The 62,258-nt window shown below is 46.5% G+C and overlaps 1 protein-coding gene across 1 annotated transcript; it reads right to left on the bottom strand.

The window, feature by feature from the left end:
* Nucleotides 1–15,829: 15,829 nt before the first annotated feature.
* On the bottom strand, nt 15,830–55,312 carry LOC144693448 (isthmin-like). Its single transcript, XM_078563318.1, has 6 exons — nt 55,155–55,312; nt 41,624–41,875; nt 33,089–33,404; nt 20,009–20,149; nt 17,617–17,694; nt 15,830–16,631 (listed from the first exon to the last, which is right to left on the bottom strand). The coding sequence occupies exons 1-6, from the start codon at nt 55,290–55,292 to the stop codon at nt 16,114–16,116; spliced, it is 1,443 nt and encodes a 480-aa protein (XP_078419444.1). The 5' UTR covers nt 55,293–55,312; the 3' UTR covers nt 15,830–16,113.
* Between the last annotated feature and the right edge of the window lie 6,946 nt (nt 55,313–62,258).

Here is a 62,258-nt window from a genome sequence, read left to right as displayed (position 1 = left end):
CTATTTGGGGGTCGGAGCCCACTATGGTTACCCTGGAGTGAGTTGTCACTTTCAGTGGAAGGAGGGGACAGAAAAGTGAGTGGACCGAAGACTGAAGAATGGAGGTCCCACTCTGAGCAGCCTTGGGACAGCAAAAGGGAGGAGGTTACTCCCCTCACCCAACTGCCGGGTGTGGTGTGAAGGGATAGCGAAATAAAATGGGCTGAGTTAATTAAACTTGGTGATGGCAGTGGGTTGGCCTTGTTAAGTGAAGTTATGTGGGTAAATCACAGGGTTCCAGTCCATGAGCCCTAAGTGAAATAGCAGCTGTTTTCAATTTGAAATACCCAGGATTGAACATCAGGCAAGAGTGCAATCTTCTTATATAAGAAGCATGGTAATATCCCTCTCCAGTCTCCCCTGGAGTCAGTCTTTAAAACAATGTCAAATCAGTGTTTAGCTGAAATTAATTTGTATGTTTGTTTGTATGCATGTATGTTTGTAGGTCTGGATTTGTGTTTACATCCGCGTGGGTTTATGCATCTGTGCGTGTAAATGTTTATGATTGTGTGTATGTTTGCCTGTGTCTTTGTGTAGAAACTGCCATGGCATCTCTCCTGGCTGATAGTGCTTTGCAAGCATTTGTATGTAATTAAAACCTCTCCTAACTCTCTTCCTCCTCTCTTTGCTAAAAGTTATGTTTCGCAACATTGCATGAGATGGTAGGACAAAGTGCACTTCAAAATGGAATGGTTCCTAAAACTCAGCCCCATTTTTCATGTTATTCCTCCAACCTCTTTCAGCTGATCATTCTGGCTGCACATGATGCCCCAAGATGCGGCTTTACAATTGTGTTTTTAAAAAATAAAAATAAGCGTCTCTGCTCAGCATCTGTCTGGCTCCAAGGACTTGACTTGTAGCCAGTGAACCACTAATGGATTAATAATTGGAGAAGCCAAATACACCCCCTGGGTTTGTGAGACCACTTACACACCCACAGAGACTGAGCACAACTCCTGTGCCCAGCTGAACGCACATACGAATTAGGAGCAGGAGTAGGCTCCTCAAGCCTACTCCACCATTCAATAAGATCATGGCTGATCTCATTTTAACCTCACATTCCTGCCTACCCTCCGATAACCTTTCACACCCCCCTTGCTTATCAAGAATCTGTCTACCTCTGCCTTAAAGATATTCAGGGACTCTAACTCAACCACCTTTTGAGGAAGAGAATGCCAAAGTCTCACAAATCTCTGAGAGAAAATAAATTTTCCTCATCTCTGTCTTAAATGGGTGACTCCTTATTTTTAAACAGTGACCTAGAGGAGACATCTCCTTCACATCCATGCTGTCAAGCCTCCTCAGGATCTTATATGTTTCAATTATGTCACCTTTTACTCTTCCAAACTCTAGCAGATGCAAACCTAACCTGTTCAGCCTTTCCTCATTAGACAACTCGCCCATTCCTGGTATTAGTCTGGTAAACCTTCTCTGAACTGCTAATGCATTTACACCCTTCCTTAAATAAGGAGACCAATACTGTACACAGTGCTCCAAATGTGGTCTCACCATACAGACAAACATACAAACTAGGAGCAGGTCGGCCGCTTGATACTGCTCCACCATTCAATGGCTGATCTGATTGTCACCTCAACCCCACATTCCTGCCTACCCCTGGTAACCTTTCACCTCCTTGTTAATGAAGAACCTATCTAGCTCTGCCTTAAACATATTCAAAGACTCTGCTTCCACCATCTTTTGAGGAGGAGAGTTCTAAAGACTCACTACCCTCTGAGAGAAAAAAATTCTCTTCATCTCTGTCTTAAATGAGCAACCCCTTATTTTTAAACAGTGACCCCTTGTTCTAAATTCCACAAGAGGAAACATCTTCTCCACATCCACCCTGTCACGACCCCTCAGGGTCTTAATGGTTTAAATTAAGTTGCCTCTTACTCTTCCAATGGATACAAGCCTAGCCTGTCCAACCTTTCCTCATAAGACAACCGACCCATTCCTGGTATTAGTCTAGTGAACCTTCTCTGAACTGCTTCCAATGCATTTGCATTTTCCCTTAAATAAGGAGACCAATACTGTACACAATACTCTAGGTGTGAACTCACCAGTGCCCTGTACAACTGAAGCATAATCTCCCTACTTTTGTAATCAATTCCCCTCACAATAAACAATAACATTCTATTACCTTTCCTAATTACTTGCTGTACCTGCATACTAGCCTTTTGTGATTCATGTATTAGGACACCCAGATCCCTCTGAATCTCAGAGCTCTGCAATCTCTCACCATTTGGATAATAAGCTTCTTTTTTATTCTCCCTGCCAAAATGAACAATTTCACATTTGCCCACATTAGACCTTTGCCCGCTCACTTAACCTATCAATGTCCCTTTGTAGCCTCCTTATGTCCACTTCACAATTTACTTTCCTACCTATTGTCAGCAAATTTAGCCACCATTCCTTCGGGCCCTTCACTCTAGTAATTTAAAGAAAATGTAAAAAGTTGAGGCCCCAGCACTGATCCCTGTGGCACACCACTCATCACATCCTGCCAACCAGAAAAAGACCCATTTATGCCAACTCTCTGCTTCCTGTGAGAAAGCCAATCTTCTATCCATGCCAAGCTGTTACCCCCTACACCATGAGCTTTTATTTTCCGCAATAATCTTTGATGCGGCACTTTATCAAATGCCTTCTGGAAATCTAAGTACAGTACATCCACCGATTCCCCTTTGTCCACAGCACATGTGACTCCTTCAAAGAACTCCAATAAATTGGTTAAATATAATTTTCCTTTCACAAAATCATGTTGACTCTGCCTGATTGCCTTGAATTTTTCTGAGTGCATTGCTATGATATCTTTAATAATAGCTCCCGACATTCTCCCATGACAGGTGTTAGGCTAACTGGCCTATAGTTTCCTGCTTTCTGTCTCCCTCCCTTTTTGAATAAAGGAGTTACATTTGATATTTTCAAATCTGATAGAACCTTCCCTGAATCTAGGGATCTAGTTTATATAACCTACGAGATGCATTGCAGCAATTCACTAAGGCTCCTTTGACCGCACCTTCTAAACCCACAATCTTTACCATCTGGGAGGGTAAGGGCAGCAGATACATGGGAACACCACTGCCTGAATGTTCATCTCCAAGTCACACACCACCCTGACTTGGAACTATATCGCCGTTCCTTCACTGTTGCTGGGTCAAAATTTGGAACTCCCTTCCTAACAGCACTGTGGGTGTACCTACACAATATGGACTGCAGCGGTTCAAGAAGGCAGCTCACCACCACCTTCTCAAGGGCTGTTAGGGATGGGCAATAAATGCTGGCCTAGCCAGCGAAGCCCACATCCCCTGAAAGAATTTTTATAAGTTCTTGATCGAGTTGACATTATATAGAATGTAAAGAGTATTTATAAGTAACAATTGGTCCAGCTGTTCTTCTGGACAGGGCTTTGATAGCCTGAGGGGCTCAGAGAGGAATTTTCCGGAGCATTTGTCCTGGAGGATTTTTTTTTTTCCTCGCCAAGGAGATTACAGCTGCTGGGAAAGAAGCACAGAGGGGCGAAGTGTCTACTCAAGATGCTCTGGCCATCATGAGTGTTTGGTGAAGGCTTTATGGACCAGTTGGCCTTTTCCTGCCTATGAATTTTGCATGTTTTTTATGACGTTTGAGAGAGAGTTGGATAAACCTCTTAAAGAAAAAAAAAGGGGAAGATGAGGAAAATGGGACCAAGGCAGACAGCTCAAGTGAGGCTGAGATGGGGACCAGAGGAATAATGGATTGTTTCTATTGCCATTTTCTTCTACAAATAAATTATTCATTCACTAAAAAATGATCTCTTCTTAATTATCCACCTGGGTAAGTGTTACCAGCCCAGGCTCTCGGGTGAAACGTCGATCACTGTTTATGTGCATGTCTGACTGGATTCGATGTGAAGGGAACAATGTTCTCCAAAGTTTTCAAAGGACTCTCTTCATCCTTAACATGTGTCATCAATCTTGTGCTCTGCGATGTTCGAATTAATTTACTTCAGCCTTCTATCTTTCCTCTCAAGTCTTTAGTGGAACCACATGCTTTATTATCAGTGCAGCTATTAGATTAAATTACCTGCTCTGAATTCCTTCCCTGACCCCCCAGTCCCCCACTCTTCTTGTTCCTTATTTAACTAGTGAAATACAGTCAGAGCTTTCACTAGGTAATGTGGGTGAACAAATGGTGCTGGTGTTGGGGGTCAACCCGTCAAATTGCCCTAAGTGATAGAATCGAATGTTTCGTGTTCGTTCTCCACTATCGCTGCTGGGCCCACTTTCATCCTTTGGAGCTGCTGGTTGGTGATCGATGAGAGCTGGACTTTCAGTAGGTGGACAGAACTCCCTGGTCACGCAACCTCATGGGTAGATTGTGAGCAATGTTCCTTATTCCTCATGTCTCTAGGGCAGGGCGGTGGGACCTCACGAGGCACCCCCTCTTCCAAGTGGCTGGGTTGTGGGTGGCGACAATCAGTGGTGGCGGGGCTGAATGACCAAAACGCCCATTACAGCTGAGCGCGACCCTGTCCTTACCTGAGGCGCATGCACAGTTTCAGCAGGGATTGTTTGATCAGGAGCTGGCACCAAGGTTTATTTATTTTTTTGTTCCTAATGGCCTAATTGTTGCTCAGTTTGACCCTCAGATCAGCTAATTCAGTGAGACTGACGTTTGAAGCTGCGATTTACCTGTACCTCACCGAGGGAAACTACATACTTCCTCCCCGATTAGTGGCATCTTAAAGCTCTAAGCTTATCTTAAATATAAGTTAGTCACTTATAAATCTAATAATGAATCTAAGAGAAGCTTCTTTGCCCAGAAAGTGTAGAGCGCACTACCACAAAGAGTAGATGAGGTGAACAGCTCAGATACATTGAAGCAGCAACTGGTTCAATATATGAGAGAGAGAAAGGATATGCTGATAGGGTCAGCTGAAGTAAAGTGTGAAGCATAAACACCAGCACAGACCAGTTGGGCCAAATGGCCTGTTTCTGTGCTGGACATTCTATGTAAAGTTTTTACACACGTGATGACATTTTAACAAGGACCAAATGGAAAAGCTGTGAGTCTTTTATTGTACTGCACCAACAGGAGGAGTGCAGTAGCAAGCCTGCAGATTAGGCCGGGTCCCAGTTCGACCAGGCCTCACTCTGCCTGCACTGGTGTTTTAGGGAGACCTGATTGAGGGGAAGAACTTCCATCCATCCTGAACATGTGACAGAGATATTGCTGGGATGAGGGACCTTCCAGGCCAGGAGTTTCCTCAGCACCGGACTAGGAGGCCCTGGGCGACCAGCATTCCTGATGAAAGGAGGTAGACTGGTAGAAATGGGGGCTGTGTCCTGTAGCCTGGGAAACAAAGGCTGGCATCACTGAGGGATCGGCCCTCTTCCCAACCCGAAGGTTATAATTAATAGTTAAACAGAAATGCAAATGATTGGAATCTGGGTGGAGCTTTTGGAAGCTAATAAGGTAAGAGGAAATAATGTCTCAGCAACACCAAACTATAGGACAAATGGACTTTTTAACAATTAAAGGAAGGTTAGAGAGAAGACCGAATAAAATCGAGGAATTTATTTAAAATTAGGAACCAAATTTTTAACTGGTTGGGAGCTGGAGGTCATTGATAAAGAAAAGCCAAGAATGATGAAATATTCCAAAGAACACAATGGCGTCTTGTGTTGCTGGAATCAGGGAAAATCATTGCTAGCATTAAACAACATGTTTAATATAGGCAAAAGCCCAAAGTGCTTCACACAGGTGAAAATATCGCAGAAATATTGATGCTGAGGTTGACAAAGTACTTGTTCAAAGAGATAGTTTTAAGAAGAATCTTAAAAGGAGGAGAGGGCCGGGGAGAAGCGGAGGGTTTTAGGGAGGGATTTTGAGAGCGCAGGGCAGTGACCTCTGTGGGCATGGCTGCCAACAGGGAGTGGGGAGTGGACACGAGGTCAGAGTTGGAGGGTCAGATGCAAGGTGGGACAACTGAGCGGGATTGGGCAATTGGAATGGGTAGGCCAGATAATCAATCAGGGTTCAACAATGGAAAGGGCAGACTGGACAATGAACTGGACTGAACAATGGGGATATGGAGATGAGATGGGCAGAGTCAGATTTTTGGGGATTAATTGCTCCAGGTCTGAAAAGGAGCAGGAAGACCTTTCTGTAACTCCTGCTTTCTGATGCTGTTGAATAAGTCATTGTACATTAACACCATTCAAATGAAGATTCTTGAACTCTATTCCTCAGTTAGTTTACACAAGGATCTGGCTTTATTGATTCAGCTCCGCTGCCCTCAAAGAGTTAAGGCCAGACTGTCTGCCTGGAACAGATTGAAAGAATTAGTTCAGGTTTTGCTAATTCTCCAGGTGGCGGGTGACCCCAGCAGCAGGGAAGGAGCAGGGAGCTGAAATCCTGCCTTCTCTCTCCCTCCATCGCACCAGCTCTCCTTCACATCCAGTCAAGCCGTGACAATGCACCTCTGTTTGTACTGAACACTAGGCCTCGCTCCTGCTATGAAGCCTGCCATGTTGATTTATGATTTACCAAAAAGGGGGTTCAGTTTAAAGTATTCGATGGATGCAGTTATGCCTCCCTCGCAATAGGGCACCATCACCTGTGGCTGTTTTCACTTGGTTAGGAGGCTGGCTGCCCCACATTAACCCTTTTTTGCCCTTCACACTCGGGTTGACAAACAAGAGCGGTCACCCATTGCGAGGATCGGATGTAAACAGGGGTCCTTTTATTGTTGAGTTGAGTCCAAGGAGTGGGAGATTGAAGCCGATGGTCAATTCCCTGGCACAGCCAGGCCTGCAGCACCCAGGGAACCATCGATCAGTCACCAGGGGCTGTGGGAGCTGCACGGGCGCCTGGAACTCTGGCCACTCCTGCTTTGTTCTGGATATTCCTGAGGGGCAGGGTGACTGTAGCCGGGCTAGAAACGGGAAGCTTACCCATGCGCGTACAGCCATTCGGAGGTGAGGGAGGTCATCGACCTGTTGAGCCCACCTTCCACAGAAACCCGTGAGTCCCCGGAATTGAACTGATTTCAGAGATTTTGCTTCCCTTTGTCACCTGCGCTTTGTGTGAAGATGTGATTTCTGACCTCGGCTCTTTCTAGTTTGCACCCACGGCCCCTTATCCTTCAGGTTTGACCTAAAACATTCTCTTATTCTGTTTGTGTGGAATATTCTGTTCCTATTGTCTTGTATAAAGTGCTTCATTCATCTCCGGTCAAGGCTGTGGAGTTCAGGTTTGTCTGGTTTATCTTCAAAGCACCTTTTCAGGACCCTGCTGCCTTCAGGGGTTTTTCATGATAGGGACATGAGTCAGAAAGGACAGCTCCTCTGTTCCAGAGACAGGGCTGTGGGACTGGGGCACCAGGAGTCAGGGCTGTGGGACTGGGGCACCAGGAGTCAGGGCTGTGGGACTGGGACACCAGCAGGAGTCAGGGCTGTGGGACTGCGACACCAGCAGGAGTCAGGGCTGTGGGACTGGGACACCAGCAGGAGTCAGGGCTGTGGGACTGGGACACCAGGAGACAGGGCTGTGGGACTGGGACACCAGCAGGAGTCAGGGCTGTGGGACTGCGACACCAGCAGGAGTCAGGGCTGTGGGACTGGGACACCAGCAGGAGTCAGGGCTGTGGGAGTGCGACACCAGCAGGAGTCAGGGCTGTGGGACTGGGGCACCAGCAGGAGTCAGGGCTGTGGGAGTGCGACACCAGCAGGAGTCAGGGCTGTGGGAGTGCGACACCAGCAGGAGTCAGGGCTGTGGGACTGGGGCACCAGCAGGAGTCAGGGCTGTGGGACTGGGGCACCAGCAGGAGTCAGGGCTGTGGGACTGGGACTAGCAGGAGTCAGGGCTGTGGGACTCGGGCACCAACAGGAGTCAGGGCTGTGGGACTGGGACTAGCAGGAGTCAGGGCTGTGGGACTGGGGCACCAGCAGGAGTCAGGGCTGTGGGACTGGGACTAGCAGGAGTCAGGGCTGTGGGAGTGCGACACCAGCAGGAGTCAGGGCTGTGGGACTGGGACACCAGCAGGAGTCAGGGCTGTGGGACTGGGGCACCAGCAGGAGTCAGGGTTGTGGGACTGGGGCACCAGCAGGAGTCAGGGCTGTGGGACTGGGGCACCAGGAGTCAGGGCTGTGGGAGTGCGACACCAGCAGGAGTCAGGGCTGTGGGACTGGGGCACCAGCAGGAGTCAGGGCTGTGGGACTGGGGCACCAGGAGTCAGGGCTGTGGGAATGCGACACCAGCAGGAATCAAAGCAATGACACTGGAAGGCTTCCAGGATTGATGGCTTGGATACTGAAGGCCAGCAGATGTTTATTCAGCCCTGACTCCTGCTGGTGTCCCAGTTCCACAGCTCTGACTCCTGCTGGTGTTTCTGTAGGGGAAGCCGTTTGGAACAAAGATGGCCCAGATGCCTCCTCCTCTTCCTCCCTCGACAAAGAAGCTTCCCCTCTCCCCAGATGCTCTGTCTCCTTGTCCTTCTGTCTTAGAGGCACTACATCTGCTGCCCTCCACCACCCCCCACCCCCCCACCCATACCTGTTGCAGTCTTCCTGTAGACAGGTGACCTATAACTCTGCAGCAACACTCCCTGCAAAACCCAGGAATTCACCATAACACCTCCAAAAACATCCCAAAGCACCTCCACAACTTTTCTGATGGCCAGTTACTCAAGATGGTCTCACATGAATGAATGACTGGCCCTTTAAATAGTGCCAATGGGGAGCTTGGGGCTTAGGGGAGGAGAGGGGAGGGAATAGGGTTCCCCCTTGCAGCAGAATGCATGGTCAACTTTGAGTGAAAAACAAATGCATTCAGTGGAGCTGCACAGCCCAAGTTGGGAACGTCTGTTTGATGCCACCATCTGGTTAGTTGGGAAGCTCCTGGTGCAATTCTGGAAGGTCATGTTCCAATACCTTTCCCAATACCGGAAGCAGCCAGAAGCATAGAGCGCGCTCCGGCTTCTGTAGTGCCATCTCCTGAAGAGCTACAGAGCTGACTTTTTCAGCCAGTCCCTTTAATAAAAGCTCCCAAGGCACTTCACAGGAACATTGTCAAACTACATTTGACACCAAGCCACATAATGAGATATGGGCAGATGACCAAAAGCTTGATCAAAGGGGTAGGTTTTAAGGGGCATCTTTAAGGAAGAAAGAGAGGTAGCGGATAAAAAGGATATTAGGGAGGGAATCCAATTGGGGTCCAAATGGATCAGTTAGCACAAGGGTAATGGTTGAATGGGACTTGGTGTGAGTTAGGATAGTTAGTGAGTTAGGCAGTACTGTTATGAATGAGTTCAAATTAATGTATGGTGCGTTGTACTATACCTTTAAGGATGTGACCATGTCTCTGTATACATCACTAGAAGGGAAATTCTGTGTTCCAGTTTTAGTTACACGTTTGCTTTAGGCAGCAGAACAGACACAGGTCCTCGTGTCTCCAAGCTAAACAACAATGTAAGACTGTTCTCATGTGCCTAGGCTTCATAAGTGAATCTTGTGTCACTCTCATACAGCAAACAAGGTCAAGGACTTGGATCATTATAAGAACACGACATGGCGAAAGATGGGAGGCAGCCAGGAGAGCACTGGAGCTCCTCCATCTCCCTCTGTGTTCGTGGTGGGCCCCGCCCTCTCAATGTTCCCTTCTGACAACCCCTTGCCCCAAAAACCCCCTTCCTCGAACCTCCAGTCTGGTTGGAGTTGGAAAATTGACCATGCTGCAGGTTTGCGCCCTAGGGGTTAGTGCATAGTTCTAAGAAACATCATAACCAACATCAAACATAAAAGAAGGAAAGCTAAGAAAAGTTAAATGTTCAAAAGAAGGGCCAATCCTATTTTATTTTTGATATTTTTATTGAAAGACAAAATGGGTGATAAATGACACTTCCTTTTCATGTAAAACAGAAGTCCCTTAGAAACAAATGGTTTCACAGTAGTGCACCTTCAATCGTGTAAAATATTTAAGTCTCATTTTTTAAGCATGAAACACAGACAATAAATACTGTACAGGAAACTCACAATTACAATAAGCTATTACGTCCTTACATTACACACAAGAATTATTTAAACATAAAAACCATTTGCAGCATTTTGTTTGCAACTAATCCTCTTGAGAAAAGTGGGACACAACTTACATATAACATCAGAATAAAAATGGAAAATCCAAAGTAAAGTGCCTCAGTTGTGGAGCAATCAATCGGGAGTTACTCCCAGCAGTTACACAGAGCCAACATTCTTTTAATGTCCTCTGAATTTTCACCCTCCCTTGCCTTAATGTGGTGACCCATGCTGGGCCCAAAGTACCCCAAACTCTCTTGGCATCTCTCCCAAGTGAGCCCAGAGATCTGACCATTTAGGGTGATGGGGAGTACCCCAGCAGAGCCTGCTCCCCCCCACCCTCCACCCCGGCCACCTTACATAATCCCTTCGCCTGCTCATCTTCCATGAGGTGCGTCATTGGTTTGTGACCAAGTGTGGGACCCCCACGCTCGATTTGGTCTTTCTTTAGTCCAGGTGTCTCTTACTGCCACCCTCACCAAGACCAATGATCACGGGCAGCCTAGGGATTACACCAGAGATCCTTTAGGCCTCCATTGTTCAGCACTGCACTGGACAATTTGCCATGAACATCGATGTAACGGTCGGCGAAAGACCCCGCTTACTTGTCCATCCAGGGTCTCCGGGAGAACATCAGAGAAAAATCCCTGGCGGTTATATTCACCGAGCGAGCCCATCAGCAGACTGTGCGGTCAGGTTCCTTGCCTTTTGATGGGTGGGTGAGCCTTGAGGGATCCAGTGGGAAACTCCTGACAGGAGCCAGGTTTCTGTTGCTGCTATTTGTTGCAAATGGAGGGAAGCCAACAATCACCCATCGGATACATCGACTGAGCATGAATGGGGGTCAAATAGCATTGGGAAGGGGCTAGCAGAAGCGTCCGAGAGTGGAAGCATTTGGCAATTCCATACCACGTACTGTTTTTGGGGGGTGGGGTGCAGGGTGGTGGGGGGGTGGAATAACCCATGCTAAAAAGACCCATGGGCTGCAAGCAGGGTTTACAGATCCCCTCACACTCCCCTTTCCCCCAATCATGTAGGTAGCAACAGGCAACAGCCAACTCTAAAAGTGGGGAACCCTTAGAGGTCAGAGGACAACCTTTAAAAAGCAAACTGCTTTAACACAAAAACGATGATGTAATGCCACAGTTCAGTGTTGCGGAAATACAAACGGTAAATCCTGCAAGAGCTGGAGCCAGACTTGGTTCTCCATTCATAAATAGAAACTCTTAATTTTCTTAGCCCACTTAGGCTTAAAATAATTAGAAATGCGCTTTAACAAAGAGGTGGCTTCTCTCCCTCAGTCCCGTGTGTACAGTTCCTAAGCCCAAGCGCCTGAAATGGGAAACGAAGGATGATGGCTAATTCATACAACACCAATTTTAAATGTTTTTTTGATTGCGTTTGTTGAGCGTGACTTCACACTTCATCGCAGAGAGAGTCGGGCGTGATCCACAACAGCAAGAGGTACGGTGCCTGGTTTTGCTGATCGTTTAAAAATGCTGAGGATTTTCAGACACCAATTCCCATTACCAAAGAAAAAGCCTATAAATCACAGTTTGACGCAGGGCAGGAAACACTGTGAGATGTACCAGCGTCACTATGGCAGGTTTTGAGCAGTCAGCCTGGGCAGTCTCAGTCACAATCTGGTATCCATTCAATCCTACGGCAAGCAAGGGCTGCTTTTCAAAGTGATGGTCCTCATCAGTTTTCAGGTTTTTTTTGTGGCTTTGAGGGAAACTCAAGGCGTTGCCCTCAGGTGGTTGTACCTTGAGATTGTCGGAGACCCATGTGGAGCTGAGTTTGGGCGCAGTGCTGGAGTCCATATGATGTAGCCAAAGGAAACACTGACTTTTCCAACAGGATTTGCACAAGGATTAATATCCCACACACCCCTGAAAATGATCATTCATCCATATAAAGCCAATGGAGCCAACAATATCACCATCACTGTCCCTGGGTTCCCAATCTCATTTTATGTAACTCAATGTTACTTCTATATATAAGAAAAGACAGACACAGCAGCATATTACGCAAGGGTAACTCAAACCTAGGTAACAAATACCTAGGTGTGAGTTACAGACTGGAATCTAATTGAGGGGCTCAGATAGCTTATATACAGAATAATGGATACCTGGGAGCGAGTTACAGACAGAAATCTCATTGAGAGGTTCAGATGATTTATATATAGAACAACAGATAACTGGCAGTGGGTTATAGGTTGGAATCTAACTGAGGGGCTGATAGTTTATTTATGCAATAATAGACAGCAAGGAATTACAGATGGAATCTAATCAAGGGGTTTTGGTGATTTATATATAGTGTATACAAATACCAGCTCTATTGGCAAATATGCTTCTCACTGTTGATACATGATGACAGGAGCATACTGACTTCATCAAATCTTTTTGTAATAAACATCGAGAGTCTCAGATGTTATGCACAATGAGACTCTTCCAAGTTATAGAATAGAGAATTCTCAGCCCCCAGCTCTGTGGGGATGAGGTAGATTACTTTATTTTTTGAAAAGTAGGAAGTTCCCTTAATACCCTCCGTCCTCAGACTCCTGAATGAAAATGCTTAAAAGGGCAGATATTTTCTTCATTGGGCCCAGTTTAATGAAATAAAAAATGAATCCAGCTACTTTAAAAATCAGACATGGTATAGAATAATAAAATCCCAGCCATGACACTGGGAGAACTCTCCTGCTCTTCTTTGAATACTGTCATGGGATTTTTATGTCCACCTTGGCTTGGTGCAGCACATGGAAGACGGCACCTCTGACAACGCTGCACTCTATCCATACTGCACTGAAGTGCCAGCCAAGAATATACACTGGTGTCCCGGACTCGAGCTTGAACCCACAACCTTGTGACTTGGAGATCAGGAGAGCACCAGCCTAGGGGAAGCTGACAAACGAAGAATTTTGGTTTATATCTATTGTAGAATAACAGTCTGCGACTTGGTCTCCCTCCATATTCAGGTGTGAAAATAACACCTCGAACATCACGCACTGGCTTTAAAATGATGTCTTTGTAATGGTCTCCCTGCAAGAAATGGTTCACTCATTGTCAGCCAAATGGATATATCAGAAAAGAAGCCATATTCTAGACTGAACCACTTCATTCCACTGGTCACACATACTTGTAGAAGACTAATTTACAGGTTATGGAGAAAAAGTAGTGGTGTGATGGGCCAAGTGGCCTCAAGAGGTGCTCTAAGAGTTTTTGATTCTAACCGCTGTTCCCGAGCCACTTTTTTCTCCAATCCGTAGCCATCCAATCGGATTTAGAATAGTACCTTTCAAAGGGGAATTGGATAAATACTTGAATCAAAAACATTCTGAGATCCATGGGGAAAGAGCAGGGGGAAACTCTTTCGAGTTATCAACAATCACAGTTCTTGGTTTCCGGGAGTGGGACATGAACCCACAACCCTCTGATTCAAAGGCGAGGGTGCTATGAACTGAGCCACAGCTGACACCTCCAAAGAGCAGGGGGAGTGGGACTAATTGGATTGTGCTACCAATGAGATAGCACAGTCACAGTGGGCCAAATGGCCTCCTTCAGTGCCACATCATTTTAGGATTCTTCTACATTCTATTGGATAAGCCCCTGCTTCTTACGTTTCGGTGGATTTAGGAGACTCAATGCTCAGAGAACTCATGACACTTCATTCCAAAGCAAATGTTGAAATCTGAGGGGGGTGGAGGTGTGCAAAAACTCCCCCTGAAATTTCAATTAGATGGTTTTTAAAAAAAGGAAATTCCATTCGCCCACAAAGTCTACTCATTTACCTGAATGAAATTTTGAAGAGACATCTGAATGTGGAGGGAGTGAGTGGTCAGTCTATGGAACAGACACCCTTAGGGAGATGGTGGAAACAGTCAGTATTGATTCATCCAAATGCAAATGTAATCATTTCTTTCAGAAAATATTTTGCGGTACAGTATATGAGTAATTTGAAACCTGAGAGGTGACGGTCGTACCATTGCTTCGTAGGATCAGTTGAATTTGGGCCTATGAATCCCAAAGCTCTCCACCACTGGGGTTATCCACGTGTCATTTCTGGGTCTGTTGTGGACGAATTGACGAGGATTTATTGCTACTATTAAAAAGGGAATGAAAAGACTTGCATTTATATAGCACCTTTCATGGCCTTAGGATGTCCCAAAGTGCCTTAAAGCCAATGGCGTGCAACAAATCCATTGTCATTGTGTATTGCAACTACCAGGATGGTAGATGGTGGACTAATTGGTCTTTACTCATTTAGCAACTACTATGCTTGGGTGTCACGAAGGTTGTACACTGTTATATAGAGGTCCTGAAAGACTTGCACCCTGTGTATCAGTGCTCCACCTCTAGGTAGTGAACCTCAGAGGCCCTTGTTATGCTCCTTACCAAGAGTCTGGCAAATTCTGATCAATATGTGGAATCAGCAGAGCTTGGAGCCCGAAAGATATTGTTTCCGTGGCCAGTTCCAAAAGAAAATCTTTTCTTCATACGAATGAACTGGTGTTTCTTTATTTCGATTGATAGTCCCAGGAGACGTGTCAAGGCCCATAGGGCAAGGTAGAAAAAGCAGGAAGGACTGCTGGCTTCCCAAGCGTGGGATGTAGAAGCTTGTGTATGAAGAAGGTAGAGGAGACCGAGGGAGGTAGAATATTCTGCAGTTATCAGTTCTGGGAAAAGAATGGATTAGACTGGGAAACAGTGTAAATTCTCACTCAGCCACCAGTTTCTTCATAGTAAACGCGCTGATCATTTGTTTCCAGGGGAAGTTTGTGCTAAGAAACTCGAAAGGTTTCTTAAAAGCAGGTATCAACCGAAAGCGAATTAAAACAAGTTCTCTGGCCCAACTGCGCCAGAATCGGATTACACGGTGAATCAGGTCGAAGATTGAAGACAGCATATGTAGGCGTTAAGGGGAAAAGGTCATCTCCGATCGGCCTCCGTTGTTTTCTGTAGATTCAGTCACTCCGGTCTCACCTAGCAGTTCAAAAAAGTGTAAATAGTGAGTTCTGGTTTGAAACCAGGCCAGACAGCCTGGGTCACCGTGGACGGAGAATCAGTGGTCATCCCACACAATAGTGTCACCAGCATCAAAAGGTCTCTTGTGACCTCAGGGCCTCCTGAAGTGCTTCATAACCAATGAAGTACTTTTGAAGCGTGGTCACTGTTGGAATGCAGGAAACGCAGCTGCCAATTTGCACACAGCAAGCTCCCACGGATTAACAGCAGCCATGGACGTTGGTTCAACTTCCCATATAATACGTGGCGCTTTCAACTCAACCCCTCCCCCTCCCCACCAAACCTCCCAGCACCACCACCCACTTTGTAATGAAGCTTGGAGAGAATTCTGCACTGATCAAATGGGGACTTGGCCTTCCTCACTGAGAATCAACATGAGCCACAGAATCGACAGAAAGAGACGGGGTCAGGTCATGAGAGACGCGAGGGTCGCTGACGATTCCCTGCGCCCACCGGAATTTTTGTTTTAAAAGTGGGCGACGAGACTCTCTTTAGCCACGGTGAGAATTTGGAACTGGGAAAAGCCCAAACCAGGGATCCCGACAGAGTGAGTGAGCGAGTGAGAGAGAGAAAGAGGGACAGAGAGTGAGAACTCCATGCCTTGAGTTTACTGAATTACCCAGAGAATGTGGGTGTGACAGAATCAATGCGTTTCTTATTTGAGTAACACCCAGAGCTATAAAAATAAGATAATGATGATGGAACGATGATACACCTCATTATAATACATTTCATTTTCCTCATGTGCACAATCATTTGATAGGTTGAAGGTATTTTCGTCAGATGAGCAAGTGGTTATATGTAAATATATATAAATATTTTAATGTTAGGGCCAATCTGGTACTGTTTCTAACCATCGCTGGCGTTGCCATGTAAACGTTGGCTAATGTTATTGGAGGTGGGGTAGGGATGGTGGTTTCCATTATTGAAAACATCCTTTCTTTTTTCAGTCATCCCCTCGGAGACCCATTTTTTAAAAATCATTATTTTCAGTATTCTTTTGCTTCCTTCAGTTGAGCTATAAAGTCATCTTCCGAAGGGTTTTCAGAGCAGTTCAGGCCGTTGTTTGGTGGGCGCACAGCATTGTACCTGCTCCAGTCCCCTTTGCACAGTATCCATGGCAACACGTCCACTTTGTAGTGGAGCTCCGGCGAGAACTCTGTGCTGATCAGGTTGGGAGCCCCCGCGCCTTTCCCCCGCGTTATCAGCTTCATCTGGTCGTCATAGCAACAGTGTTGGGCCGCCAGGGTGGTGCTGTCCAAGGACAGCATGGAGCGGATACAGAACTTGGAGGTGGGCTTGTAGATATCCAGGCGCTCCTTCGGCCCACTCGCATCTCGCCATCGGAAGAATCTTCCCTTGCCATCTTCATGGACACTGACAATGCTGTACACAGCTTCAGTGGGATAGGTGCAAGGGCAGCTCGGTAAGTCGGTCAGGGCCTTCATCAGGTACTTCTTGAGGAATTCGCTCTTGCAGTTCAACCATTTATCACAGCTGTCCACTTCTGGGGGAGGAAAGTAAAAGGGTGCAATAAAGATGGATTCACATGGAAACAAATTTCCTCAAGGGCATTTGGCAAGGTCGTTAACACTGTAAGGGCTGCAGTAAAATCTAACGAGGCATTGTTAAGCACTATTGCAAGAAGAAAGGAAAAGCAGGAAACAGGAAAAGGCCACACAGCCTGTCAAAACGGACTTCCTCACCTTTTTCAGCACAACAATAACCCAAAGGTCGTAAAAATAAGGTTGTCACTAATAAATCCAATAAGGGATTCAGGAGAAATTACTTAACCCAGAGAGTGGTTAGAATGTGGAGTTCGCTACCAAATGGAGGACTAGAGATGAATAGTATAGATACATTTAAGGGGAATCTAGGTAGGTACATGAGGGAGAAAGGAATAGAAGGATATGCTGCTTGGGTTAGTTAAAATCAGGTGGGAGGGGACTCATGTGGAGAATAAACACCAGCATTGACCAGTTGGGTCAAATGGCTTGTTTCTGTGCTATGTAATTCTCCGTAACCGGCAGGATTGCATTGGCACCCAAGATTCAGCCGGTTCAAACTTTCTTTTCATTGATTTTAATAAAAAGAAATATCAAACGTGCTGCATAACACACGGTGATCCAGTAATTCCAGTTTCCCACCACTGCCACATTTGCAACTCCCATCTCTCTAGAGAGATCGGTAACACGCCATTTACCCATTAAACCAACAGTGGAGCTTATACTAATTCTAATAGTTATACTGTCGGTGGCGCCAAGAGACTGGAATTCCCACATCACCCACCAATTACACCCCCCGCCCCCAACTTTGCATGGCTGATGAACTCCTGCCTGTCAGACAACCCTGACATGTTGGATAGATCAGCCAGGATCTCGGTGAGTGGCAGAACAAGCTCGAGGGGCTGAATGGCCTGTTTCCCCTTCCGATTCTGTTTACATTCCTAGGTGACTCAGCCGACATTCGGGCTATTGGTGTAGCATACGCACCTGAGTCAAACAGCTCTGTTCTGTTTCCCTTCTCCGCCAGGGTTTTTTCAGTTGCTGCAATCAGGTCATCTTCCATCCCTTCAGGAGAAAGAGTACAGTGAGGGTCAGATGTAGCCCAACAAATCTACACTTAGTTACTCAAGGCAAATGGAGTGAATCAAAATTTGATTTTTAAAAAATATTCATTCTTTCACGAGATGTGGGTGTCCCTGGCAAGATCAGCATTAATTCCCATCCCTAATTGCCCCTGAGCTGAGTGGCTTCCTAGCCCATTGCAGAGGGGGAAGTTAAGAGGGGCCTGGAGTCACATGTAGGTAAGACCAGGTAAGGATGGTAGATTTCCTTCCCTAAAAAGTGAGAGTGAAGCAGATGGGTCTTTGCAGCAATCAATGATAGTTTCACAGTCACCAGGCTAAGCTTTCAATTTCAGATTTATTATTTCAATCCTAAATCCCACCAGCTGCCATGGGTGGGATTTGAACCCCTGTCCCCAGAGCAGTCGCTGGATCTACTGAATTACTAGCCCAGTGACATTACCATTATGCTGTAATCTCCCTGAATACAATGGGCAATTTGAAATAAAAGCAAAAAAAATACTGTGGGTGCTAGCCATCAGAAACAAAAACAGAAAGTGCTGGGAGAGAGAAACAGAGTTAATGTATTGAGTCCAAAATGACTTCTTCGGAACTGAAGAAGAGTTATATTAGACTGGAAATGCTAGCTCTGTTTCTCTCTCTCCACAGATGCTGTCAGACATGGATGAGCTTTTCCAGCGCTTTCTGCGTTCCTGCCAATTTGAAAACCATGCCCAAAAGTATTTTACACGTGAATTTTTGTCGGACTTAATTTTATTTCGTAGAACAGAGCCCATTCAATTTCCAAACAATTTCCCACATCTTCTTATCGCTTCCGTCCAAACATCCTGGCCTCTCTAAATTGGATAAGTTGGATCCGGAATGGAGTTTAACTGTCTAGGTTTGGGGGGGTGTTACATCTTCTAATAGTGTGCGTGTCCAAAGTTGCTGGACTCCATGGGCTAATGGACAATTTAGAGGGGAATGACTCAATTTGTGAATTCTGTGGGTATCTGTGCTCCGGGTCACTCTGAATTAGTTGCACCATAGAGAACGTTTTCCCTGGACTTGTGAACATAGAAAGATCAGGTGGGGAGGAATGTAGTCTAGATGACATCAGGTACCACGAGTATGGAAACTGCTGGGTTGCTGTAAAACCCAACTGGTTGACCCATGTCCTTCTGGGAAGGGAACTTGTCACCCCCCCCCACCCCCCGCCCCCCCCTGGCTACCTGGTCTGGTCTACATATCAATCCAGGCCCACTGAAGGGGCTGGATTTAATGCCTCCCCACTGGCAGATTTGAAGGCGATGGGGGTTGAGGGATGAGGGATGAGAGATGGGGGGGTGGGGGGTGGGAAGAGGCAGAGTCACATAAAATACAGTGGGCAGCCTACTCTGCCGCCCCTATCCCCACCAGAATTTCACCAGGGGCAGAGATGGAATCGGGTGTTCAGCCTGGCAGTGGGCCCATTGAGTGGGCAATTAATTTAACTGGTGGAAGGAGAGGCCCAAGCCAATCGTCCAGCCCAGTAGGTTTTCCTGTGTGGCTAGTGGCAGGTAAAGCGGAGGTCCCTCCTATATGGACCCATGAGCCCATTGGAGGCCCCCAGCCCCCGGTTCCCTTCACCCCCATAGCCTCTCAAACTTCGACCCCAAACCCTCTCACCAGGACCTCCCAGTTTGCCATACATCTAAACCCCCAAACGCTTACAACATGATCCAGTGCTGAGCGCCTCCTCAAGCCCAGAGTGCAGTACCCAGAAGTGGCCACTCCTCCCATGGCTCTGCTGGTATTGAAGAGCTGCGGTATCTGATTGGCCAGCAGCTCTAGGAGGCGGGACTTCCTCCCCTTAAGTCTCGCCTCCAGTCTATTAATGGCCAACTGGGCGTGCTCCCCACCACCCTCGGGGATGGAGGGGAGAGGTGCAGAGACCACCGCACCTTGTAAAATCCTGCCCTAGGAGTCAGGTGTCAGACCCCTCGGGGCATCTAGGGATGGGCAATATATGTGGCATCATTCATAGCATCATTCATGTTCCAAGAACAAAAATTGATTTCCTGTCCATTAACTTAAATAGACAGAAATTTGCTTGGATAGTCCACTCCCCCGTTCTTGATTTTCCTGTGTGCGCTGCATCCACGTAATCCCATGGCCCCAGGAGCAAGAGTAGGAAATTCTCCCCTTATACATGTTGGATACCAGATGCTGTCAAAACACTGTCCCATTGGTTTGAGGGAAGTAATTCATTTTGCTGTAGGTGCTGATGGGTGTTCAAATCTGCCTTTAACCTTCCCTTGGAGGTTGCCAACACTCACCCGGGCATCGTTTCAAGTCACAGGTTCGTGACTCGGTTGCGGTGCAGGCATAGCCACAGGACCTGGTGCGTTTCTGATTGCCACTGCCACACGTCACGCTGCAGGGGGACCAGGCACTCCAGTCTTCATTATCTTCATACTCTGCAGTGAGGATGGGAGAAAATTCAACTTGTAAAACAGGGCTAAAAGATTATATATATTGCATCAATAACTTTGTTGTTGTTTTGGTCCTGTCAGGACCGTTAATGTTTAAAGAAGAAATCTGAACACCCAGCAATCAACTAACGGAACTGTGCCACAAGAGTTCATGTTTTTAAATAAAAACAAACTTTACATAAAGAGAAATTAAACAAAGCAAGTACCACTAACTTAACACAACACCTTATGAAGACTTACGCTATAAACGCAATTCCACTTTTTATTTGCCCCCAAGAGTTCCCTTATCTTATGAAATCTTGAAGGTTTGTTCACATTTCCTGGGATATGCCACAGCCCTCTGGAATGCACTTTAATTCTCCTAGGAGTTCCAGCTACCCTCCGAGGTAAGATTCTATGGGCGTCCTTCCATTAGCTTTTTGGCTATACAGTCGTCCACCTTTTCTTTATAGACATCATGACTGTGGATGCCTCAGCTCCTTGTTCGGGCTGCTGGCAGATACCCAACTGCCTTCCCACAGCTTTCCAAGTTAGCTCTGCTGACTGCATTCTGCCACAAGGCTCTATGAGGACCACTATAGATTTCTTCCACTAGCTGCAAACCTTCCAGCTGCTTTTCCCTCACAAAATCCCAACTAAGATAGAGCCCTACCCGCATTCCATGTGGTGAATATGAAGTTAGTATTTACTCTGCTTGAAGTGCACGCCTAACTAACATTTATTTCATTTGACTCTCCTAAATCAGCGAACTGCAGTCTACACCTAGACTAGAACTGCCTCTGTCTGTTCCCAAACTGAACTGCTTGCTTCTGTCAGCAAACACACACAGATAACTTAACACAGATAACCTTGTAACCAAGGCTCCACCCTGGATTACTATCTCTACGGCAATGTAGCATGTTTTGGGGTGATTCAAATAGAATTGCAAGCACATTATTTTCCCTTCAACACAACTATTTGATTTTCTAACTCATATGAATAATTTCTATCTCTAATGGAGCTTTATGACCTCTTTCCCAGGATTGCTAGCTTTAAGCTTCTTTTACGGAGATAACGATAGACACACTGGTTCTACCCAGAGACCCAGGAATGGGTCACCCATTGTTTGAATGTTATTTCACTATCAAGTCTGACCTTGTAAGATAAATACAGGTTAGGTTTTAATTATAATTAACTCCAAGTTAGTTTGAAGTTTTTTCCCACAGTTCCTGATTCCTAAAGCCACAAGTTATATTCTACAACACATGAATTGTGAACCAGATTTTCACAACAAAACAGTCGTATCCAACGAGATACTAGGGCTCGGAACACCTCAAGATATATAGTCTATATAAGACTGGCATTGATACACAATGTGAAACTGAGGTTTAACTAGCATACCTGGATTGACAGTAAAGGGTGTGAATGTAAATGAAAATTATTAATGTCTTCGGGAAATATGTGACGTATGGATTGGTGAAGTTGTGGATTATGCTTTGAACCTGTAACCTCTTCGTCCTATCTCTTAGGAAAATTTCACCACCTTAACATCGCGAGTTATTTCAAAGTGGTAAACTCTCGTCCAAATACTTGTGTGATGTCCTGACAACTCTGACATACAAATGTGAGAAAACATGGAATATCAGCCCCAAAGCTCAAAATATAGTCCATTACCAGCTCTGACAAAACTTCATCAACCTGAAACATCAACTCTTTTGCCCTCTGCACATTTTTGCTGCCTGACCTGATCTTTCCAGCACTATCTGTTCTTTACAATCCGTGAATGCCTGATTATATGTTATACTGAAGAAGCATTCTGATCACAGTAAGTCATCCTCTCAGTTGTAGCCAATGAACGGGAGATATACCAGTGTCATCAACAGAAAACATAAGCCTCACTGGCACTGGCATGTACGCACCAAAATGCCAACAGCAATATTTTTAGGTATAAAGGCTTGCATTTGTATGGTGCCTTTCACAACCTTAGGATGTCCCAAAACATTCTTACAGCCAATCAAGAATTTTTTGAAGAGCAGTTGCTGTTGTAATGTAGGAAATATGGCACTCAATTTGTGCACAGCAAGGTCCCACGAATGGCAAAGCAATAACGACCAGATAATTTGTTTTAATAATGTTGGTTGACGGATAGGTATTGGACGCTAGGAAAAATCCTTTGTTTTTCTTCAAAGTAGTGCAATAGGATCGCCTACATCCATCTGATGAGGCAGACAGGGCCTTGGTCTCATCCGAAAGACAGCAGCTCCAAATAGTGCAGCACTCCCTCAGTACTGTAGCAGAGAGTCAGCCAAGATTTTGTGCTCAAGTGCCTGGAGAGGGACTTGAACCCGCAACCTCTGACTAATCTGCAAGAGTGCTGCACGCAGCTTACACTTGAACATGTCTAGCTGGCAGGAATTGGGAGTGTTGGTCAGATGGTGAGCCGTGCCATCTGTTGCGTGGACACCTGCAGTTACCGTGCATCAGAGGGTTGACACAGCCAGTCACAGCCCCATTCTGTGTCCACCTTCTTCCAGTCTTGCTGCAACATCGTGGATGGTGTCGTGAAGTACAAAACAGGGTCAATCTGCTCACACCTCCCAAACCAGCAACCTCTGCCGCCTAGAAGGATAAAGGCAGCAAATACATGGAACACCGTCACCTCCAACTTCCCCTCCGCATCACACACCATCCTGACTTGGAACTATATCACTATTCCCTACTATCGCTGGGTCAAATTCCTAGAACTCCCTAACAGCACTGTGGGTATACCTACACCACAGGGACTGCAGTGGTTCAAGAAGGCAGCTCACCACCACCTTCTCAAGGGGCAATTAGGGATGGGCAATAAATGCTGGCCTAGCCAGTGATGCCCGCATCCCATGAATGCATTTAAAAAAACAATTACCTCACATCATTAACTTCACTTCAGTAGCCAAACTGGAAGTTAGATTTGCTTCTTACTCTAGATGATGTTGGCTATTGCATTTCAGACTCTCGCTCCCTAAATTCCAGAAACACACTATATTTTCTTGTCTTGCCATTTTAAATACCTCTCTTCAAAGGCTACAGAGAGACTCAATGTTTTCAACATGTTAATAAACACCCTCAAAAATGTGATCTGGACCAGATTAAATATCTTTTCATGTTCCCCATACATGTGTAAATCTGCAGCTGAGGCAATGAATCATTAAGATAATGGGCTGACCATGGATAATTGTATGAGAGCAGCACACTTCACTGCTGGTGAGCTTTGCATTCGGGAATAAGCCTGTATCAGAGAATTTACCCCGTTGTTTATGGCTCCATCACTCACACACATTAATCCTGGTACTCCCACCTGGTACTGTGGGTGTCCCTACACCACATGGACTGCAGCCAACGGTTCAAAGTGGTGGCTCACCACACACCATAACGGCACTGAGGGATGGACAATAAATGCTGGCCTTGTCAGCGGTGCCCATATCCCATGGATGAATTTTTTAAAAAGTAATATAAAATGCCCAGTTTCTGTATAAAATGGTGATTGCTGTAACAATCTAAGATAGAGCACACACCAGCCTTGAAATATGACAGCATGAATATATTAGCATGGAGGCTGTTTAAATGATAACATGAAACACTTTTTACTGCTGCTTAAATGGGGGAGATGATGGTGTATTGGGTAATGTCACTGTACTAGTGATACTGAGACCCAGGCTAGTGGTATGGGTTCAAATCCCTACCACAGCAAAAAACATGGAGGTATTGACTTACTTAATGCACATTCACAACTATATAGCATTTTATCATCCTGAGGTGCTTCATAGGAGCATTGTAAATTAAAGCATGACACCAAGCCACATAAGGGGGATATTAGGTCAGATGACCAAAAGCTTGGTTAAAGAGGTAAGTTTTAAGAAGTGTCAAAAAGGAAGAGCCTGAGCTGGAGAGGCAGAGAGGAGTAGGGAGGGGATTCCAGAGCTTGGGGCCCAGGTTACTGAAGGCATGGTCACCAATTATGCTCAAGGGAATTAGGGGAGCGCAGATATCTCAGAGGCTTGTGGGGCTGGAAACAAGGATGAGAATTTTAAAATCAAGGCATTGCTTAACCAGAAGCCAGTGTAGGTCAGCGAGGTGAACAGGACTTAGTGCAAGAGTTTTGGGTTACCTTAAAAGGCCAGCCAAGAGTGAGCTGCGATAGTCTAGGAGGTTACAAAGGCACAAGTGAAGGTTTCAGCAGCAGATGAGCTGAGATGGGGGTAAAATCGGGCGATGTTACAAAGTTGGAAATAGGCGGTTTTAGCGAGGCCATGAAAGAGGTCGGAAGTTCATTGTGGGGTCACCCACTTTCTCCTAGTCTTGATCCATAATCTTGACACCTTCGATCTGATCCTCCTCCCTAGGCTTACATTGGGCCCACAGCAAGTGCCTCTGGCATGATGATAAACCACTTATTGTCCCAGATCATTAAGGATAACCATTTCAAAGGCTGGCTCAATAGTTTTTGGGAGAGCTCATTAGCATTCCAATCCCCTCTCTGTCTCGCCAGCTGTGTGGCTGTCCTGCAAAACTAACTCCCTTGACTGGCGAGGTTAAGAGCCCTGCCCATGGCAAAATGGTCAAAAATGCTGAAACGCTCCACGTGTAGACAGTGTCAATTTTCAGCACAAACCCGAGGCTGCAGCAACTGAATTGTGCCTAATGTTGCTGCCTGAATTCAAACCAATGGCACCAGTTCTGGACCGATACAGCTTGGCAAGAATACGGCCAGAATTGAATGTAGGTCACCAATGGGAAAACTCTAAAGTAACCCAACAAACTGACCCAGAATGAAACTTTAATCCTGCTGGACCCAACACTGAGGTAGTACATGCACAAGCACAGACATACCAGAGACACACATACGAACAGACAGACAGAGACACACACACACACACACACACACACACACAGACAGGCAGACACACAAACACAGACAGACACACATGTACATATACCTATATTTGTACACACACATTATATTTTTATATCTTACATTAAGCATTTCTGGACTTGAAAAGATCAAATACTAAATCAAATACTAAACACCCAGATCAGCCTCCAGTACTGACTTTGAATGATGGTACTATTGGCTATTTCTCGCTCTTGTGTAGCGGGTAAATTTACCTCAGCAAAATGACACTCCCAACTTTGGGATCTTAACAATGTCACGGGGCTATGATCTGTCAAGATCAATGAGTCCTGCTTGTTTCTCTCTCTCTCTCTCTCAAATAAATATCAGGTCCATGACAGGAATGTATATGGAAATTCAGGCACACCCATACAGATATCTCACTTTGTTACAGGTTGAAATCAAGTCTCAAAATGCTCCTGACTTCCAATTCTAACCTTCTGCCTGAAACTGACCATCAGAATCTAATCTGCATACTTGCCTGACTGAACAACACTGATATTGAAATCAGCCTGTGTTTATTTAACCACAATAAGACTGCAACCTTAAAAAAGGACTCACATTTATATGGCGTCTTTCAAGACCACCAGATGAACCAAAGCACTTTACAGCCACTGAAGTACTTTAGGTGTAGTCACTGTTGTAGTGTAGGAAAGACGGCAGGCAATTTGCGCACAGCAAGTTCCCACAAACAGCAATGCGATAATGGCCAGATAATCGGTTTTTTTTATGATGTTGACCAAGGGATAAATGTTAGCCTGAACACCGAGCAGAACTCACCTGATCTTTTTCAAAACAGTGCCATGGAATATTTTACGTTCACCTGAGAGGATAGATGGGACCTTGGTTTAAGCATCATGTCTGAAAGACAGCACCTCCGACAGCGCAGCACTTCTTCAGTACTGCGTCAGAGTGTTAGCCGTGATTTTTGTGCTCAAGACCTTAGGAGGGGCTTGAACCTACCACCTATCTGGCATTAGGGACAAGAGCACTATCCACTGAGCCAAAGGTGACAATATAAGAGGCTGCAGCAGCACCTTAACAATGGAAAATGTATTGTGAATTCCATGGTGCAACACATCTATCTTCATAATAAACATGTTTATTCTCAGAGGAATGGCCTTGGGAGGTTATTTAGCTGGAAGAAATTCATTTGATAAACTTCACATGAAGTTGATGCTTTGTTGACTAGTTTAGTGTTGTAAAAGATTTGTCATCAAGACTGTGTGTGTAATACTTCTGGAATTTCTCCACATCTGGGTTGCTCACAAAGCCAGAGAGGCAAATGAATAACAAGCTCTATGGAGCAGGACAGCTTCTGATTTCTGAATGCTCCGTAAACACAAACAGCTGGCTCTCACTGACAGCTTCTCAATAACCAGTTTAAAAAATTTGTTGAAATGTTCAGTCCAAGTCTTTTGAAGTGAGCAGCAATTAACCTGCAGGCCAATAGGAGGTGCGGGAGAGGCACGTGTGTATCTGGGTCAGTTGGGAGATGTTTCACTGACCCACTGGTGGTACAGTGCTCTGGGACAGCAGGTAGCTTTGGGTTGATCTCTCTTTGGGACGCCCTGTCCCTAATTAGACACGCTAGCTCCCTCCCTCTCTCTCTCCGGCACCCTAGCTCCCTCCCTCTCTCTCCCCAAAACCCTAGCTCTCTCCCTCTCTCTCTCCGACACCCCAGCTCCCTCTCTCTGAGACCCTAGCTCCCTCTCTCTCCAACACCCTAGCTCCCTCTCCCTCTCTCTGACACCCTAGCTCTCTCCCCCACTCTGTCTGACACCCTAGCTCCCACTCCCTCTCTCTGATATCCTAGCTCTTTCTCTGTCTCTCTCCGACACCCTAGCTCTCCCTCTCTCTGACACCCTAGCTCTCTCCCCCACTCTGTCTGACACCCTAGCTCCCACTCCCTCTCTCTGATATCCTAGCTCTTTCTCTGTCTCTCTCCGACACCCTAGCTCTCCCTCTCTCTGACACCCTAGCTCTCTCCCCCACTCTGTCTGACACCCTAGCTCCCACTCCCTCTCTCTGATATCCTAGCTCTTTCTCTGTCTCTCTCCGACACCCTAGCTCTCCCTCTCTCTGACACCCTAGCTCTCTCTGTCTCTCTCTGACACCCTAGCTCTCTCTCTCTCTCTGAGACATACCCTAGCTCCCTCCCTCTCTCTCTCCGACACCCTACTGGGGGTACTGTTGGAATTCACTATGGAGTGTTTGCCCCTGTCATCCCCCACACTCCTGACATCATTCAGATCACTGGGGCATTCAGAAGGCCCCACTGGATCATCACTGCCACTGGTCAGTAACTGGGACTGGATCTAACATTCACTTGGCCGCGGACATCCTGAGGAACCTGCGACACTCACTGTCTGGTCTCCACTTGAAAAATGGCTTTTGGGTGTGACACAGTTTGGCAGACTGTTGTTGCAAATTACGGTGGCGTGGGGGGGGGGGTCGTCCAAGCATTTAGACAATGCAGAAGTATGATTACAACCAGATTTTGTGCCCCAGAGTGTAGGCAGCCTCATTGCTGGCTGGTGTGGTGAATGCTGACGGCACCTTCAAGAGGACCGTTTCCTGACTGGGGCAGAGATCACTTTGCATAAAAGGTGCGTGGATTAACAGTTCATGTACACATTGCTGGTGAAGCTGAGAGGGAACATTGGTGGGAAGTAGGAAGTGTTTAGGCACATTGCTCCTGACATCATGGTGTGGGGCAGGCTTGATGGATGAGCTGGTCTTTTCCTACCGATCAGCTCTCCACATTTGTACCACAAAGTAAACAATATCCCACAATCCAAGTCGCAGCACCTTCTGGATTTATTGGTTAACGGTGTTGAGATGGGACAGATATCAACTCTGCTGAATCAGTGGGTCATTATGACTTTGCGTTTCATTAGGGCAGAGACAACAAAGAACCACATCTGTTGGTGGAAGGATGTAGTTCTCAATGAGGACCTCAATGACCTCTACAGAGTGTTTGGAAAGGATAAATGGGTTCTTTGGGAGCTTAAGAGAGATGTGTCCTGTCAGGGTGTCCATGCAACCAGTAAAAACAAAACTTGCATGACCCCAGAATGTCTCAAAGCGCTTTGCAGCCAATGATGGAATTCGGAAGTGTAGTCACTGCTGTAATGTAGGAAACACAGCAGCCAACATGTGCACAGCAAGCTCCCAGAAAAAGCAAAATGACAATAACCAAGTAATCTGTTTTTATGAAATTGATCGAGGGATAAATATTGGCCAGGACACCAGGGATAACTCCGAACCTTCTTGGAAATAGTGCTATGGGATCTTTTAGACCCGCCTGACAAAGCAGACGGGGCCTCAGTTTAAGATCTCATCCAAAAGGACAGCACCTCTGACGGTGTAGCACTCCCTCATTCCTGCGCTTGAGTGTCAGCCTGGATTAGTTGAGCTCCAATCTCTGGAGTGGGACTTGACCACACACCCTGGTGATTCAGATACAAGAAAACTACCAAGTGAGTCACCGTGAACACCGGGATTAGTTTACAGATACCCAGTCCTGTACAGAATACGAGGCTCATCATCTGGAAGAGCACATTCAGTGTTCCCAACATCTGGTGGACATAAGCATTTATAGGCAGCAAGTGGATCTCATCTGTCAAACTGTTTTACAAGGAACAAAACATTCTCAGTTATATAAGCAATGACTGCAGAAACCTGCTATATGTCATCTGCTTCACTCTCTCCTCCCCAACCCACAATCCCAAACAACTTTTCCTTCTTTACCTGAAACTCTCTCTCTCCTTGACCAAGCGATGAGTTCCCACACCAGCCACTGGACTGCCCTCCCCTCCTCGTCACCCAGGAAATGCCCACCTTACAACAAAGGGATCGGGCTATCAGCTGGAGTCTTGCTCACGCAACTGAATATTTTAATACTGGAAGAAGTCCAACAGGGGAAAGAAGCAGATCTTACAGCAGAGTGACAGAATCCTTGGAACAGGAACAAAGTCCAGTTAATCAGTCGACAAACAATCTGAAATGCATTTCCCTTCTCTGCAGCCTCAATTTTATTCCAAACCTCCAGGTTCAACTTAGAATCTGACAGCGCAGGAGGACTCCCTTCAGCCCATTGAGACGATGCTGGCCCTTTGATAGAACTACCCAATTAATCCCGCTGCCTTGCTCTGTCCCCTTTTCAAGTATCTGTCTGCAGCTGGAAGCTTTCTCCTGGTGCGTTGGAAGAGGGGAAACGGGAAAAGCACTGAATCCCTTGGATGGAGACCGGGTGATCTATGGAGTAGGAAGTATCACAGGTAATGGGAGGTGAGCTGGTAATGGTGTCACCAACAAAAGTGATCAATTACCTTAATTAATTAGCATTGACTGGGTGAGACCAGACTTCAGGCTCCTTCAGACATGGTTCAGTTTGGTATATAGGGGCAGATCCACTGTGGCAATTTGGTATGGGTAGCATGGCCCCCTCAGTGTAAACTATGTGAGCTTTGCTTCTCTGATGGCGCTGAAGACCTGAATCTTTAACGTGTCCTGAAAGTTGCAGTCAAAGGCACTTCAATTCTCAGCCTGTTTTTAAACCCCTCAGTGTTCTCACACCCTCCCTAACCCTGTAACCTCCTCCACCCCAGCGATCCTCCGAGATATCTAGGCTCTTCCAATTCTGGCGTCTTGTGCATTCCCGATTTTAATTGTTCCACCAAAGCTCTCAGCCCCTCTGGCTTCACTTTTCTCCTTTAAGACACTCCTTAAAATCTATTTATGACCATGCTTTAGGTCAGCTAACCTAATATCTCTCTGTGGCTCGGAGTCAAATTCTGTTTGACAATGTTCATTCGAACATACGAATTAGGAGCAGGAGTAGGCCACTCGGCCCCTCGAGCCTGTTCCGCCATTCAATAAGATCACGGTTGATCTGAATGTAACCTCAACTCCACATTTCCACCTACCCCCGTTAACCTTTCACCCCCATGCTTATCAAGAAGGAGTCCATGCAACCAGTAAAAACAAAACTTGCATTTATATAGCGCCTTTCATGACCCCAGAATGTCTATCTAGAAACTATCTTGCCTTCTGCCTTCTAACTAGCTCTGCCTTCAAAATATTCAAAGACTCTGCTTCTATCGCCTTTTGAGGAAGAGAATTCCAAAGACTCACAACTCTCTGAGAGAAAAAAATTCTCCTCATCTCTGTCTTAAATGAGTGACTCCTTATTTTTAAACAGTGACCCCTAGTCCTAGATTCTCCCACAAGAGGAAACATCCTCTCCACATCCACCCTGTCAAGACCCCTCAGGATCTTATAGGTTTCAATGTGCTCCTATGAAGCACCCTGGGACATTTTTGAAGGAGCTCCATGAATATTACATCCGGACATGTGCATTGAGAGCAGGAGTAGGCCACTCAGCCCTTCGAGTCTGCTCCGCCACACAATAAGATCATGGCTGATCTCATTTTAGCCTCAGCTTCACATTCCTGCCTACCCCCGATAACCTTTCACCCCCTTGTTTATCAAGAATCTGTCTACTTCTGTCTTAAAGATATTCAAGGACTCTGCCTCAACCACCTTTTGAGGAAGAGAATTCCAAAGTCTCACAACCCTCTGAGAGAAAATTTTTTTCCTCATCTTAGTCCTAAACTAAGGGCGACCCCTTATTTTGAAACCGTGACCCCGAGTTCTAGATTCTCCCATCAGAGGAAACATCCTCCCCACATCCACCCTGTCAAGTTCCCTCAGGACCTTACACAATCAAGTCGCCTCTTATTAGTTCCTGCCGGAGATATTGAAGGTCTCCTAGCAGCAAGAGAGTGCTGGATACGGAAGTACACCAGCGTGCAGGGATCTTCAGCATGTCGGCCCCCTTGAGTCAGCGGTGACTCCACCGGCCGGGTCATGGGAACTGAATGAATGATGACGACATCCCTCATCATGATGCTCTATGGCGAGTTTGCTATTGCCATGAGACCAGCAGTTCGCCCATGCCTGTGGCACAAGGATGTCTGCAGGTGAGACCTCGAGTTGACCGAGATCAGAGTCGATGCATGGGAAGTCCTCGCTGCTGACTGGTGGGCGCGGAGACAAATAGGCAGGAGGGGTGTAGAAAAAGCAGAGGACAAAAGGAACGGCCAGATGTTGGGGGGGGGGATGTTACAATCCTAGAATGTTACAATTAGGCAGCTGGTTTGAACCAGACTGCCCTAGCAGTATGCTTTGTAAGTATAGGCTGAAACAACGCTTTTATCAATCACCCTACAAGGAACATAAAACAAGTTCAACCTAACACTATTGATCCATTGGCACCACCTGTAAGAATTCAGTAATATCCTGACAATTGAAGGTGCTGAACCTGTAACGTTTGCAATGCCAAAAAAAGGAGTGACATTGCCACAGCACACTGAACAGAAAAAAAAATCTTTTGTAAATCACTGAGAATGACCACAATACAAAAGAATCTTGTTATGAGTTATCCACAAGTAAAATCTGGGCTGACGTAGCCATCAGCATAATCTAAAGACACATTAAACCTACTGAGGCCCACAGCACAATCACCAAGGAACCAATAACAATGGGAACACCACCACCTGGACGTTCCCCTCCAAGTCACTCCCCATCCTGACTTGGAAATGTATCACCGTTCCTTCACTGTCGCTGGGTCAGAATCCTGGAACTCCCTAACAGCACTGTGGGTGTACCTACACCACATGTTCTGCAGTGGTTCAAGAAGGCAGCTCACCACCACCTTCTCGAGGGCAACTAGGGATGGGCAATAAATGCTGGCCCAGCCAACGATGCCCACATCCCGTGAATGAATTTTTAAAAAGCAATGCAATACAACAAAACCCCATAAGACACATCAAACACCATTGTCTGTCAACGAAGAGGGGAACCCAGAATTCCCAGGAATGCAATTAGGTAGAAACAAAGGTTCCTAGTGATTTTTACTATCATTGATAAAAATTCAGGAGGCAATCTGTACCATTCTCACTGGAGATTTCATCACATGACCTCCTCCCTCCACTGCCCTACGCCCACACTTCCATTTATTGGTCGCCCAACATGCCCATTCTCATGGTGCTGCCACTCCAATTGGATGATCTACGACTATCAGTCAACAGCCTTCCCTTTCTGAACTCCAGCGTTCTTAGGATTAACAAACAAAGCGTTGACTTTTTTTTTCCAAATCCCTCGAAGATTTTTCTTTCCCAGCTACGCCCTGGAGATTAATCTTTAATTCCCTTTGATTCTGGGACAAGCCTCAAGGGTTGGCAATCTCTGCTATGGAATGGGATTAATTGGGATCTGGGATTTACTTTGTGCTCCGTTTATTCCAGAAAGAGAGGGTGTGTATTTGCTTAGTGCCTTTCGTGGAATCAGGACATCCTGAAACACTTTACACCCAATGATGTACTCTTGAAATGCAGGCCCTATTGTAGTGGAGCAACATTTACAGTCTCACTATACTAGGTGCACAGAAAATATCATCCCCCTTGATTGGGAAGTGCTGAGGAAAGGTTAGGGGGCTGAAGGGCTGAAAACAAAGGTGAAAATTACCTCCAGAATGGGTACCTGTAGGGGCTCAGGGATACCAGCTGTTGACCCTCTGGGCAGTATGCCCAGGTATTGACACTAACTTGCACATATGGCCTCCTAACCTCAATAGATTTTAAGATTGTAATGGGGTCATTTTAAACCCAATCAGTCCAAAACTGGCAGGATTGGATTGGATCAGATGAGACCACAATGGAAAATAAAACCAGGCAGACTGAATTGACCTTGCCAATTTCCCGGCAAATGGATTAGGTTAAAATTACCCACCCCACTACATATCAGCCAATGCCAAATTTGGCATTAATTTGGTAGCCTTACTTAGAAAGGGAAGAGGGGACTGGATTTCGAAACCTCTGCAACACAATCGCTCTACACAATATGTCCTCTTGTGAATTAGCGTCATACTCCTAACCTTGATATACCCATTGAAGAGATTGATAGATGCCCAGCAGCACGGAAGGACCTCTCGTTTTTAACACACTCACCATAGTTAAACTTCTCCTTGGAGGACCAGCTCTTCTGTAGAGGCCAGTTCCTATCCCAGACGCCATCCAAGGTGCTGAGGAATGTGTCCTCTCCCTCATACTCCACAGCATAATCATCCTCTTCATCGGCATCCATCCCGTTTGAGGACTCCAAGCTGCCGACTTCAGTCGAGTCCGGGTATTCCCAAAACAAAGGCCAAAAGATGTCTTTGTGGGACAACCATTCTGCCGAGGAGATTGCCCAGTCATTTTGGTTACCCTTCAGGAGATCCATCTCAATTTCTGCCTGAGGATCATCCACCACCTCAATCGTAACCTAGTGATCAGAAAAGCCAAGCCTCAGTTGCTCAGTTTATATCACAAATTACTACATCCTAATTTCCACCCTTGAACAGTCTGGCTCTAATTTCAAGGTTATGCCCCCTTATTCTGGGCTCCCCTCACCAAAGGAAATAGTTACAACTCCTTTAATCATCTTAAAGACCTCAATTACATCACCCCCCATCCCACCCCTGATTGTCTATACTGAAGGGATTTAACTTTATTCCATATATTACACTTCAGCAGAGAAGATACAGCAACAAATTCTGACTGGATTTGAAACCATTATTTTCTAGTGAGTTTGAGACCAATGTTAGAACCGTTCAAATGCTTCTGCCCATTTGTACAATACGTTGTAGGTGTCCTACCTCCAACTGGGCCTATTAAAACTATTATCCACTGAGTGGATAAAAGCTACAGGCCACTCCAGGTGCCTAGGGTCTGGTGTATGGAGATGGACTGCTCTGACTAGACAGCGAAAGGCTTAGTTTAGCTACACAGTTGCTTTGTTTGTGAGAAATTCAAATTAAGGTGACTCAAAAATCCTATGAAAATCCTAATGAACAAGGGAAAATGTAGAGGAGCTGGGCGTCAAATATCTACCTCCACCCTATGGTGCCATAAGAACCAATGGCAGGCATGTATCCTGTCACAGAGTCTATCCTTACCCCTCATTGAATCTCCTGAGGGAAAATGCAACATAAATGCCTCTTTAGTGGTCAGCCACGCCCATCCCCCCAAGGTGGAGCCCTATCTTAACCAGAGTTTAGGGAGTTTAGTCTGGTGCTGGTGACGGTGGGCTTGCCGAATCTGGTTGGACATATTCCTAGAGATATCATCACATGATCTCCAGCCTCCGACCATCCTGCTCCACAGCTTCCCACAGCCAACTGGAAAGCAGATAGATTCCTCATTACCCAAACTCATGAAGTGTTCAAAGAAAATTTTAAAAAACCCATAATGTTTTGATGCCGCTATGATTTTTTTCACTGCTCCCAGCACTGCCTGGAAGATGAATCTTTAGTTCCTGGACTCCTGGCCAATTCTGGCGAGTTGGCAACTCTAGATGGTGGTGGTGGTGGGGAAGGAGAGGATGGGAATATGTTACAATGCAAGTAAATGTTACTCAGTGCGCTTGCTGTATGTGCTGGAGGTTTAGGGTTACATGGTGGGGGGATGAGACGGAGGGGAGTCTCCTCCCCTTGGGGTAATCAGCGACCATGCGTGGAACATATTCAGAAGTGAAGAGGGATTTCAGCAGAGCACAGCATTCTTATACTGATGCAAACAAGATTAAAAACATCAGAATGTACATCAAGACAAGTAAAGAGATCCTAGGTGACAGAAGATCAGGCCTGGGAGAAGGCCCCAGACTCAGGAAGGGGACGCAATGGTCTGGATAAGGTGGGTGAGCAAATCTCATGAGGAGAGTGGGGGAAAAAAAGGTATTTTAAAAAGGTCAAACAAAAATAGAAAATAAAAGGATCCAATTAATACAGGGAGGAAATGAGGGGAGGTTAGTTCAAATATGCAGGATTGTTGTTATTTGTAATGGATGTCAGAGAAATGATCAGAGAGCTTCTTTCTGGTCGAGTTCTGAGTAATGAGGAGTTCACCCAAAATAATCAGCTGCTTTGAGGATTATTGACGCCTAGTTATTGCCGGCTGTGTTGCTAGGGGCTGTTCTTAAGATAGCTCTGCTTCCTGTTATTTTTAGCGTTGGGCTTAATTATGTAATTATGATTTTATTTGTATCTAGTGAACTGAAAAGAATGAATGTTGAAACTGCAGTGGACTCCAGGTTTAGGAGAGGACAATTTGGCCTTCCATTGCTGCAGTTTTACCAGACTGGTTTGTCCAAGTGTTAATGTCACAAAGCCTCTAAGGTAACATGTCCACTGTGCCTTGTGTCACCATGATGAATCCATGTTTGAATTGCCACAGAGGTGCTTGGTGGCAGAGAAGGCAATACTGAGACCTCATTCACTTTCAGTTTAACTGTAGGCAACACATTTATTGTCCACACCCCCTCATTGCCCTGATGGCATCGAGAGTTGACCGGGGTGCTGCAGGATTGCAGATGTATACAATATGCGCCAGGTGCACTTTCACAGCTGAACCAGTCTTTACAGAAATCCAGTAGCTTTCAAGCGCCAGACCATCAAAAGCAGAATTATCAAATTCAATTGCACTATTTGCCAATATGGGGTTTGAAATCACAGTTTCTGGTTTACTAGTCTACCATACCCACCGCATCTCCATACCCACTGTACCACTGCACCACCAAACCCACCACACCACCATACCCACCACACCACCATACCCACCACACCACCACACCACCATACCCACTGCACCACCATACCCACCGCACCACCATACCCACCGCACCACCATACCCACCACACCACCATACCCACCACACCACCACACCACCATACCCACTGCACCACCATACCCACTGCACCACCATGCCCACTGCACCACCATACCCACTGCACCACCATACCCACCGCACCACCATGCCCACCGCACCACCATACCCACCGCACCACCATGCCCACCGCACCACCATGCCCACCGCACCACCATACCCACCGCACCACCATACCCATCACATCAACATACCAACTGCACCACCATGCCTACTGCACCACCATACCCACTGCACCACCATACCCACCGCACCACCATACCCACTGCACCACCATGCCCACCACACCACCATGCCCACTGCACCACCATACCCACTGCACCACCATGCCTACCGCACCACCATACCCACTGCACCACCATGCCTACTGCACCACCATACCCACTGCACCACCATGCCCACTGCACCACCATACCCACTGCACCACCATGCCCACCGCACCACCATACCCAATGTACCACCATACCCACCTCACCACCATGCCCACTGCACCACCATGCCCACTGCACCACCATGCCCATCTCACCACCATGCTCACCACACCACCATGCCCACTGCACCACCATGCCCACTGCACCACCATACCCACCACACCACCATGCCCACTGCACCACTATGCCCAATGTATTGCCATGCCCACTGCACCACCATGTCCACTGCACCACCATACCACTGCACCACCATACCCACTGCACCACCATTCCCACCGCACCACCATACCCACTGCACCACCATACCCACTGTACCACCATACACACCACACCACCATACCCACCACACCACCATACCCACCACACCACCATACCCACTGCACCACCATACCCAACTTCACTTCAGTGCATGTTTTCCCCTTTTTGATCACTTTTCTCCCCTCTCTTGCACCCCTTCCCTGAAGGTGTTTACTCTTTGTTGAGGTACAGGTCCATGAACTTTGCATACATGGTTGGTATTCTGATTGAGCTTTGACCATAACAGAGTAGCTATACAGGGAATGCATGTTCCTGTGTGCACTCATGGAGTTGTGTAGCTCCTATGACTGTGTTACGGGCACCAATACATGTTCCTGTTTGGTACCCATTATGTGGTATTGTGTAATGCAGTGTTCTCAAAGTGTGAGGCATGGATGGTCTGTGAGGGTCCTCTGGGGGGCGTCTGTGGACCGGTCCAAAATACAACGCCATGGCTGAGGCCATTCAAGACTACAGGCCAGAACCCTCATCCCCACCCCCATGTGACATCACACACCCAGATCAGCTCCTGAGTTCACACATGAGTAGTCCTAAGTGAAAGCAACAACAATGTAGTTTTATAAGATTTGTGTTACTGTTGAATTTGATTAACATAGATTTAAGATAAACATTAGTTTCAAGATTATGATGATGATTTTATAAGATTTATTGGAATATTTCAAATAAACCTGTTCTCTTGTAGTATTAATGTTTCTAATATGAAAATGTCTACGCTTTAATTTTGGGCATAAGTTAATAATTTACCTATATTTAATTTTTAAAAATAATTGCACATAAATTTATTACATTTAGTAGAAAAATATTTATAGTTGCCACAAGTTCCATTCATTCTGAATGAGTTTTTTTGTGGTCTCTTGCCCTGCCTAAGTGGCCCATAGATGAGAAAGTTTGAGGTCTGCTGGTATAATGTCCGTTATCATTTGTCATGATTCAGAACATAAACAATGTAAAACTCTATAACCGTGGACAGCCCCGGAGTCCACAGTGCAGCATTCAGAATGTAGAGGTGACAGGGGCTACCAGGGATTAGCCACGGCTACTGGGGCATCCTAAAGGTTATCAGGCCAAGGGTCATCAGGTCAAAGGCTATCAGTGAAAGGGTCATCAGGATAACTATTCTGTAATCAGTCTGGAGGATCCACTGACTGATATATAAACTGCCCAAAACCTTCAGCCTTAAGCTGCAAGGTTTCTATCATCTGTTCGCAGTGCCTGTATCTGTGGCACAATGAAGTCATTTTTCCTTCCTCATTATAGCTGACTCAGTGGCTTAGTCTTCCTGTGCAAAATGATCATTACTTTTGGTGCAGTTGGGCCTAATGTTGCCAAAGGCAAAACGGCAGAGTTACAGACCAGCCAATGTTCTCTGGTTGAAGCTTTGTATCAAAGTTTGACTTGGTTGCGTTAGTGTGCGTGTCAGATCAGCCTTTACCGCTCTGGCACTAGACCGCGGAACTGGATTCATTGGGTTTCAATTGCCCCATTGTGGGCCACAGCTTCAAAAAAAGTGCCTGATTGAACCCTGGAAGCCAAGTCTCAAAGCATTTAAAATTGTTTTAAGAAATGTTGGAAATGGGTATATTTGTTTAAAAAGTTAAGATAACATGAGTGAATGAGAGAGAGCAAGCCAGGCAGAAAGAGAAGAGGGGAATGGGGTAAGAGGGCTGAACGGTTTAACATGTTGTTTTATTTAATTATGCATTGTTTAGTTTTACATAGGATACACGGTACAGAAACAGGCCATTCGGCCCGACCAGTCCATGCTGATGTTTATGCTCCATTCGAGCCTCCTCCCATCTCTTCTCATCTAAATCTACCATTGTGACCATCTCTTCCTTCCCCCTCATTTGCTTGTCTAGCTTCCCCTTAAATATTGCTATCTATTCACTTCAAGCACTACCAGTGGTAGCAAATTCCACATTCTCACCACCCTTTGGGTAAAGAAGTTTCTTCTGAATTCCCTACTGGATTTCTTGCTGACTGTCTCATATTGATGGCCCCTAGTTATGCTCATCCCCACAAGAGGAAACGTTCTCTCTGTAGTTTGGTATTAATATTTCAATAATAATGCTTTTCCTCACAATGGGGATTCTATAATATAATCTCAGCGTTTATTGCGGCAACAGTGTGGGAGCTGAGAGTGTTTTTCAAAATTGCCCAGAAGCAGGAGACACAGAAACAGTTTAACAGTTAAAATACAATATTTACGTTTTTCCCCTCAGATATTTGAAAATGTTTCGATAGATACTGCGAAAAAAGAAAGGCTTTCAATCTTTAGCATTCTAACACAAATGCTTTGTTTAACTGGTTCTGACAAGGAGTCTCCACTTTAAACAACAGCAACTTGCTGTGTGCCTTTCATGTAGAAAAGCATCCCAAGGTGCTTCAGAAAGACACGAGACAAAACATGGACTGCAAGCTACGGGAGGTGAGATTAAAAAGGGAAGCCAATAGCTTGGTTGAAGATGGAGGGGTTTTAAAAAAAGGGTTTTAAAAGAAATGAGGTGTAGGGGTTCAGGGAGGGAATTCCAGAGTGTGGCGCGTAAGCCCATGAAAGCACAACCTGGGGAGAGGCAAGATATGGGAGTCAAAGGAACGGAGAACATGGGTAGAAGGGGAGTTGTAGGGTTGGAGAAGGTTACAGCGATCGGCAGAGGCAAGGTCATGAAGAGATTTAAAAACGCGGATGAGAATTTTTAATCGGAGGCACTGGGGAATGGGGTCCCATGTCGGTCAAAGAATATAAGGGGTGATGGGTAGAAGGTAGAAGGCAGCAACAGGGTGGAGGGTGGGAGACCAGCCAGGAGAGCATTCAAATAATCAAGGCTAGAGGTGACAAAGGCACGGTTAAGCATTTCAGTAGCAGGTGGGATGAGGCAGGGCTGGAGGTGGGAGATGTTATGGAGATGGAAGACGTGGTGGAGGTCAGAAGCTCAGCTCAGAGTTAAACAGAATGGAGCTATCAAACAGTTCAGCTCAGTTCAGTTCAGCCTGAGAAAATAGGTTGGAGTCGGTGCCAAAAGGGGATTGTGGATGATGCTTTTGGTCTTCCCAGTGTTTAGCTGGAGGAACTGAATATCTAACAGCACAGATGCAATGGGAGGCTCAAGGGTGGGAATAGAGAAGTCGAGCCGGGTGTCGTCAGCATGCAGAAGCTAACCCAGCGTCTTCAGATGATGTTGCCCAGAGGCAGAATGTAAATGAGCAAGAGGGTGCATTCAAAGAGAGACTTTTATGGATCTCCTGCAGCTGGGATGAGAAGAAAGGCCATTCCTTGAGACAATCAGAGAGGGAAGAAGGAAGTTACAATGGGGTCATCCCACGGAGCGGGACTACAAAGGAGGGGCAGGTCAACAATGCCAAACCCTGCAGTGAGATAGAGGAGAAAGAACACGGAACAGTCAGTCACAGTGAATATGGTTTGTGATCTTAGACCTTAGTGCTACAGGAAAGGTGGAAACTTAATTGGAGAGGTTCAAAAATGGAGTTGCGTGAAAAATGGGCATGGATTTGGGAGACAACAATATGTTCAAGAAGTTTGGAGAGGAAAAAGCAGTAGGGGCGGTAGTTGGCAAGGAGAGGGGTCAAAGTTTGTTTCCTTTGAGGATTGGGATGATGGCAGTAGTTTCAAGAGAGACGGGCAGTACTTGAGGAGAGGCAACCCCTAATAATGTTAACTAGCAGAGGGGCCAGGAAGGGAGGTTGGGTGGTCAGCATTTTAGTGGGAGTGGGATTGAGGTAGCAGGAAGTAGGACACATGGACAGGTTGAACTCAGAGGTGCTGCTTGGGAGGGAGATAGGAGATGAAACTAGAGAGAGAAATGGGGGTTCATGGTGAGGGTTGGGAAAGCTCTGGGGGAAGAATGATCTAGTGAAAGTTGGGAAGCAGAGGGAACTGAACATATGGTTTCTCTAACTTGGCAACCCTAAGCCCTTTGTTTTGGTGTTAAAGCTAAGAGGGGAGGAGAGGGAGTTAAAGAAACAGTAAAGGAAAAAGAAGCTTGGGAGCTTTCTATGTTCTGGAGAATGAACTTGAACATTGGGTGCTTTCAGAAACAGACAATGAGGCCCAATAGTGCTGGAGTGGTCCAGCCAGATCTGGTGATGGATGGATGGATAAACCAATTGTCAATCGTCCACCAAGTCAATTCTGTGCTCCTTGAACTGGAGGCAGTGATAGTGGAGGCCAAACCAGTGGGAGCAACTAATTTGCTCAGGACCAGTGCGTCTAAGGTGAAGTTGAGTGAGTGGTTGAGCAAATTGACAGCTGCAGAGATAATGAATAAACTGCTAATCTGACTTTTCTCGTTTCAGATGCCAATGATCCTTCTACATTATTCCAGCCCTTTCTGTTCCTGATGAACTGGCCCCCAATCTGTCAATGTCTGAGAACTCTACACACTTAGGGGACGCGGGTGAAGGGAGATTAAAGTCTCAATTGGGTTGAGAGTTGCAGTCCCCAAGTGGTGATCTGTGGTATGAAAGCAGTGGGGGTGGCGAACGAGTAACAGGTGCAGTCCGCAATGAAAACATTCAATGAGAATAAAAGAAGAATATTGATCGCGTACAGATTCCCCTTCCTTCAAATGGTTTGGGATCATTCTGTGGCATAAAAATTAGATAAGGCAGAACCCAGTATTTGGTCATCTAATGATATGGGCTGCAGCAATGAGTTGTTGCTTGAGTTATTCTGTCTCATCCCTGTTGAACAATGGATTTTGGAGACCCAGGATATACATGGAACAATCAGACCCACAGCCAAAACAGTCCAAGATGCATTGATTAAAGTAGTTGGATGCATATTTGGTTGGAACATTGGAATGGGTGAATATTCCACAAGTTTGTTCAATAACTTCTGGGGATCAGGGATTGCTTATGCAATCATTCCCTTGGGAGGTTGAATGGGTGATGTGGGGACTACGTTAGGGTAGGTTGCACATGGACTGTGTAAGGAACAGGCTTGATGGTCCATCTCTTGTCCCCAAGCTTTGCTACACTTACAGTCATGAGTACAGTAATCGTTTCTCTCACCTGTATGTTTGGGTTCTGAGCGTTAAGATCTGCGTTAGTCAGATCGGGGAAATTCTTCAGGTCCAGGACAAAAGGATCCACTTCCTCCAGGTTGGAACCAAATTTTGGCTGTGCCTGGGTGCCCTGCGCCCGTTGAGGTGACCACCGGCGCTTATGGCGTTGCTGGCTACTCTGCTTCCAACTCTCTAGCTTGTTATTTTCCTGCATCAGCTCTGGCCTCTGAGTCGACCTTGTCATTGAATGGCTTTTGACCTTTGGAAGGAAACAGAAATATTGAGACGGGGGGTGGATGTTTATAAGTGGCAGTTGAGAAAATAGTGTGAGCACTTTTGTTAAATGTAAGATGTAGTTTGTCGATTTATTTTAGTCTCCCTCGACTCCCCATCTGTTGAAGGTGTTGACTCTTGCTGTGCCCATGTTTCAAACAAGCCCATGTCCAGAGCCAGGAGCCTATTTAGGGCCTGGTTTTCTTGAAGGAATTTTCCCACCTACCAGTGGATCTGCGCTCATCCTCAACTGGACTAAACCCTGTCACTGAAGTAGATTAAAACTATTTATGTGGCAGTGATGGAGGAAGAGAGAGAGAAAAAGCCGTGTGATAATGTGATAAGCTTTACATCATGGAGACGGAATGCAGTCAGGCAGAGAAAGATAAGGGCTTGGCCTCTCTCTACATCTTAACTTGATGTCCCAGTGACATCATTTTAATCTGGGACAACAGGGTATCTGCTTTATCTATGGGGGATGTAAGCCTGGCAAACAACTTTCAGTTTGTAGGACCCACTATGAAATAATGAACTCATGGGTTTCATGAGATGTGCCAGTATCCCCCCACCAATTGAAAGGATTGCATTTATTGACTGCTAGAGGAGCTCTCATGGAATCACTCCTAGTCAGATACTGTTTCTGTGATTCTGATTCTGTGGTTCTTCTTGTAACGGCTGCAGTGCCTTACCATGGAATACACAAGGTAATATTCTGCTGCTTAGGTGGAGTTATGCTGAAACTATCTTGTCTATTTTGTTATTTTATGGTTTTAAACAGAACCTGAGGTCAGTCAGAGTTTAATTGCTTTTTGGTGAAAGAACTTTGTGTGGTTTGGAATGTGTTTGTAAACGTCAGGCTTTGGATCATTAAAAACAAGCATAAGATGTTTGTCTTTCTTTCCTTTCTTTTTATACATTTGACCCTTTGATGTGCAACATCTGGATTGTGATGGTTCCTCTCAAAGCGTTTATATATAATAGCTTTAACAAAATTTTGTTCAATTTAAATTGAAATAGGTCTACTTTTAACATAGAAAGATGGATTCCTTAATAAAAACAAAGGAACATTAAATCTATTTTTTCTTTCTCAACAGCAACTTGCAGAGCATTGCTGAAAAGAAAGTCAAATTGCCGAAACTTTTTGTCTTGCACTCATCGGGACAAATGCAAGAATGCCAAATTGCAAACTAATTGTTGTACGACCAACCGAACTTACAGAGCCTTTTGTCTACACAAAGTCCCAATGTGCTTTACAATGAAGGCAAATAGATGTCAAGTACGAGCTAAAAAGGGTAAATCATGAGAACAGGTTGCACAGACTTGGCTGGTGTTCACTTGCAAATAGGAGATTAAGGAATGATTTAATTGAGGTGTTTAAGGCTATTAAAGGATTTGATATGTTGGATAGAGAGAAGTTATTGCCTCTGGTGGGTGCATAACCTTAGAATTAGATCTAGGTCATTCAGGGGTGAGGTCAGGGAGCACCCCCTTCACACAAAGGGTAGTGGAACTTTGGAACTCAAAAAAGGCTGGATCAGTTGGACAACTAAGGTCGCCAAGTTTTTGTTAAACAAGGGAAATGGAACCAAGCCAGTTCAGGTATAGATCAGCTATGATTTAATTTGATTGGTTTGAAGGGCTGAAGGCCCATCCCTAGTACAGAGAAGATTCAAGGTGTGATTGCAGAGGTGGATTTTGAGGAGGATTTTATTTTGTGTAGAGAAGGTGAGAGAAGTTTCAAGGTTCAAGAAGAGTGCAATTGCAGGATGGCTAATGGCTCTGCCACTAATGGATGAAATTGTTGGGGGTGGGGAGGTGGCTGGAGGGTGGGTGCATAATAAACTAGGGTTAGAAGGCCAGAGGGGGCAAGTTGGGACATTGGACTGGAGGGCATTGAGGAGTTTGGTGGTGGTGTATTACAGTTCACTCAAGGAGTCCAAGTTGTTGTGGCACTTTTACATGCATGTTGTAGTCTAGAGCTATGGGTAGTGATGATGGAGGCTCCATCTTTCCATCACAAGGCTGACCAGGAATCTCTCCCGCTCTTACCACCTGCCATTGGTGTGCTTTGGAAGAATTTGCAGGATGATACTCAACCTGTTTAGCTGTGTTATGAACACACCCTCCTTGGCCATAAAGTCTTGAGGTGGGACTCGAACCCAAAGGTTCTGGCTCCAAGGGAGGGGTGCTACGCACTGCACCATAAGACACCCCCACCTCATTGAGGAGTAGGACAGAGCAACTGAACAGTTCTGGGTTTCCAACATTTCTTTGCTTTTTCGATTTCAGACTCGTATCCCTCCTTGCTTTATCCCCCACAATAAACTCATTAGTTGGCTCTGATGACAATCTCTGATGTGAAGGGTGGCAGGGGGAGGGGGAGGGCTGGGTGGGTGGTGGGGGGGAACACCAGGGCAATCACAAGGGAAGAAGGAAGAATCGCACCACGGTGGGGAGGGAAAACTCTGCGGAGCTGCCTCTGTCAGGATGACGCTGTTTAGAAGAGGGAAAGGTTACGAGGTACTCAAGAGAAATATCTTTGGAAGAACAACAAAAAGAGAAGGGATTGCATTTGAGAGCTCTCAGAATGACAACCCTGCCAAGATAAATTCAACAAATTCCACTAGCAAAGGGAAACTTCCCAACCCACAGAGTAAGTGTTTTTGTTCCCTCACTGTCTCTGCCTCATGTACATGTTTTTTTTCTTGCTTTTTATATCCTTTTGTGGTTTCCTGTGGTACGATTCACAGCGGACGACTATAGCATTAACATTCCTTTGTAGCGATCTGGTCACAGAGACAAACCATGAGGAATGCGATCAATCCATGCAAATTTTGCAGGGAGGGGCTTGATCTCCCAGCATGCTCCTTGCTCCACTGGGCAGGAGGGTGCATTCTGTGACTGGATCTAAGCCATAAGGACAGGAGCAGGTCATCTGGCCCCTTGAACTCTGCTCCGCCATTCAATAAGGTTGTGGCTCATCTTGTGCCTCAACTCCACTTTCCCGTCCTATCCCCGTATATCCCTTGGCTTCCACAATCTATCAATTTCTGTCTTGAGTACAGTCAAAGATGAAACAACCACATCCACAACCAGATCAGCCATGATCTTAATGAATGGCGGAGCAGGCTTGAAGGGGGTGAAAGCCATACTCCTGCTCCTATGCTCCTATTTTCTCTCTGGGGTGGAGAATTCCAGAGATTCAGCACCTTCTGAGTGAAGAAATTGCTCCTCACCTCAGTCCCAAATGATCGACCCCTTATCCTGAGGCCCTGTCCTTTAGTCCGAAGCTCTCCAGCCAGGGGAAGCGATCTCTGTCATCCCCCCTCCTCTGAATCTTATATGTTTCAATGCGATCACGCCTCATTCTTTGAAACTCCAAAGATTCTATGCCTAATCTACTAAATGAAGCTGTGTTTTCAAAGCATTTTATCAGTGGATTTTATTTAGTGGTGGGGGCGAGCTAGATATATCACCCACAATGAAGGGTTTGTGTGGTAAAGCTGTCTGTTTAACACCAGTTCTGCCTATTGGCTAAACATCTTTTAAGATAACTGGCAATAGAGCCAGGAGGGAGAGGAGGGGAAATGTTTTTTTAACCCAGCAAGTTGGTGTGATCTGGACTGCACCGCCCGAAATGGCGGTAGAAGCAGATGCAATAGTAACTTTCAAAAGGAAAGTGGATAAATACTTGGGAATGGAATAATTTTCAGAGCTATGAGGTAAGAATAGGTGAGGATGGACTAATTGGACAGTCACAATGCACAGGCACAATGGGCTGAATGGCCTCTGTATTGTATGTTTCTACGAGGCAGCGCTTGTATCAGAGGAATCCACTGCCCCATGACTGATGGGGCTGCCAACCCTCCAGGATTGAACTGGAGTCTCCAGGAATTAAGGGTTAATCTCAGGAACACTGCTGAGAACAACCTTGACCACAAAATCATTGGGGGCTTAAAAAATAATTTTTTGTTGCATTTTCTTCAAACTATTTTTTGTTCATTGTAAAAATATTGGAAAATTGATGGGGGGTGGGTGGGGGGAGGGGGGGGAGGCTGTTTAACTGAGGGAGGTAGTTAAAGAGCAGGAAGTCACGTGATGTAACCTCCAAGATTACATCCAATCACTCAATGAGTGGTCCAGTTGAATTACTTCCAAGCAAAAATGTTGAAACACTAGCCCGGTGCAACTCTACCAACCTGAGTTGAAGGGTAACACAGTGTTTTTTTTTAAAACTTATTCTTTCATGGGGAGTGGGTGTTACTGGCATTTGTTGCCCATCCCTAATTGCCCTTGAACTGAGTGGCTTGCTTGACCATTTCAGAGCAAAGTTAAGAGTCAACCACATTGCTTTCGGTCTGGAGTCACATGTAGGCCAGGCCGGGTAAGGACGGCAGGTTTCCTTCCCTAAAGGGCATCAGTGAACCAGGTGGGTTTTTATGACAATCAACGATAGTTTCATGGTCACCTTTACTGAGAGTAGTTTACAATTAATTCCAGATTTATTAACTGAATTTAAATTTCACCAGCTGCCGTGGTGGATCACCATCTATACGACCACAATCTGTAACCTCATGGCCTGGCATATCCCCCACTCTACCATCACCATCGAGCCAGGGGATCAACCCTGGTTCAATGAAGAGTGCAGGAGGGCATGCCAGGAGCAGCATAAGGAATGTCTAAAGCTGAGGTGTCAGCCTGGTGAATCTACGACACAGGGCTACTTGCATGCCAAGCAGCAGAAGCAGCAAACGATAGATAGAGCTCAGTGATTCCACAACTAACGGATCAGATCTAAGCTCTGCAGTCCTGTCACATCCAGTCGTGAATGATGGTGGACAATTAAACGACTAACTGGAGGAGGAGGCTCCACAAATATCCCCATCCACAATGATGGGGGAGCCCAGCACATCAGTGCAGAAAACCAAAGCTGCAGCATTCGCAACAATCTTCAGCCAGAAGTGCCGAGTGGATGATCCATCTTAGCCTCCTCCAGAGGTTCCCAACATCACAGATGCCAATCTTCAGCCAATTCGATTCACTCCACATGATATCAAAAAATGGCTGAAGGCACTGGATACTGCAAAGGCTATGGGCCCTCAGAACATTCTGGCAATAGTACTGAAGACTTGTACTCCAGAACTAGCTGTGCCCCTAGCCAAGCTGTTCTAGTACAGTTACAACACTGGCATTTACCCAGAAATGTGGAAAATTGCCCAAATGTTACCTGTCCACAGAAAGCAGGACAAATCCAACCCGGCCAATTACTGCCCCATCAGTCTACTCTTGATAATCGGCAAAGTGATGGAAGGTGTCATCGACAGTGCTATCAAGCAACACTTACTCAGCAATAACTAGCTCACTGACACTCAGTTTGGGTTCTGCCAGGGTCACTCAGCTCCTGACCTCATTACAGCCTTGGTCCAAAAAAATGGACAACAGAGCTGAACTCCAGAGGTGAGGGTGATAGTGACTTTCCTTGACATCAAGGCAGCATTTGACTGAGTGTGACATCAAGGAGCCCTCGCAAAACTGGAGTCAATGGGAATCAGGGGGGAAACTCTCTGCTGGTTGGAGATATACCTAACACAAAGGAAGATGGTTGTGGTTGTTGGAGGTCAATCATCTCAGTCCTGGGACATTGTTGCAGCAGTAGAGTAGGTAGAGTTCCTCAGGGTAGTGTTCTCAGCCCAACCATCTTCAGCTGCTTCATCAATGACCTTCCCTCCATCATAAGATCAGAAGTGGGGATGTTCACTGATGATTGCACAATGTTCAGCACCATTTGCGACTCCTCATATACTGAAGCAGTCCATGTCCAAACAATATCCTGGACAATATCCAGGCTTGGGCTGACAAGTGGCAAGTGACATTCACGCCACATAAATGCCAGGCAATGGCCACCTCCAACAAGAGAGAATCTAATCATTGCCCCTTGACAATCAATTGCATTACCATTGATGAATCCCCATTATCAACATCCTGGGTGTTACCATTGACCAGAAACTGAACTAGACTAGCCACATAAATACTGTGGCTACAAGAGCAGGTCAGAGGCTAGTAATCCTGCAGCGAGTAACTCACCTCCTGACTCCCCAAAGCCTGTCCACCATCTACAAGGCACAAGTTAGGAGTGTGATGGAATACTCTCCACTCCTGGATGAGTGCAGCTCCCATAACACTCAAGAAGCTTGACACCATCCAGGACAAAGCAGCCTGCTTAAATAGCACCCCATCCACAAACATTCACTCCCTCCACTAACAGTAGCAGCAGTGTGTACCATCTACAAGATGCACTGCAGCAACACACAAAGGCTCCTTGGGCAGCACCTTCCAAACCTGCAACCTCTACCAGCTAGAAGAACAAGGGCAGCAGATACATGGGAACATCACCACCTGCAAGTTCCCCCCCAAGTCACTCACCATCCTGACTTGGAAATATATCGCCGTTCATTCACAGTCGCTGGGTCAAAATCCTGGAACTCCCTTCCTAACAGCACTGTGGGTGTACCTACACCACATGGACTACAGCGGTTCAAGAAGGCAGCTCACTACCACCTTCTCAAGGGCAATTAGGCATGGTAATAAATGCTGACCTAGCCATTAATGCCCATATCCCATGAACGAAAAATAATTGAACTATGCCCCTAGAGCATTAGCCTGGGTCTCTGGCTAACCAGTCCAATGATATTACCACGACACCACCATCTCCCCATTGTTAAATGGTGCGCCACCTTCAGGGCAGCAGCTGTCAAAGCGCCACAATCTTGAGGCTCATGGTCCTGACTTGCCCCACACCCAAAGGGAATCAGTGCTGCCACTACTGAGAATATTCATAAATAAACGTACGCCATTACAGAAACAATGTGTTCGTCACTCAACACCGTGCTCCTGCTCTGCCCACTCCCAGGTAAAGGAAAAGAATGAAAGAACAAACTCACCATTTTACAGAACCTTTCACATCCTCAGGATGTGCCAAAGCACTTCCCAAATAGCAACTTACCTCTGAAGTGTAGCCACCCCCACCAGCTCTGCAAATTGTCTATGATCTCTGTGCACCCCCATTTTCATGGTGTCTTCAGCTGCCAAGGCCTCCACACCTCTTAGCAAACCCATCCTAAGCCTCTACACTGCTTTATTCCTCTCCCCGACATTAAGATGCTCCATAAAATCACCCTCCCACCTGTCCCGATATCTCATGCAGCTTGGTGTCAAGTTTTATTTGACAACACTCCTGTGAAGTGCCTCGGGGTGTTTTATTACATTAAAGACGCTGTGCAAATGCAAGTTGTTGTTGTTAAGTAGGAAACGAGGCAGCCAATTTGTGCACAGCAAGCTCCCATAAACAGCGATGTGATAATGACGAGGGGGGGCGGGGGGGAAGCAGTTTTCGTGATGCTGATTGAGGGATAAATATTGGCCAGAGCACCGGGGAAGAACTCCCCTGTTATTCTTCGGATAGTGCCATGGGATTGTTTACACCCACCTCAGCGAGCGAGTGGGCCGGTGGGACTCTTGAGAGCATTTCACAATCATTTTACACTGAACCTATCATCCTTGAAGAAATAATAATGAGATTAGCCCCCGATAGTCCCATTGGTAAATGAACTCCCCAGTGGAGAACTGAGCCATGCAGGGCCAGTAAGGTACAAGATTCCATTGCTAGTCTGTGGCTGACTCAAGCGATCTTAATTTGTTTTCACTTGACCACAGCATTTTTTGATTGGTGGGGGGGGGTGTTCCTGCCGCTGATTGCTATCTACTGACCCTTGCTGGCAAGTGTAGCGATGTGGATGGTGTGTGCACACATGTCAAGGCATTGCTTTGCCAACAGCCCGCTGATGCTTCCAGTCTAAGATCATGAGAAATAAGAACAGGAGAAGGTCATTCGGCCCACCGAACCTGCTCCGCCATCCGATAAGATCATGGTCGATCTGATTGTGGCTTCAATGTCACTTTCTTGCCTGTCCCCCATAACCCTTGACTCCCTTGTCAATCAAAAATCCATCTAACTCAACTCTGAATATATTCAATGACCCAGTCCTCCCTGGGGAAGAGAGTTCCAAAGACTAATGCCCATTTGAGAGAGGAAATTCCTCCTCACCTCCATCTTAATTGAGAAACCCCTTATTTTTAGGCTGTGCCCCCATTTCTACGTTTCCCCATGACAGGAAACATCCTCCCAGCATCTACCCTGTCAAGCCTCCTAAGAATCTTATATATTTCAATAAGCTCACCTCTCATTCTTCTAAACTCCAGTGAATATAGACCCAACCTGCTTAACCTTTCCTCATAAGACAACCACTTCATCCAAGGAAATGAGCCAAGTGAACCTTCTCTGAACTCCTTCCAATGCAAGTTTATCAATCTAGCTGCTGCATTCTGGATAAAACATTAAACAGAGGCCCCCGATCTACCTTCTCAGTTGGACGTAAAAGATCCCATGGTACTGCTTGAAGGGTGGAGTTCTCCCCAGTGGTCCAGCCAACACTGTTCGTCAATTAACATCATCAAAACAGTTTAATTGGCCATACATTTCAGAGCAGATTGTGGGAGCTTGCAGTGCACAAATTAGCTGCTGTGTTTCCTACAATACAACAGCTGTAAAGTGCTTTGAGACATCCTGCAAGTCTTCCTTTCACGTGAGGATTTAAAGTTATATGAAATTCCATAGCATTTGTAAGACCCATGTAGACACAATGGGCCAAGTGGCCTCATTCTGTGTTGTAAATTTTCTCTGATCTTTTTATTTAATTTGCTCATGGGATGTGGGTGTCGCTGGCTGGGCCAGCATTCTTATTGCCCATCCCTAATTGCCCTCGAGAAGGTGGTGGTGAGCTGCCTCCTTGAACCATTGCGGTCCATGTGGCGTAGGTACACCCACAGTGCTGTGAGGGAGGGAGTTCCAGGATTTTGACCCAGCGATAGTGAAGGATCGGTGATATATTTCCAAGTCAGGATGGTGAGTGGCTTGGAGAGGAACTTGCAAGTGGTAGTGTTCTAACCCTATAACCCTATAATGTTTAACAGCTTCAGAATAAGGGCAGAGAAATTTGGAAGAATCAAGAGTTAACTGTTTTAAAAATACAGAAACTCAAACAGAAAACCTTGTACATTCATGTCCTTTCAGATTTCATTATTGGTTTCCAAGGAAAAGAGACAAATGACTTGAATTTTTGCAGGCAAATATTTGGCAGTCATAGGACAAACTAATAAACTATTTGATTAGTAGTATGAATTCAGCGGGCACTAGGACCAGAACAAAAGTATTGTAATCTCAGTCATCTCCGCTTCCCTTTTCCCAGTAAATCACATCATCGTTAAAACGGTTTGAGTCTCAGGTTGATCACTCAGGTACACTGTCACTGATACAACTTGATACAGCCGGGGAAGGAAAATCAGGACCGGCACAGAACTACTGACCTGCTCCTAACAGCAGCGCATTCTTCAAATAAATATCCAACCCTGTGTCCACATTGCTTCCATAAACAGATAGAGTAAAAAAAGGAGAGGAGGCAGAGAGGGGGTGGAGGAGGAAAGAGAGTGAGGGGGAAAGAGAGAGTGAGGGGGGGTGGGGGGGGAAAGAGAGAGTGTGGGGGGGAAAGAGAGAGTGAGGGGGGGGAAAGAGAGAGTGTGGGGGGGAAAGAGAGAGAGGGTGAGGGGGAGAGAGTGTGTGAAGGGGGAGAGAGAGTGAGGGGGTGAGATAGAGCAGGAGGAGAGAGAAGGGTAAAGAAGAGGAGAGAGAGAGAGGAGAAAGTGTTTTTTTTATTCATTCACGGGATGTGGGCATCGCTGGCTAGGCCAGCATTTATTGCCCTTCCCTAATTGCCCTTGAGAGGGTCAGAGAGAGGGTGTGGGGGGAGAGCAAGAGTGAAGGAGTAATAAAGTGAGGGTGAGAGCAAGAGAATGAGGGCGAGAGAGTAAGAGAGAGATCGGGGAGAGAGAGAGTGAATGGGGAGAGAGAGAGAGTGAATGGGGAGAGAGAGAGAGAGAAAGGGGAAGGAAGAAAGACAGGAGGAGGACAAAAGAGGAATGAGGGAACAGAAAGTGTTCCAAAGGAAGGAGACAGTATCCAGTAGAGGGAGAGGCAGACAAAAAAATGAGGAATCAGACAGAAGGCAGATTAAAGAGTGAGAGAGAACGAACCTGGGAAAAGAGTGTGAGTGAGGAAGAGCGAGGCAGAAATCGAGATACAAAGGTGTGCACACGTGCACACTTCCCACAGGATAGGGATCAGGAGCTGAACCAGTGGCTGAACTCTCCCTCCTTAATCCATTGGCAGTAAACCCATCCTGAGTGGCTGAAATCAGAGCAAGTGACAGCTCAGGACTCAGACCAGGACCCCTGCTCCGAGGTGTCAGAGCCACTCAGAGCCACTGGGATTTATTTTATATCAGGGAGCCCTTCTGTCATAGCTTTTAAACTAGTTAGTGAATTGCCCATTTGTTTGGATTTGGTTTGTGTGTGGACTTTAGTATTAGAGCTATCAGTATTGAGACATTAACACTGAATAAGCTGTCAGAAACTCAGTTAAGGCAGTGTTGTGCCCCTCAGAGAGTTGGGATTTGTTTCACCTGCAATCAGGAACAGACGAGATCTGAAATAATCCTCATCACTGGAGCAAATGAAAAGCAGATCACAGAACAGCAAGAAGCTGTGTCTCTGCATCGCAACATGTTGAAGGTTAAGTTATGAGAGTTTTCAGAACACACCAATCGTCCACTGAGAGTGAGGGCGGGGGTGGGGAGATAGTGAAAAAAAAATCTCTGAAAACAGGGCCTCTGGTGAACTTGTTTAGTTCAAACTCCTTAGGCCCACCTTATTCAAAAAAATACACCCCACTATCAGGGTCCCTATTAATCAGAGTCTCACCACAAGGGTCCCTGTTAACCAGAGTCTCATCATCAGGGTCCCTGTTAACCAGAATCTCACCACCAGGGTCCTTGCTAACCGGAGTCTCACCATCAGGATCCCTATTAACCAGAGTCTCACCATCAGGAGGATCCCGATTAACCAGAGTTTCACATCAGGATCCCTGTTAACCAAGGTCTCACCATCAGGATCCCAATTAACTGGAGTCTCACTATCAGGAATGTCATACAATCTGTTACGAATGAAACACGAATGTTTGGGAAACAGCTTCTGTTTCCTGTGCAAATCCTGAAGCTGGAACCCCCTCTGTTCCAACACACACACACACACACATAGACACAGGCACACACATAGACACAGGCACACACATAGACACACACCCACACATAGACACAGGCACACACATAGACACAGGCGCACACAGACATGCAGACAGACAGACACACAGATAGACACAGGTGCACACAGACATGCAGACAGACAGACACACATATTGACACACACACACACAGGCACATACATGTACACAGGTGCGCACACACACATAGACACACACAGACATGCAGACAGACAGACACACACACACACAGACACAGGCACAAACACACAAACATGCAGACACAGACAAACATGCAGACAGACACACAGACATGCAGACAGAGAGACACACACACACACAGACAAACATGCAGACAGAGAGACACACACACACAGACAAACATGCAGACAGAGAGACACACACACAGACAAACATGCAGACAGACAGAGACACACATGCACAGAGCACAGGCATCCTTCAAAATTAGACACCAATAAATGACTGTCCGACATGTGCAGAAGGACCGAGTGCCTGAAGTAGCAGCAGACAGGAGAGAGCTGGAAGTGCAGCAATGATTGGGAATTTAAACCGGCCGGGCCACAAAGCAAACCCCCCCACCCCCCTACCTCCTGAGTGCGGACGGGACTGGAATCTCTGGGTGGGTGAGGGAGGGAGGGAGGGAGGGGGTGCAGCTCAGCCGCCCGCATCCCTCTGTGTTTGATAAGTTCCGCGGATCACAGGGAGCTGGACTCTGGACTCTGCACAGCTGAGAAGGGAGGAGGAGGAATGTGATGCTGAGAAAATGAAGCTTCTACTAATTACAAAAAAAAGGCACATGGACAATTCAGCGAGAAACCAGCCTCAAGCTAAACCCACCCCAAAATATAACCTCCCCCCCCACACCCAGCTCCTCTGCTCGGACCCCCAAAATATAACCCCCACCCCCACCCCCCAGCTCCTCTGCTCGGACCCCCAAAATATAACCCCCACCACCCCCCCCCCAGCTCCTCTGCTCGGACCCCCAAAATATAACCCCCACCCCCACCCCAGCTCCTCTGCTCGGACCCCCAAAATATAACCCCCACCCCCACCCCAGCTCCTCTGCTCGGACCACAGCAGCGATCAAACCGCGACCTGAATTTGATCTTCCCAGTGGGGCCACATCTGCAGGTGTCAGGCAGAATCACAGCGCCCTGCATCTGTATTAACCCCCTGAACCTCTGCAAGTACCCGCCGCTGTCCGCCCTCACAGTGACAGTATCACTCCGGTCCCTTCTTCCCTGCCCACCCACAGGAGGGGAGAGGGGGGGGTTCGGTCTCCTGCTAGCCCGAGTCCCGGGGCTGGGGGCTGATTTGGCTTCACACTAAGCGGCAGAGAAGCAGAGAAACCTCCTGCATGACCAGCGGGGACCTGGACCCATTACAGTCAGACAGAGCCCGCTTTCCAATTCCCATATTCCCATTGAAAACAAACAGATGATCATCTCCTTCCATTCATATTCCCAGGGGCTCTCTCTCTCTCTCCCTCACCCTCTCCCTCCCTCTCTCCCCCTCCCTCTCTCTCTCTCTCACCCTCTCCCTCTCTCCCTCCCTACCTCCCTCTCTCCCTCACCCTCTCCCTCCCTCTCTCCCCCTCCCTCTCTCTCTCTCTCACCCTCTCCCTCTCTCCCTCCCTACCTCCCTCTCTCCCTCACCCTCACCCTCCCTCTCTCTCCCTCACCCTCCCTCCCTCTCTCTCTCTCCCTCTCCCTCACCCTCTCCCTCCCTCTCTCTCCCTCACCCTCCCTCTCTCTCCCTCACCCTCCCTCCCTCTCTCTCTCTCCTCTCCCTCACCCTCTCTCTCTCTCCCTCTCCCTCACCCTCCCTCTCTCTCCCTCACCCTCCCTCCCTCTCTCTCTCTCCCTCTCCCTCACCCTCCCTCTCTCTCCCTCACCCTCCCTCCCTCTCTCTCTCTCCCTCTCCCTCACCCTCGCCCTCTCTCTCTCTCCCTCACCCTCTCCCTCCCTCTCTTTGGGTTGTGTTTCTTTAATATACACCTAATACAATTTTTTTTAAATGATAAATAAACACTCACCTCCGGCACTTCGCTGCCTCTTTCCCGCTGGGAGCTGGGCTCAAATTTCCCAGTGGGGACTCCTCGGAGCAGGACGAAGAAAGTGGTGAGTAAAACGAGGAACAGGAGCCGGACTGTCTGTCTGATTAGCTGCCGCATCACCTCGCCTTGTGTCTGGGGGTGTTCGTCTCAAATCAAACCAGAGAGGGGGGGCAAGAGGGAGACGCTGCACTTTTTTTTTTGGGTGTGTTTTAGTCAAATATCCTCTCTCTCTCTCTCTCTGAGTGACTGCAGCCACCCTCCAGTTTGTTGAGAAGTCGCTGGTCCCTCCTCGCTGCAGCTTCTGAGCGAGTTTCTTCCCTCCCAGTCTTGGGTGTACAAGATAAAAGTGATCTTTCCCATCCACCCACCCCCCAACCTCCTCCCCTAAATCCCTCCCTCCCTCCCTCGCAGTCTGGTCAGTTTGCAAGAAGCAGGCACCTTTCTCACATTCTGCCTGCACCCACCCACCGTGAAATCTGATCAATGTCTTGTCAGAAAGTGACAACAGTCCAGAATGAGAGGGAGGGTGGGCTGGGCTGGGCTGGGTTTGGAGGGGTTGTGGAGGGGTTGGAGGGGAGGGTAAGTTTCGTTCTCAGACTACACGTGTCCTTCCCTGTCCGGAGCACAGCCTCTCCACCCTCTTGTCCAGTCTCCTGTGTTGTGGCTGTGGTCTCTCGGTCTGTAGGGTCCCCAGCTCTCTCTCTCCTCTCTCTCTCTCTCTCTGTGCTTGGATGCAGTTTTGTCCGTGTTTGTGACATTGTTCGACTGATAAATAAAAGCCCAAAGCACCAAGACGTCAACGGCTTTAGTGGCGTGTGGGTGGTTCGGCGTTGGTGGGGAGGGGGTTTTGGTTGGTGCTTGGGAGAGTCTTAAATGAGGAGATAATAAAATCCTCGCAAGAGGTGGGGTCAAGGGTGTTGGGAGAGAAGAAGAAGCGATAATCCCAGAGTTAGGGGAAATGATAGCAAAGTTTAGACACTGGGAGGAAGGAGTGCGAGTCACACAAGGAGCGTGGGAAGCAGTAGCCAGATTGGGAATTAGAGAGAGAGAGAGTTTTTTAAGAGGTGGGCAATAGAGAGGGAAGAAATGGACGGAGAGGCTTAAGGTCAGAGTTAACAAAATGAGAATAATCGAACTGGAAACTAGTCAGGGGGAATCGAAGTAACGGCAGATATTCAATTAAGAACAAGGGGGAGAGAGACAGAGAGACAGAGAGAGAGAGCAATGTAACGGGTTAAGAGGTAAGCACACAGCAACGTGTGGGGAAAAGGGCGAGTTCCGACCCATGTGAACAAGCAAACTGGACCGTGTGAGGAGTGCATCAAGAGAAAGGGGTCAGGGACCCTCAGAACCAGGGAGGGAATGAGAGGGAAGGTTGGGAGATATGGACACAACAGATCAGCCAGGAGTGGAGGGGGGGAGATAATGAAAATGGGAACATGACAAATAAGGGAAATAGTCACACAGAGGAAGATAAGTGTTTGCCAGTATTTCACTGAGGACTTTACTGGAGTATTTTCTAATGTATTTTAATAAAATTTAATAACACAGCAGCTGAAGCCCGAAGCCTAGCTGTACTGTGATGTCTTGGGGCGGTAGAGGCAGGTTCAAAGGGGAATTAGGCTGTTATCTGAAAAGGGAGAATGTGTAGGGTTACGGGGAGAAGGCAGGAGAGTGGCACTGAGCGAATTGCTCATCCGGAGAGCATGCACGATGGGCTGAATGGCCTCCTTCTGCACTGTAACAATTCTGCGATCCTGTCTTCATTGAACCCAGGAATTGACACACTGAGGACACACACAGATAGAGATTAGTGATGGAGACAGTGAGACAAAAGGACAGAGAAAACACACACTGACAGCAACAAGGAAGGGGGCCCTTTCACAGACAGATAGAGGAGGAGATATCAGACGGGGAAACAAGAGCCATGAATAGGGGGAGAGGAGAGAGACACACACACACCCATCAGAATGAGAGGTAAGCAAACAGACATAGGAGAGAGAACCAGAGAGAGAGAGAGAGAGGGGGGAGGTTTGGAGAATCAATGTCAAAACAGCTACACATGAGACAAATACAAAAATACTAGAGAAAGACACAGAAATATACGGGGAGATTAAAACAAGGGACTGGAGACATTTGTACATAATGGAGAGGTGCAAGAATGACTCTTGCTAGACATACAGAACATACATACAGAAACCAGGTCGTCGGTTCAGTCAAATTATAGGAACTGCTGGAGGAAAAAAGACTTAAGTTTCATTTAATTCACCAGAATGTGAATGTCACTATCTCAAAGAGAAATCTGGCCAATGTTTATTCATCAACCAATGTTGATGAATAAAGCTGTTTAATCGGTCACATATCTTGCTGGGAGCTTGTTGTGCACAAGTTGGCTGCGACTCTCTCTGCATTTTGACAGTTCTAACACTCCACTGGCTGTAAAGTGCTTTAGGGTGCCCTGAGCTGGTGAAAGAGGCTATTATAAAAATGTATGTTCTTTCCTTAGGACGAGAAATGGAATGGGGGGCATGAAAGACACAGGTAAAGAATAGGGAGAGAGATAGAATCTGCCAAAAGTATTAACGGGAGGAACAAAGTGTGATCTCCTGCTTAGACAGGTAGAAATAAGAACATAAGAACTAGGAGCAGGAGTAGGCAATTCAGCCCCTCGAGCCTGCCCCACCATTCAATACGATCATGGCTGATCTCATTTCGGCCTCAACTCCAATTTCCCGCCCTCTCCCCATAGCCTTTCAACCCGTTACTAATTAAAAATCTGTCTACCTCCTCCTTAAATTTATTCAGCGTCCCGGCATCCACTGCACTCTGAGGTAGTGAATTCCACAGATTCACGACCCTTTGAGAAAAGTAATTCCTCCTCATCTCTGATTTAAATCTACCACCCCTTAGCCTAAAACTATGGCCTCTCGTTCTAGGATGCCCCACAAGGGGAAACATCCGCTCCACGTCTACTTTGTTTATCCCCTTTAGCATCTTATACACCTCAACTATGTCTCCTCTCATCCTTCTAAACTCTAGCGAGTATAAGCCTAAACTACGCAATCTCTCCTCATAAGACAAGCCTCGCATCTCTGGAATCAATCTAGTGAACCTCCTCTGAACAGCCTCCAGTGCAACTACATCCTTCCTCAAGTAAGGGGGCCAAAACTATGCACAGTACTCCAGGTGCAGTCTCACCAATGCCTTGTACAGTTGCAACAACACTTTCCTATTTTTATACTCTATTCCTTTAGCAATAAATGCCAAAATTCCATTTGCCTTCCTTATTACCTGTGGTACCTGCATACTAGCTTTCAGCGATTCATGCACGAGGACACCCAGATCCCTTTGTAGCCAAATAGCACTGAGGAGGCAAAGAGCCAGTTGAAAGAGAACAGATTTCTCCCAAGACAGACAGAGTGAGGAACAGAGGGCAGGGGGGCAGAGAGAATGAGGAGCAGTGGGGGGACAGAGAGAATGAGGATGGGGTGGGGGGGAGAGAGAGTGAGGAGTGGGGGGACAGAGAGAGTGAGGAGCAACAGGACAGAGAGAGTGAGGAGCGGGGGGACAGAGAGAGTGAGGAACGGTGGGGGAACAGAGAGAATGAGGATGGGGGGGTGCGGTGGCAGAGAGAGTGAGGAGCGGGGGGACAGAGAGTGAGGGTCGGGGGGCAGAGAGAGTGAGGAGAACTGGGACAGAGAGAGTGAGGAGCGGGGGGACAGAGAGAGTGAGGAATGGGGGGACAGAGAGAGTGAGGAATGAGGGGACAGAGAGAGTGAGGAATGAGGGGACAGAGAGAGTGAGGAGCGGGGGGACAGAGAGAGTGAGGAATGAGGGGACAGAGAGAGTGAGGAATGAGGGGACAGAGAGAGTGAGGAGCGGGGGGACAGAGAGAGTGAGGAATGAGGGGACAGAGAGAGTGAGGAGCGGGGGACAGAGAGAGTGAGGAATGAGGGGACAGAGAGAGTGAGGAGAACCGGGACAGAGAGAGTGAGGAGCGGGGGGACAGAGAGAGTGAGGAATGAGGGGACAGAGAGAGTGAGGAGCGGGGGACAGAGAGAGTGAGGAATGGGGGGACAGAGAGAGTGAGGAGCGGGGGACAGAGAGAGTGAGGAATGGGGGGACAGAGAGAGTGAGGGTCGGGGGGACAGAGAGAGTGAGGAGCGGGGGGACAGAGAGTGAGGGTCGGGGGGACAGAGAGAGTGAGGAGCGGGGGGTCAGAGAGAGTGAGGAGCGGGGGGGACAGAGAGTGAGGGTCGGGAGGGCAGAGAGAGTGAGGAGCAAGGGGATAGAGAGAGTGAAGAGCGGGGGGACAGAGAGGGTGAGGAGTGGGGAATGAAGAGAATGAGGAATAGAGGACAGGGGAGAGAGAGTGAGGAACAGAGAGCAGTGGGGGGCAGGTGGTGGCCAAGAGAGTAGGGAAGAGAGACTGGGAAACGGGCAAATATAACTGTTCCCAAAACAGAGGAGATGAGTAAATATTTCACAATGGAGATAATGAGAAGCAGATAACAGGGCAGAGAAGGTGAGGAGCAGAAGTGTCAGGATAGAATGGTGAAGAAAGGATAGCTCAGGTCAGAGAGGGTACGGAGCAGATGCAAGTGCTGGGAATAGATCCCACGAGACTGCGGGAGAAATTAGAAGAATGTAAATGTTTGGGAATAGGAAGAATTGTCTGGGAAAGTTCTGTCCTTTATGTGCAGGAAAGAGAGACATCAAAAAGAGGAAAGAGAAGAGATGTATTTTTAAAAGAGTTTACAGGGGTCATTCCTGGTCAGAGCAACAGTACCATGTGTGTATGTATGTGCAAGTGTGAGTCTGTGTGTGTATGTTACTATATATATATGCATGTCTATATATATGTGGGTGGATATATGTGAATGGAAACAAGTCATCCTCAGTCCCAAAGGGCTGCCTAAGAAGAAGGCCATGTGTGTATATGTGTGGGTGTATATAAATATGTACATGGGTGTGTATATACCATTAGTGGTCCCTTTGAAAGATCCTTCAAATTCGCTGGTAAGAAAGGTGGTCCAACAGCAGCATCCTCTCCCAAGCCAACTTGCCCAGCGTCGAGGCACTAATCACTCAAAACCAGCTCCACTGCGCGGGACACGTTCGTATGCCTGACACCAGACTCCCGAAGCGACTGCTCTACTTGGAACTCAGTCACGGCAGGAGAATTATTTTAAGGATGTCCTCAAAGCATCCCTGAAGATCTCAAACATCCCCCCTGACTCATGGGCGTCCCTGGTTTGTGACCAACCAAAATAGAGGAGGTTTATTTGGGAAGTCACCAAACTCATCTAGAGACTTCGAGGAGTTGGAGGGAGCGCACAAACCTCCGAACAACCTACCTACCCAACCCTTCAAGCACCACCTGCCCCGCATGTGGTAGAATCTGCAGATCGCATATTGGACTTATCAGCCATTTCAGAAGCCATCTAACCAGAGTGGAAGCAAATAATCCTCGATCTAGAGAGTCTGCCTAAGAAGAGATGTGGGTGCATGAATATAGGTATGTGTATACATGTGTGTATATTTATGTATAGGTGTATATGTGTGTGTGGGTGTGCGTATATGTGCATGTATGTGTGTGTATATATATATATATACATATATATGTGTGTGTGGGTGTGTGTATATAGATATGTGTGTATATATATATGTATTATATATATATATATATATATATGTGTGTGTGTGTGTGGGTATGTGTGTGTGTGGATGTGTGAGTTGAGCTGACTTCTCTGCTGGGGTTGCTGTTCTAGAATTTCAACTCAATCCATAAGTTAAAATTGATTTTCTCCCTCTCTGTTTTCTCACAGTTATTTCTAATTAAAAGTTCAACGTAAAATGAATAGTGTAAATGGAGAAACTAACAGTAATTTTACTTTTGACATTAATTAGATTTGGTATTCTGGAAGAGATCAAATGGTTGAAATCTATCTTGTGATTAAAATAACAATGAAATAAAGCAAAACCTTGCATTTATATAGCACCTTTGATATTTCCAGGACACCCTAAAGCACCTTACAGCTAATGAAGTACTTTTGAAGTTTAGTCACCGTTGTAATGAAGGAAACAGGACAGCCAATTCGCACATAGCATGCTTCCACAAACAACTGAGATAATGACTAGATAATTTATTTTAATATTATTGGTTGAGGGATGTTGGTTGGTTGAGGCCAGAATATTGAGGAAACTTCCTAGCTCTTCTTTGAATGACATTCTGCATCTTTTACATCCACCAGAGAGGGCAGATGAGTCCTCAGTTTAATGTTGCGCCTCCGGCAGAATAGCACTTTCTCAGGACCAGGATAGATAAGCCTACATTGTGTGCGCAAGTCATTGGTGTGGATTTTTGAACCCACGAGCTCATGATTCAGTCAGGTGCAGTTTCAGGGCTACGTGAGGCTCTCGAGTCAGTGGAGAGCCCTCAGCAGAGTGTAGCAGCATCACTGATCAGTCAGGCAGGCTCTGCATTCAGCCTAACTTGCTCTTGTTCTGCAGGGCTGGACCGTGTGGATCTTTCCCCCAGTGAAGTAAGGGGGTTGGGTTTGGATCTGGCTCTGTATAGCTTGTTTATTTGCCCAGTCAGTGGCAGGGTTTGAGAGAATAGGCACAAACGCATCCAGGGAACCAAACCAAATCTTTGCATGAGGGGCTCCTGTAAAGCAAAACAGCATCTCAGAATTTATGCAAAAGGAGCTACCCCACATTCTGAGACCTGAAAAATGATTCGATACAAGGCTAAAGGAATAGGAGGGGAGGGGGAGGAAGGAGGGAGGCGGTGGCAAAGAAGATGGAGAAGGGGAGGAAACGAAATTGGAATGAAACAATCTCAATTACAAAGCAAATGAAGTTGTGCAACTGCTCAAATTTTCCCTGGCCCCAGCGTGTCAAATTTGGTGTTAATGGGCAAAATCATCCTGAAGAATTCACCGTGTGTTAATGATGTACATCATTGCTAAACCACAAACTTACCAGCCAGGACAGGGGGAAAATGATACTCCGTGAGTTGTGAATCTCCAGAATTTGCTGGTTGATTTTATACCACTCCATTGTCTGCCTCACAGAAAC

The sequence above is a fragment of the Cetorhinus maximus genome, chromosome 18 (assembly GCF_964194155.1).
Source record: "Cetorhinus maximus chromosome 18, sCetMax3.hap1.1, whole genome shotgun sequence".
Classification (NCBI taxonomy): domain Eukaryota; kingdom Metazoa; phylum Chordata; class Chondrichthyes; order Lamniformes; family Cetorhinidae; genus Cetorhinus; species Cetorhinus maximus.
Note: the sequence above shows the minus strand (reverse complement) of the source record. Positions and strands in the feature narration are given on the sequence as shown.

Bases quoted from the DNA above. Each gene is read 5' to 3' on its own strand.
- LOC144693448 (XM_078563318.1), bottom strand. From the start codon at position 55,292: ATGCGGCAGCTAATCAGACAGACAGTCCGGCTCCTGTTCCTCGTTTTA. The intron at 41,876-55,154 runs GTGAGTGTTTAT...TTCCTTCCAAAG, and splicing joins GAGGCAGCGAAGTGCCGGAG to GTCAAAAGCCATTCAATGAC. The intron at 17,695-20,008 runs GTGAGTGTTGGC...TTTCTCCTGAAG, and splicing joins TGACTTGAAACGATGCCCGG to GGATGGAAGATGACCTGATT.